At 55.8% G+C, this 55,939-nt stretch overlaps 1 protein-coding gene across 2 annotated transcripts; it reads right to left on the bottom strand.

Moving 5' to 3' along the window:
* Positions 1-6,526: 6,526 nt before the first annotated feature.
* LPCAT1 (lysophosphatidylcholine acyltransferase 1) lies at positions 6,527-46,329 on the bottom strand. Of its 2 annotated transcripts, none has more exons than XM_082620329.1 (14): positions 46,070-46,329; positions 30,613-30,755; positions 24,502-24,716; positions 22,076-22,188; positions 20,701-20,761; positions 20,349-20,407; positions 18,764-18,798; positions 17,734-17,788; positions 15,931-16,013; positions 13,442-13,567; positions 12,740-12,893; positions 12,335-12,433; positions 9,810-9,951; positions 6,527-8,604 (listed from the first exon to the last, which is right to left on the bottom strand). In XM_082620329.1, the coding sequence occupies exons 1-14, from the start codon at positions 46,202-46,204 to the stop codon at positions 8,420-8,422; spliced, it is 1,605 nt and encodes a 534-aa protein (XP_082476455.1). In that variant the 5' UTR covers positions 46,205-46,329; the 3' UTR covers positions 6,527-8,419. The 2 variants fall into 2 exon arrangements, 1 of the variants encoding a protein (XP_082476455.1); XR_014293991.1 differs by having other exon boundaries at positions 8,466-8,604; positions 12,335-12,462.
* Positions 46,330-55,939: the final 9,610 nt, after the last annotated feature.

Here is a 55,939-nt window from a genome sequence, read left to right as displayed (position 1 = left end):
TTTTAAATTTTAGCCATTCTCATAAGTGTGCGGTAGTATCTCATTACCATTTAAATTGGCATTTCTCTAATGACTGAAGTGTTTTAGCAGTCCTTCATGTGTGTGGTTGCCATCAGTATCACTTCTTGTCAAGTGGATGTTCAAATCTTCTGCACATTTGGGTTGTTATATTATATTGTTATATTATTATTGAGTTCTGAGAGTTCTTTACATATTCTGGATACAAGTCCTTTATCAGGTGCTTTGTAAATATCTTTCCCAATCTTGGATTGCCTTTTCATTCTCTTAATAGAGTCTTTTGAAGAACAGAAGTTATTAATTTTGATGAAGCCCAATTATCAAATTTTTAAATGAATCCTGCTTTTAGTGCCATATCTGAGAAATTTTTACTTAACCCAAGATCACAAAAATTTTCTCCTAAGTTTTCCTCTAAGAGTTTTAAAATTTTAGGTTCTATCCTTATGTATAAGAGCCATTTTAAATTACCATGGTGTAAGGTACAGATCAGTTTCGTACCCTTGTCCTGTGGGTCATTGGGAGAGAAGTGTTGAAACCTTGAGGCACAGCCATGTGGACTGGTCTTATAGTCCTTGTGGTTCTGCTGTCTTTGCATGGTTCACGTGGAAGCTCTCTTGTCAGGCGCACATCTTAGGGTTGCCACATCCCCCTGGGAGCTGCATCCTTACTGTGAAATGACCTTTCTTACACCCGCTGACCACTTGGTCTCTGAGATCAACATTTACCCTACCTTCTTTTGATGGGGTTGGCACTGTCCTTTTCCTTTTGGCCCACTGGTGGCTGGATAAAGCGTGCTTCTTGCAGGCATCTTGTGGTTGGTTCTTGCTTTTACATCCAATCTGTCGATTTCTGCTGATTGATTGGGGTGTTTGGCCATTTACATTTAATGTAGTGCTGATACAGTTGCGTTAAATCTACCGTCTGCTACACTGTGCCCTCTGTCCCCCTTTACCACCATGCCTGCTGTCCTTCAGACTGAGGAGTTTTCAAGTCCCATGTTCTGCTTCTGCTTCCCCTGTTGGACTCTTAGCCGTATCTCTTTGCTGTGTCATTTTCATGTCACCTTCAAGTGGCATCACACTGCTGTACATGTCATTAGGACGGACCTGGGGCCACTTCTAGTCACCCCTCCCGGCCTCTGTGCCATTGTCACCTATGTGTTATGAACCCCAAAATGCATTGTCAGTTTTACTTTAGATACTCAATCATCCTTTACAGAGATTTAAATGATGAGAAACAAGTGTTTCTATTTACCCACATGATTACAGCTTCTGAGCCTCCTCAGGCCTCTGTGTGGATCCAGATTTCAGAATGGAATCACTTTCCTTCTGCTGTAAGGACTTACTTTCACACACTGTGTAGTGAGGTCTGCCAGCCAGTGACAAATTTTTTTAGCTTTTGTGTCTAAAAACATTTTTATTTCTCTGTTGTGAAAGATATTTTTGCCGAGTGAAGAATTCTGGGTTGACTGTGTTCTTTTTCTTTGCGTATTTTATGGACGTTGCTTCACTGGCTTCTGTTGTTCTGATGAAGAATCTGCTCTGTGCACATGGTTGTTGCTCTGTGTCCTTTTCCTCTGGTGGCTGACCTTCTCTTTATCATCTATTTTAAGCATTCGATTATGATGCTCCTGGTATGTTTCCTCCATGGCGCTTGTGCTTGGAATTCATTGAGCTCCTTGGACCCAGGGGTTTATAGTCTGTACTGAATTTGGGATTGTATTTCTTCAAATATTTTTGTTTGCCCTTGGGACTCCAGTGGTATATATATCAGGCAACTTGAAGTCTCACACTCACTGGTGCTCTGTGCAAATTTTTGTCGTTTTTCTCTATTTTGTTTTGAATAGTTCATACTGCTACTCTTCAAGTTCACTTGCTGTCTCCTCTGTGATGTCAAAGCCACCGTTAATCCCAACCAGGGTATCTTGCGTCACAAACATCGTAGTTCTTATCTGTAGAATTTAGATTTGTGTCTTTTAAAAGACACCTGTCATGTCATAACTACACATGGTTAGTCTTGCTTCCAGCTAGCCTTTGGACACAGATTTTGCATAATGATTGTCAATGCCTTCATCTACTAATTCCATCACTTGAGTCACTTCTGGGTCTGTTTTCGTTGATTACAGATCATCTTTCCTGCTTTTTTGCATCTGGGTGACCTCTGATGGGATGCAAATCATTGTGAATTTGACCCTTTGGATGCTGGGTAGTTGTATATTCCTCTGAATATTCTCGAACTTTGGGCTGCAGGCAAGCTACTTACAAAGAGTCTGGTCATTCTTTCAGGTCTTGCTTTTAAGCTTTGCGTGGCAAGACCAGAGTCGAGTTTTGCCGAGGGGGTTACGATTTCTTCACGACTCAGGCAAATCCCATCTGAGTTTCCACCTGAGCACCCCTTCCAGGATGGCAGCCTCTGCCCCTCCATCGTGACTAGAAGCAAAATTGTGGACTCATTAAAGTTTATTAAGTTTAAAAGAACGAATCAGAGCCTGAGCAGCTCTTGACAATCCTGTGGTAGACCCCTGCCAGACTCTCGTGTGGTTGGGGGGCCATGGAGGTCGGTTCTGCCCCTGGAACATGGGCGGCTTCCTTTGGATGAGAGAACATACACTGTATGATTTAAATATTTTGAGACTTACTCTCGAGCCAACCATAGAGTCTATTTTGCCAACTGCTTCATGTGCATTTTTAATGGCAATTAAGTCAATTTGGTAAACAGGGTTTTTCAAAGTTTCTACAAAACTGTGTTTCTTTCCCTGGTGGCTCTATAGACTACTGAGAGAATTGTGTGAAAACCTCCAACTTTGCTGATTTATTTATTTCCTCTTTTCATTCTGTCTATGTTTGCTTAGTATATTTCAAGGTATGTCACTGGGGATGTACACCTTTAGGATGACTGTGTCCTGGGGTGAACTGAACCCTTTATGGCTCTGCAATATTTGTCTTTGACACCGTAATCCTCCTCATCTTAAAGGTCACTTAGTGTGATATTATTAATCCTGCTACATCAGCTGTCTTGCGGTTATGTTTGCACATTACATATATTTCCATTTTTTGTTTTTTTTTTTAAACTTTCAATATGTGTTTAAACAGCATATAGTTAGGGTTTTTTTGTTGGATTTTTAATTTGGTCTAGCAACAGTCATTTAGGAGTTTTTAGTCTATATTTAATGTAATTACTAGTACGGTTGGATTTAAGTTTACCACTTGCTGTTTGTTTTCTGTTTGTATTATCTGCCCTTTGTTCTTTATTTTTTTCTTCTTACTTTCCTGCTTAGTTTGGGTGAAATTATTATTTTAAACTATCCCATTTTATTTATCTATAGGCTTATTAACTAATAATACCTCTCTGTTTTTATTTTGTTTTCTCTGAAGGCTTGCAATACGTTTTTAAGTGTTCACGGTCTCTCTTTAAATAACACTAATTCTCTCTGCAGAGCCAGGTTTCCACATGCATGTCACTCTTACCTTTGTTCCATGATAATATTTTCTTTTTCTCTGGCTGCTTTTAAGATTACCTCTTTACCAGTGGCTTCCAGAATTTTTTGTAAAGTGCCTTGCTGTATTTTTGTTATATTTCTTCTGCTTGTGGCGAGTTGAGCTTCTTGGATATCTGAGCTCTTAGATTTGGGAAAACTCTGGCCGTTATTCTGTCCAATAGTTTTTTTCTGTCCCAACCTCCTCTTCCCTGGGCCTCCCGTCACCTGTGATAGGACCCTTGGTGTTTCTTTTGGTCAGCTTTCTTCCCAGTCTGTGCTCCATTGGGCCCACATGTTGCTACACGATGGGCTCATGGTGTTTTCTCTGTAGTGTGTCTCTCAGGTGCCCCTGCCCAGGGCGGGATGCGGTTAGTGGCTATGGGTCTGCCTCTCTTCCCAGCCGACCCAGCGAGTACAGCATGGCAGGGGACGGAGGGGCTGGGTGAAGCACGGATCCCCACCCGGAGCTGAGCGACCAGAGCAGCCCCAGCTGGTGTGGCCGGGCCGGACCCCGCCTTGTCAGACACAGGCCCAGGACTTAGCTCCCAGCGTGGCCCCTTCTCTGGGCGTCAGCTTGCTCGCACCAGACCCCCGTCCTCGAGGGGAAATGCTTGTCTTCATCTGATACACTTGTGCCGGGGGTGGACTTCCTTCCCGTCCCTGCGGCTCTGGCAGCACGGTCTGCGGACTTAGCTGGCGGCTGACTCCCCGCCGCCCACCTTGTGTTACGTCAGGAAGGGATTTACCTTACCACAAGGGAAGCCTGGCAGCTCTGAGCAAGCCCCCACCAGAAGCTGCCGGCCTGACGGGAAGAGAAACAACTTCTGACGTTTCAGTGGCCGGGGTCCGTCCTAACGGGGTGCCCCCGTGGCGTGCAGGCTGTGCTTCGAGCTGGTCGCGCACAACGCACGTCCGCGGCACCTGGGGGCCCGTGGGAACGCTCTTCTCACCCTCACGGCCGGTGACCGCGGGGTGTGGCCTGTGTGATTCTGCATCTGCGGGATGCCGTAGCCTGTGGGACTCGGGTGCCACGTGCTGCGCTCCGGCCGGGGAGATGTGAGCAGGGGAAGGGTTTTATTTCCGTGCAGAAGCGTCGGGCTCTTCTCTTCCCTGTGCGTCCGCCTGGCGGGACCCTGGAGAGAGGCTGCGCTGGCAGACGGGGATGCGCGGGGACAGGCGGCTGGAGCTGCCCCAGGACAGGTGAGCGAGGGGGAACCTGTCGCTGCCCTGAATCTTGGCCCGAGAACCAGCCACATGCTTCTGTTCTCTTCTCTGCAGCTCTGGGCTTGTCCGTCTTGAAGGTCTCCGCTCCGCTGGATGAGACACTCCTACTCGGGACACCGCGGAGCCTCCGCGCTGCAAGTTCAGATGGTCACCAGCTGTTGGGCTCCTCCGGCCAGCGACGTGACAGGACCGGGGGTGTCACGGGGGCTAACGGCAGCAGGGGAAGGGGGCCCGGGCTCTTCTGGGTGCTTCTCGGCACTTTCAGGACAAATCCTGTGACCAGCAGAGGCAAGACCACAGGCTCCGATTACTTTGGAGTGAAAATGTGAGTCGTCTCACTGGGCAAAGACCCAACCGTCCAAGGTGTGGTGGGGGCCACAGGGGAGGGGGGGAGGGAGGCCGGAGGAAGGGGGACGGGGGAGGGGAGGGAGGAAGGAAGTCGTAAATACTGGCCTCAGCCACACAACCGGCCCCGGAAGTGAGGACAGCAGCGCCCTTGCAGCCGCCTTCCTGCCTGGCGCGCGCGTGTGTGTGTGTGTGTGTGTGTGTGTGTCGGCAGTGGTAAGGAGCAGGAACTTCGGGAACTAGGGAAAACCTAGTTTTCCGTGTGACAGAGCGTCGAGGGGTGTCTGCCAGCACCAGAAGAATGAGCATCACCGGGAGGGACGCGAGGGTCCCCGGGACCTCACCTTCTGGGAGGAGGCGGAGCCTCTGCGTTTGCAGAAGTGACCATTACATCACGCGCGTCGCTCCCTCGCGGGAAGGAGCGAGGATGGGCGCTGCGTGGCTGGAGGGACGGGCCGTCCTGGCCACTGGCCGCTGCTGCTCTCGGCGGCACCCACCCGCGCGTGCGGAGCTCCGCCCCAGGAGGGGGCTTCCGGCCGGATCAGCAAATGGGGGCAGGGGGTTGGGCAGAGGTGAACCTTCTGCTTCCGTAGGAATCGCCACCAGGCACACCTTGAGCGCCCACCCCTCCTTAACACCCGTCCCCTCTGAGGTGCTGGGAAGCCCCAGAAGCCGCGGCAGGTCCCAGGGCAGTGTGCCCCGCCCCCCCCCCCACCAGCTCCCAGAGGCTGCTTGTCCCCTTCCTTCGACTGGGAAGCTGTGCCCAGCTTTGAATGTGAAATGTCCAGACCCTGGCTTGCTTTGGCCCTTTTTTTTACTTAAAGACTTGAGCAAACTTTAACCATTTTCAAAGGCAACACCTATTTGTTACGTTAGGAAGGGCCAACGCCTACCCCGGTTGGTGCATGAATGTCATTCTGGTGCATTTCCTCCGCCGCTGCCCCGATGGGGTCAGACCATGGGCTCCCTCTCCGGCTTCCCTGACTTACGACATGAACACGATGCCAAGGGTCACTCCATCTGGAAGCCGCTGGCTACACAACCTCAATTTTCTCCTATATAGTTTTCGGGACTGCAGTACATCAGCTCTTTCTTTCACTTCTATTTCTAAATCCTTCACTGATTTAATAGGACGAATTCAAGATTCCTGTCTCTCTCTGCTCGACAAAACGTACGTAGAAGGTGCGTGTTTCACAGAGAAATTATAGAGAGCAACTCAGCAGGTCGGCAAACAGCCTACGAGGTTGAGTTCTGAGACGTCAGCCGCTGTCTGCGTGCCAGTGAAACCTCCGACCCTCCCTTTGCCATCCAGAAAGCTTTTTCTACAGAGTTCAATTACGATGCTTCCCCAACGTCCTAGAAAAGCACTAAGAAATCTCAGTGGGGCTGGTTCTCCTGTCATAGCCTGCATCATGTCTGCTGTTGTCTTTCCGATGAAAAAAACCGCACATAACAAATACGTCCTCAAGTACGTAAGACTTTGCGTTTTATTCGTTCCATTGAAAACCCCGAGATTGTTGGGAGGCTCCCGTCCCACCCCCCTCGCGCCCGGCAGGGCCTCTGCAGGCGGCGGGCGCCCCTGTGGCTCCTGGTCCCACACAAGGGGATTCAGTCCCGAGCTCTGTACGTTCACAGTTCTGGATGCCCGCGACCCTAAGTCGCTACGAAAGAGAAAAGAGTATCTGGAGGAACAAACATCCATTCAATGTCTGTTTATCAGAGATTTTTTTCCTGAAAACGCACAGCGGCATTTCATTCAAAAACCCTTCATCCACAGACACAGGGCCCAGGCCCTTCCTCAGAACATCTCAGCTTGTTCACCTCCTTCATTGCCAGGTGTGGGTTTTTCTCTTTTAAAAATGAAACTCCACCCATCCCACGATCATGAAATCAGTCCTGTTCGCTACCAAGGCCGTGCGGGAAGCTCTGCGCCTGACGGGCGAGCGCCCTGGAATGATGTCAGTCACCCCGCACGCACCCTGCGCGGGGCAGGAGGGGCTTCGGAATGAACGGAAGTTAAGGGTGTTTCCTTTTCTGACGTCTAACTGGAGACACGCACATCTCCAAGCCTCAGGAAGTTAGTAAACATTTTCCCTGTACTTCTGGCTCTGGTGGTCACTTCCTATGGAGATGCCCCCAAGAGATATTAGAAACTCAAAAAAAATTTCCCAAACAGACCCAGAGGCTTTGCTTCAGGGAACTCAGTGTGTGGTTGTCATTGTGCTTTGACGACAGGTTTCTAGTTACGTCACAAGGAGGTGAATCAAGGTGGTTTCATGAGGGTGAAGGCAGCACCTGGAGCCCCTCCCCGAGCCCGGCGGCACTGCTCCCTACTGATGCCCCCAGACACGGAGAGGGACTGGAGCCCCCCAGGCCTGCCCCTCCTTCCCCGAGGCTCATCCTTCTGTCTCCAGATGCCCCGAGAACCCTGGTGCGAATGGTGGGACGGTCAGCGCAGGCGGGGCCTTCCAGAGTGTCACCATCCCTGGGGCACCCGGCCCGGGAGACAGGAACCCCCCCATTTCCACCCCGGCCCACCTCATCTCCCCAATATTCAATGCTCTGATCGGAGCTGACACTTTGGTGAAGTAGATCATGTCACACGGAAACAGAAACCCCAAAAGCTGGTATAAAAAGAGGGGGTTTTTGTAAAGGACCGAGGAGACAAAAAGGTGGTTCCGGGCCGGAAGCCTCGGTGGAGGGGAGTTCCCTGGTCGAGAGAGGCCGGAGGGAGCGTTAGCTCAGAGCCCCAGGCAGCCTCAGGGCCTGCCAGGAAAAGGGCCTATAAAGAAACATCCCCTGACCCTCCAAGGAAGATGAAGTAGAAAAGCAATTCTCTTTTCGTAAAAAAATGCTGAGTGTTTCCTGAAGTATCTAAATGAAGTTTATAAAATACTCATGAGCTCCTGCAAATATAGAAACGTTGAAAAATCAGATGGCGGTTCTGCCCACCGATTCCACCGAGGTCGGCAGAGACTTTGTGCCGGAATCGAAACGCGGGTGACACGTCCCGCTTTCAGGTGCGTGTGGCAGCCGCTGGCCTGCGCAGCCTGGAACGGGCCAGCAGGGACGGTGGGAGAGCAAGGAAACAAAACGGGAGGCTCGAGGTGAAAAGAGAGCAATGCCTGGGCCAGCCCCCGAGTGCCGCCTGGAAGGGAGCCCCAGGAGCCGCTCCCATGAGCTCACCGCGCCCGTCAGGGCACGCACGGCCACGGCCTCGGGCCCGCGCTGCTCTAGGACTCAGGCCCGCGGGCAGGAAAGGGACAGCACGTGTGGGAGCGTGGAGCCCGGATGCTATCACAGCAAACGGGGCGGCGGCTGCGGAGAGGCCTCGTCTCTCCAGAACCTTACGTCCTAGTCCAGCTTCTTACGAAAAGGCTCCGTCCCAGCGGCCGAGTTTTCGGGGCTGAAGTCGGCGCAGAAGCCGTTGGGGGTGGGAGCCGGGGGCGTCTGTGCGCAGCTCTGGGAGTGCGTCTGCTCGGGGTACAGGTATTCCTCCGCGAAGTCGGGGTACGCTTCGGCAAACCTCTCGAAGTCGGCTGGAAAGACAAAGGCACCTTGGTTACCGGCCTGCGGGGGCAAAGGTCTAGAGTCCGGGGTCTCTCCCTGGCGCCCCACTCACACCCTGGGGGCATCGTGGCATCTACGTGGACCCTCGGGAGGCCACACGAGGCACTGCACCTCAGTTTTCTCTGTGTACCCCATTCCCCGTGAAGACCAGGGTGGTTCTCACGTCCTTTCGGCTACTCCTGCTTTGGGGAAACTAAAGGATCCAGTCAGGGATGTATTCTGGGTGCTCAGCATCCTGGCAGCGGCCTGATACCCCCGAGGCAGGAGCCTCGATGGACACAGCTAGGCCCTGGGGACACCAGGTGCACAGAGAGTCACCCCGAGCCATCGTGGGGCCTGCGCGGCTGTGTCTCTCCCGGTGGCCCTGGGTCCTGGCGTCGGGGTGGGGAGCGCCCTCGGGCTTGCACTGGGGCACCCTGGCGGCTCGGTGATGCTCAGAGGCCCGGGCCCAGGGCACTGCAAGCTCCAGCGGCTGCAGAGAAATGCCGTGCTACCGCGGGGAGCGGAGCTGCCTCCACAGGGAGTCTGTGGTCGGTCAGGGCTCCGAGGCTCAGCAGTAGCACCCGCTCCCCAGGAGGCACGGCCCCCTTTAGCGCAGACACGCGCGCACACCCAGACCAACGCGCTGCGGCACCTGCCTGACATTTGGATGCGATTTAAAAACACATCCAAACACGACGTGCACAGTGACCTTTCCTGAGCAAACGTCTCCTCCTACTTTAGGGAGATTATGGGCTCATCCTCAGATGTGCACGCGGCCGGTGCGCTGAGCGGGCCGCCTTCTGGGGCTCCTGCTGCTCCCACGCCCCCGGCCTCGGTCCCCAGGCGGGTTCCGGTCCCCGTTCCCGAGGATCTCGGCTGTTCCACTTTGTGTGGCGACAGGTGACATAGCCAAAACCCCGGGAGAGGAGATGCCCCAGGAATCGGTCCTGATGGGCTGGGCATGGGGTTCCTCCCCCCACCGGGGACCCTGATCTCAGCCCGGCCGCAGCCCCGGGGAAGGCGCCTACTTTAAAGCTGGGCTGGGAACATGCTTCTGTTAATGGCCTGCAGAAGCGAGACTGGAAGCTCCCACCCCAGCCCTGCCAGGTTTCAGGAGAGCCTGGCGAGAGGGCAGGGGCAGTGCCTCCCCCACCTCGCACTAGGGGTGGCCTCCCCAGCTCCCAGCACTCACCAAACGTGATCCTGCCCTTCTCCTCTTGGTCGATCGCCTGGAAGAGGTCGGTCACGGTCAGTTCGGCCACTCCCAAGGCGGTCTTGAGGATGCTGGACAGGGCGTGCTCGTCTATGCTGCCATCCTCCTGCGACCCGTACATCTGCAAGGCAGGGGCAGGCGTCACCCCGTGGCCCCGCCAGCCCCGACTACCCAGGGCAGCTGCTTCTCCTCCTTGGCGTTCCCAGCTCTCCGGCCGGCCCAGATACCACAGGGTCAGAATGGCCGGAACTCAGTTGCACGACCGAGCCCTCGGGAGCACTGAGCACCTCGGGCAGGGTGGCAGCCAGGAGCCTTCAGTTCCCTGCTCTTGTGTTGTTTTTTTTTTTTTGCGGTATGCGGGCCTCTCACTGTCGTGGCCTCTCCCGTTGCGGAGCACAGGCTCCGGACGTGCGGGCTCAGTGGCCATGGCTCACGGGCCTAGCCGCTCCACGGTATGTGGGATCCTCCCAGACCGGGGCATGAACCCGTGTCCCCTGCATCGGCAGGCGGACTCTCAACCACTGCGCCACCAGGGAGGCCCTGCTCTTGTGTTTTAAACCCACCAAGAAAGGGTGGTATATACACTGCAACGTGAGGACCTGGCGTTCAGCCTTTGGCTGCGAGGTGCCCACTTCACAGATGCCCACCTGAATGAACACGCTGCGGCTATGAGTCGCGGTGACCAGTGAAACTGCCAGGAAAGGAGCCAGGCCGCCCCGCCTCTGTGAGGTCCCCCTTCCAGAAGGCCCTGGGTGACCCACATAACTGACCACCTCAGGGACCCTGCTTCTCCTCTCCTGTGCCCTAATTCCCACTCCTAACGCTTTAAATTCACCAAGAAAGAGTGAACCCCCAAAACCCTAGGCCCCTACCCTCAACCCTGACAAAGGCAGAGCCCCGTGACCTGTGACCTCGCTGCCCCCAGGGCACGCCGTGTGCCCTCCGGGACCTGTGAGTAATAGACCTGTCTTTTCCAAGTTCCCTGATGGCTGTCGCCGAGGGCATCCTGCAGTCACACTGGGAGCCCCAGGGGCCGGTCCAGCCACAGCCCTGGCTACCGACGGGCTGAGACCAGCACACGACCGCATTCCATCCTGCGCTGTAAATGCCTGATGTCCTCCTCCTCCTGCCCCAGTTTGGGAGGAGCGGCCCCTGCCTCCCCCACCCCAGCCTGACCAGGGGCTGCAGAGCTGGGGGCCATCACCGCTGCGCTGTCTGCAGGCTCTCCTCCCCACGCTGGGGGCCCCCTGACCAACCTGCTCCCCAACCCCCCGGACTTCTTGGGGCGGTCCCTCTGCCCTCCTGCCTAGAGGTGGGCTTCCCGCGGCGGGATGTCCACATGAGCAGGACACACCGGCCCCGCCGTGCGGATGCCCGGGCATGGGGCTGTCTGCCTTCCCAGGGGGCCCGTGAGGGGTGGTCACTGCAGGGGACGTCGTCGTGGAGAAGTGCCGGGATCCACAAGGCGGCACGAGCGGCGCCGTCCTCCCCGCGGCCCTCGCGCCTGCCCTCAGGTGGGGGCCTTGGTAGCGCTGCTAGAAGGTGGCCATGCTCATGCTCAGCTGTTTCACTGAGAAACAAGCTGGCCACCTCCCTGCCAGCCACTGTCGTGGCAGCAGAGTCCACCAGGAGATGTCAGAGAAGCTGCTGCAGGGCCACCAGACAGGGCGTGGCCAAGGCAGCACCGGCACGGGGGCGACGAGCCCAAGAGCCACCCTGGAGGTGCCCGCCAAGGCTGGAGGAGGGGACAGGCTTTCTGAGACAGGGCGCTACCGAGGGCCGCTGCCGTCTGATTAACCTCCGTGACCTGACCCGCAGAAGCCGCCCTGCACCGTGGGGGACTCCCCCAGTGTGCCATGGAGAGGGTCTGCTGGGGTCAGAAGGGAGAGAAGGGGTCTTCCCGGCAGTGAGTGACAGCGGCTTCCTGACCTATACGTCATGTTTTCGTGAGTCTGGCTAATGTGAGTTGCACCTGTGAGACACAGACAGGATGTCTCTACGTGGCAAAGCGTGCCCAGCTCCACCCTAGGGGACTGACCAGGTGAGGCCATGCTTGAGGGCAGCCAGGTGGATCTGTGGGCGGGCCGGGGCCCCATCATGGGCCTTCCCCAGTCTCCCAGACTCACTGCACCCATGGTGAACGGCCTGGCTCTGGGCTATGCTGGGGCAGGCGGCTCCTTAGTCCCGAAGCCCTGCTTTCCTCTGGTCAACAGGCTGATGGGATGGGGAGGCCGTGCTGGGAGCTAGAACCCACTGGTCCTGCTCAGGCATCCAGGACTCAGGAAGACCCTTCTCCACACTCTTATCTTATGAGTGAGGGCAGGGAGGAATCAGAGGTTTGCGGGCCTTTTTACAAACAACGGCCAATACAAGCTTATGTGAGAAGAGCAGGCAAACAGTACGTTTACCAAAGTCATAAGGGGCTATGAAAAGCCTCACAGGTCTCACGTGACCCCGGTCTCACCGACCCCACAACTTAAAGGTCACGTAAACGCCACACTTACCTTGAACGCCAGCTGGATGGTGTCCAGGGTCTGCGACGGCCGACACACGACGGACAAAGCGACCAAGTACTCCCGCACATCCATCTCCCCGCTGCCTCCCTGGGAAGAGACGCTCTCAGGAGACAGCCCTGCCCCGTCCCGAGCGTGCGTGTGACGTCCCAGGCCTTTTGGCAACCGCTTAAAACAACCCCAACTACAGGCGTGTTTATCAGCAAACGCTGATTTAAAGCCAAATTTCTATGTGCATTTGACAGCATCTTTGGGGGAGAAAATACCCCAAAAGACTGGGGGGGCTGGCAGGATGGGCAACAAGGGCTGGTCTCCCCTTCTCTGCTTCCAGAATTGCCTGAAGAACGTTTCTATCGAGGGACACAGCTGCCCCCAAGCCCCCCCACAAGGCCTCACCTCATCAAACAGGGCAAACAGGTCCTCCAGCGCCTCGGACTCGGGGACCCCCAGCTGCGCCGCGAGCCCGGGCAGAGTCAGCCTCCCGCCCCGCTTCAGCCTGGCGCTGTCTGCGTGTCTGTCCAGGTCGCGTTCGAGTTTTTCTGGTTTTAGCCTAAACAAAAAATGAGGGGAACATTTTTTTTCAATAAAATTACAAAATGCTGAAAATGGCAGATTTACTGTTATGTATTAAACCCCAACAAAACATTAAAAGGATTCATAGACCAAGCAGCAGTCAGTCCTCGAGAAAAGAGGCTCTTCCAGGAGCTTGAAGGCACGAGTGTGTCCTGTGTGAGCATCCGCACAAGCACTGACACCCCTGTGGGTGTACGGGCCCCACCCTTGGGCAGGTCCTCAGGGGATGGCGGACGGGGGCGGCGGGGGCGTCCATACAGAGACGGCCAGGGCCGACCATTCAGGGCTTAAGACACTTACTTCTGTGTGGAATGAAGCTGGTATTTGAAAAAAAGAGAAAAAAAAAAACACCCCAAATCTCAGAAAAAGCACCATTAATTATCTCGATTGCCCGCCACCCGTGACCTCCAGCTCGGTCAGCAAGTGCCCGGGCGGAGACCCTGCGGCGGCCTGGTGGGTGTCACAGGCACCCACAGGAGCGCTGCCTCCAACTGGGCGCTCAAGAGAAAGGAGCAGGGAACTCACCCCAGGCCCCTCACCAGCCTGGCAAACTCTAGAAGGCACGTGTCCGCGGGGAGACGAAGCTGGCCTTCCGCCAGGGCCAGCTGGCAGTCCTCAAACGTGTAGTCAGTTACGGAGACGCCCAGGGCCCTGCGAGAGAGGAGGGCACTGCCATCAGCCGCCCCCTCGGGGCAGCAGAGCGAGTGCTCTGGACGCTGAGGTGGGCGGAAAGGTGACGTTTAAAGGCCACGTTCAGGGAGTCCCCTGGTGGCCTAGTGGTTAGGATTTGGCGCTTTCACTGCAGCGGCCCGGGTTCCATCCCTGGTCGGGGAACAACCCTACATGCTTCGAGGTGTGGCCAAAATAGAAACAAACAAACAAATAAATTAAAAAGACCATATTCAGCAGTAAACATAAAGGCCGAAGAGCTGACCCCAAATCTCAGTTACTTGGAAGCTGGGGCCGCCCCAGCTTCGTGGTTAGTCTCGTATCGCTGTGGTTTCCGCCCACTAGGGACCTAGCACGCATCTAGCGCCTTAAAGAGGACGACGCTGCCCGCACTGGTGCTCAGTTCGGCTCAAGTCATCTTTGCAGGCCGCAGGGACCACTGCTATCTGTGCCGGCACCGCCCTGAAGTCAGAGGGAGAGTCAGAACCCAGTCATTCCACAGAGCGGCGTCAGGTTTCAAGAAAAATAGCCTTCTCCTGACTAGTTTGGAAAGTGCATTCATGGTAGGAAATTGACCGCATATAGAAAACTGCCCCCCAACCCCGCCTCCGTAACTGAAGGGGCGTTTACTCATTTCGATGGGACAGTCGGCCCTCTGGATCCGTGGTTCCACATCCAAGGATACAGAGGGCAGCTGCACCAGACTGTCTCACTTAAGGGACTCGAGCATCCTTGGATTTTGGTCTCCGAGGGTCCTGGCACCAGTCCCTGGCGGGTACTGGGGCACAGCTATAGTTCCTTGTTGCCATGGCAATGCTGTGTGCAGTCAGGTAATAAGGAAACAGCGACTTTGAAGGCTTCTTTCCGAGGCTGCTAAATTCCCATTAAGAGCACTTAGGCCTGGTCGCGTGGGGACAGACGCCAGAACTGCCCCAGGAGCTCCCGGGCTACCCACAGGAAGGGGGAGGGGGCTGGCTCAGGGGCCGCCTGCAAAGCTTGTCAGGACCCGGGCCCTTCCCAGGTGCAGCCCCGGTGTGACTAAAGACCAGGAAGGTGACGGCCCACATCCGTGGTTCTGGCTGTGAGGCAAGGGGAGACCCGATGGGTTTCTGCCCTTTTCCACTGAACGTGACGCGTCTCTGTTAACACAGATCATATGACGCCATAAAAGTTTCTTTAGGATACATATTTAAAATATTTAATAGTTAATTTGTCTGAACACAAACTAAAAAAAAAAAAAAATTACACCTAACCTGTCCGGTCTGTGACTCTGGATATTATTTTCTTATCTAGAGGTTGATCAAGGGTGTCACTCACTGCCCTGACTTCCCAAAAGCTGGGAGTTGAGAATCTCCCGCATCCCGGCAGCTCTGTGTCCGCATGTGGGATTCGGAGAAGGGGGGCCTGAGGGGAGCGGGCGTGTTTTGCTGGACTCCATTCCCAGCGCCTAACACTCTGAGGACGCCTGGGCAGACTGAACGCCTGGCTGAGTTTAATTCACGTGTGCTGAGGCTAAACGCAAGATTTTGCTCAGTGTGTCTCACAGAATGCACTAAAGCGGGGACGACGCATCCGTAGTGAGGAGATGGACTTTCCCTTAGAACCTAAGTCGCACCAGGGCAGCTGTGTGCACGTCCCCACAGGTGACACCGTCCGAGCACCCCTCCAGGCACTGCAGTGGCCGAACTCAGAGGCAGTCCCTGCCTGGGAGAAGAGAGGAGGGGAGGGAGGGGCTGGGACTGAGAGGAAGGGGGAAGGCACCTGGGGTCTGGGCTGAGGCTGCCAGGGCCTGAAACAAGCGGCAACTGCAGGGAAATAGGAGGTGAGAAGATTCCTGGCCACACACACACTGTTGTACGAGCAGCGCAAGACTAAGTGCACCATTACCACACTTAGCTCGGCGGGACGGAGTAAGAACCTCAGTAACGCTGTGTGGGTAGACGGCAAGTGTCGAGGACGCACCAGCCCAGGCCAGTGCTCTCGCCCGCGGCCCCGCTGCCTGTCTCCAAGGGACGCGCACGGACGCAGCCCCCGTGGGGACTGCTGGCTAATGGGGATGTTTGCAATGTGCAGAATTAAGTGGCAACGAACCATCTTCCAAATGTTGAACAAGCAGAAATGTCCTCCAACAGAATCAGGAGACAAAGCATGCAGCCAAGCACACTCTGGCCGATGCTCAGCCTAGGGCTGGTTCCAGCCACCTCCCCGATGCCGCTGACTGGTTTTACAGCAAGGCCATGACACTGGCGGACAAGGACACTGAGTAACGAACGCTCAGGGAAGCCAAGGGCACCGGGGCTTCCCGCAGACCCCGCCACCCCGCCGCGGAAGGGGCGCTCACTCACTCTGCCATCACGTGCCGCACGTTGCTGGCGTACAGAGTGGGGTCCTTCTTCTCCTCCTCTGAGGGGGTGTACACGGGAAGGAACTGTGCACACAGAGACGCCGGTTACCTGCATGAGCACAAGACTCTGCCCTCGCCCCACCACCACCACGATGACAAGCTCCTCCCGGACAAGTCAAGATCTGTCAGAGCACCCTCCACTGGAATCGTCTCTGGAGCCGTCACTGCTGCCCATGCACGCACACACGTGCACAGACACACACGTGTGTAAACTCACAACCCGCCTTTCCTCACCAGGAGCACCACTCCTCCGACACAGAAGCCAGTGAGTCGTGCTTATGATTTCACACAGGGGCTTAGTCTTTGGAATCAAAAGAATCGCATGTGTGCTTCCACTTCTAAAGTCTCAGTTTTGTGTTGTGGGTAACACGACAAATTATTTCCACATGAAAGACTATTATTAGCTTTTTGACAACTACCGCATTTGGAGAATATAATAAACTGTCCCAGGAACGTGTGTCTTTGCGTGTTTTAAATAAGTATGTCTCACACCCTGTGCCAACCCCCCATTGTAGAAAAGGAAAAAGACCATCACGGAGCCCTTTTCTTTAGTATGGATATTCAAGAATACAGGAACATCCCCAAATCCTATCAATTCTCATCATATAATTCTAGTCTTTCACTTACTGCCACCTTTTAAAAAACTTTGTAAGTTGCAACAGTTCCTCATATTAGCACTGGCGTCTTGTAGGAGTGACACAAAGAAAGAATTTAGAGTGATTTCACAAAGCCATACAGTTTCTTCCCAACTCTTAAATTAGAAACCAGTCTGAAATAGAGCATCTTCCTTGGAGTCTCACCCCGCCTCTGCCTCTCGGCCACCAGCAAACGAGCCCCATAAAATATCCTGGGTTGCAGGCCAGCCACCCTTGGACTCAGGCCGTGGCCCTTTCAGCCCAGTCCTTTATAATTAAGTGGCTTATGTTCTACTGAAGTGAAAAACCTGGCTGAAAGCCGGGCTCATTTGTAAATTCAGTATTACTCTGCAGTATTTATCAGAAGGTAGCAAATGAAATGCTTTAAGTTGTGTAAGACTCATCTCTCATTTTCAGGTGTAGGAGTAGCAAGTTAATTCCCCTTTTAAGAAAATAAACTCTATTCCTCATCCACTCAATTAAATTTACAGGCTGCATGAATGTGACCATATTTACGTGAGTAGAGAGGACAGGTACTGTGACTTTGGAAACGGGCTGAATACTGGAGGCAGTCTACCTGGTCTGACCAAGTATTAAACAGGACAACAGTATGATAAGTTAGCAGTACGATATCAGCAGTGTTAGTACTGGGTAAAAATATAAGCCAAAAGAATCATTAATCGCAGGTATGCCAACCTTACGTGCCCTTAAGCTATGCTAACCATAATAAAAGAATGATGGGCTTAGCTTCCTGTTGATTTTTAAAATCCTATCTGAATGGATAAAAAGTCATGCAAGAGACACAAAGTTGATGCAAAACCCTTGGGAAGCACCTTTAAGGAGCCATGAGAAATGGAAAAAGTTCAAAGCAAGACAGATGACATATAACTTTGTATCTGTACAGATACCAACATGACATGGTATAACCCTATGTATCATTGTATCCACATAACATTATATGTATAGAGACATCAAAATAACATTGTGTAACACTGTATCTATAGAAACCACAATATAACATTATAACAATACAGACAATATAACATTGTATAACATCGCATCTGTATAAACTCCCATACAACATTGTGTAACACTGTATCTATACAAACCTCAATTTCCACTTGATTGTGAAACTGACACAATGTGAGCCACAGGATTTTCAACCTTAAAAATGAAAGGATTTACAGCACTGGTTAAAAGATTCTCAATTCCTTTTAGTTAAACTACTTCTAGTTCTGGAGCAAAGCCTCCAGACCCCGCTCCCCTGCAGAGGGCACCACCGAGCAGGCAATTCTCCTTCAGGAGGGGATGCTGAGCCTTCCTCAGCCTAAATCTGAACCTTAAACACACCACTGAGTGACAGGGCTACTTTGATTAAACAGAAGTCTCCGCTGAGCTTATTAAACACACGCACACCCGCCTGGCTGTGCCCTGGAAGCCGCTGTGCCCTGTTTGTCCTCCGGCTCAGGAAGTCTCATCTACCTGACCCCGCCCCCTCCTGGCTGTCCCAGGCCCTACATCATGCCATCCCCATGCCCGGCCTCAGCTCTCCGCCCACCCCCCACTTCCACCTCATCACTGCCAGCCCCAAGCCCAGGTCACCGGGACCCTGAAGGATCCCCCTCCCAGACATTCCCCAGCTTCCGCCCACTCCGCCCTCCAGCCTCAGCAATGCCCCCCCGACCCCCCGCGCCACTCGGGCGCGCCAGGGGCCTCGGAGGGCTCTGCGTGGCCTCACCACCCGGCCCTCCGCCTCCGAACGCCAGCCCACATGCCGGCGCCTGGACCCCCGTACGCCCCCAGCAGCCGCGCGGGAGGAGGCCCCGCGCTCCCCTCTCCTCTCTGGGGCCGGCCGTGTGCAGCTGAGCGCCGAGCTGACAGACACAGGCGGGAAGAGAAGTTCTCAGCTACCTTCCCGCCAGGGCCGAGGACAATTAACTTCAGTCCTGGAATCCAGGAGTGTGAAGAAGGCCAGCCTCGTGCAGCTGGCCTCCCTGGGCCGAACCGAACTGCTGTCCGGCAGCAGCGGCCCTGTGCTCGGTTTCTGCCTTTGCTAAAGTAAGCAGCACGGCGGTCACTGGAGCGGGCCTGCTTTCCTGGGAGGACAGGACAAACAAGACAGGGCGGGGTCTGACTTACGCTCCGGGGCCTTGCCACGTCCAGGTGATGGTGTCCTGGGGGCAGGAAAGGAGCGATGAGTCAGGAGGGAAGCCCGTGTGTGCCGCGCCCCTCCTCCTCGACCACGGGAATGCCGGCCTCGCCCCGGCCCTCGCCCTGGCCACCTGGGACCGCAGAGGGGCTGTCTTCCCTACCAGCCACGTCCCCTCTGGGGCAGGGGAGAAGGGGGAGCCCAGCACCGCAGGTCCCCCCAGACTCACCCATCCCAGCGTCCGCCCAGGACCCCGTCCTGCCCCCCTCTGCCTCCGCCTTCTCCGGGCGCCCAGGGCAACTTCAGTCCACGCCCGGACCTGCTCTGTGCTCTGCAGGCCCTGCCCTGCCCATCACCACCACCTAGCCAGGTGATGCTGTTGGCAGCCTCCTTCCAGCTCCACACCCACTTGAGCCCCCAGGGTCCTCGCCTGGACTTGGTCAGAGACGCTGACGGTCAGCTCCGGATGGGGGCAGGGAGCGCGGAACAAAGCCACAGGGCCGCATCTCCCCCACCCCGTGCCTGCCCGGGGTCCCACGGGGACATTTCAGATGCTCTCCATCCTCAGCCACCTAGGTGAGGACCGTGGGTGACACACGTCCTGCTTCCACCCTGACACCGGTCACCCACCAGGGCTTCCTTCTCTCGCAGGCCTGACACCCACCCACACCCTTATGGCTCCTGGAAACCCACCTGCCACGGGGCGTCCCACACGCAGTCCCCAGCCCAGCCCCCTCCATGCAGGTCTGTGCTCAAACCTTAAGCAGCCAAAGAGCACGTGACATAGACCATGAGCCCAAGGCAGAGGTCACCGTTCCCCGACAACCGAGCTGAATGTTCCCAGAAGAACCCAGTGCCGTGCTTCAAATAAGCTGATGGAACAAACTTAAAAAGGGGAAAATCTAGAATCCTACACACTGGTGATGATGGATTCTCATTCTCAGAAACTGGCTAGCGAACGCACCTCTTCAGAGCTGTAAGAACAGCTGTGTCTGCCGGCCCGTGTGGCTGCCACTTCTGACTGGCACTCACACACTGGGCCTGTCCACACCCATGGGCACAGGGTCAGTGCATTGACCTTGGACCCCAGGGCCCTGGCCCTGAAGAGGGAGGGCTGAAAGCCCCTGGTGCCCACAGATGTCACATGGGGGTTACAGACAGGGCAGCACAGGAGGAGTGCCCACAGGCACCAGAACCTCGTCCAGGCCCCCCACCCTGCGAGCTGAGCTGGGGTCCGTCAAGACCACCCTTGTGCACCTGGCAGAGGGACCATGGAGGCACTTAACCTCTTTCCCTCCTGCTTGCCAGCCTTTGGGAATTAAACATTCTCAGTTTTAAAATGTCCCAGAGTGCGACCTGGGAGGCAGGAGCCACCGAGGACACGGGGGTCTCACACCTGCACGTCAGGCTCGCGGAAGGGCCAGGGCTTTGTGATCCATGAAGGTGGGACTTCGTGAGCTAGTGCTGGGGAATGTTCCAGAATGCCAGGGTAGATGGAGACAGTGTCCTGAGATACCGGGCAATTCTCAGGCCCAGGAAATTCACTGGACATTCGTGCCAGGAAAACACACTCACCAGTTTGTTTGGGTACCGCAAAACCACCGGCTGGACAGGAACTCCTGGGATAAACGCACCTGCAGAGGGAGAAAGGGACACCTCTTATCTCCGTGGCAGCAAGTCCCCTGCCCATACTTCCCGTGTGGGTCTCAGAACAAAGTGGGCTTCTCTGACAGGCCTTCCCGGTCAGCAGTCATTCAGTGCTGGGCAGGTTTCCTCAACATCTGTGCCAGCCGTGGACGCTCAGAGAAAACCCCAGGGGCACAGGAAACAGGCACAAGAGCATCTCCGGGCTGAGGTACTCTGGTGGGAGTGAGGGTGTCCCCCACCTTCTCAAGGCAAAAAAGAAATAATTAAGAAAACTACTTACCAGGCTTGAAGGTAATTAGGCAGGTCCTGTTGGTACAAGTGCCCTCTGGGAAAATCATTATCTTGAAATAGAAAAAAAAAAAAATCAGCATCAAAGGGACAGTTCAGAGTTCACAGGGGCCAACTTCACAACCTATTTCCTCTAGTCCTGATGTGATTTAGGTACTTTAATTATGTTCAGTTGAAAAAGTTAAGATGCATATAGAAGCCTTCATTAATTTCCCTTCTAACTGCTGGTTTGACTAAAATCTGGACGCAACGCAGGTACACAAGCAGCGTGTGCCCTCTTGGGCGGTGGGATATGTGAGCAAGTGGCCTGAGTGCCCACCTGCAGCTGCTGTGCAGACGGGATCCCACTGCCTGGAGCCGGCAGCCACGAGCACAAAGCAGGACAAAGGCGCAGGGATGGAGAGCCCGTGGCTGAGTACGGGGCCTGGGGTGGGGTGGGGGAGAGGCTGGGGCCCGGCCAGCGACACAAACACCCAGAGCATCAGCAGCGAAGTAACGCCTTCCTCACCAGGGCCTCCAATCACTCCCATTCTTACTGGCTTCCAGCAACATAACGTACGCTAACTTTCCCCTGCGGGGTGGAAAGTATAGCCCGTGAGGTTGCTTTCAGTCCTGAGCCCAGGAGAAAGATCATCTCCAAGGGGCACTGGGTCAGCTTGGGACCGACCCCAGCACGCCTGAGGGTCAGGCAGGTGAGCTGAATGGCGGAGGGGGTCAACCTATTCTTGTGCGGATGGCAGCTGGAGACCCTGGAACCCCCAAAGGGCTGCCCGTCCTCGGGCATGGGTGCCACAAGCAAGGCCTTCAATGTCTTCTGAGCAGCCAGAACCCAGAGAGTCCTGTGGGATTTCCAGCTTCTCAAGGTCGGCTCAAGTGAAAAGAAAAGCTATACATAAACAGCATAGGTCAAACGCACCCACAGCTAACACTGGCCGAGGCCCCTGCCCCCCGGCCCGGGGCAGCCTTCCCGATGCCCCGAGGGAACCAGACACATGCCAGACAAGCCCGGAACTTTGAGAAGCAACGGGGTACACCTTGCAGCCTGACGCAGTATTCAGACACGAGACCATGCCGACCCCAGGGTCGGGCAGCTGGCTCTTTCCGATACAGAACTTAAAAGACGATTCGGCAACTTGAGATGCATGTGAGAATTGTTTTCCCTATTTCTTTTATTTTTAGAACGCCAGAACCCAAACTACCTGATATCCGGCACATTCTTGGATTTGCACTCATTGAAAATAAAACGAAACACAAGGAAGCCAGCCTCCAGGGAAGCAAGCTCTGGCCCTCGTGTCTCTCTTTCCCCTCCAATCGCTAAGGCCGCCTCTTTTGGAGTAACTGCTGAGAACGCAAGCAGCGCTGCGCACCTGCGGCCACTTCCCACTGGACTGCGCCCGCCTCTTGATCACTTCCACCGTCTTCCTGCGAGAATCCTGGTCCATCCGGGACACGAACACGGGCCGGATGTACTTTATCAGAGCTGAAAGAGAGGGGGGCGGTGCTCGTGGTGGGGTGGCTGCCCACAGCGCCCGGTGAGAGGCGAGCCCCCCAGAGGTGCCCCGAGGGCTGTGCCATGGGGCAGGCAGCCAGCCAGCACGGACCACGAGGGATTGGGGAGGGCGGGGGCACTGAAGCTTCAGTGGACTTAGAGGATGGCCAGAAGCCCTGCAAACTGCGGGGCCAACAGTAACAACTCCAAGCATCCACAGATGACAAATCAGGAGAAAGAGACAGATGGGGCTGACCCCATGGGGAGTGGAGAGCCTTTGGTCACCCGTGTCACCGGTGGGGGGCTGGGGGGGGGAAGTGGGGAGGACCCAGAGCCAGAAGGGCCTGGGGCACGTGGCTCGGACCCCATCAGCCTCGCTGCGGGCTGAACTGTGTCCCTCATAGAGACAGGCTGATGTCCTAGCCCAGATGCCTGTGACTGACTTCGTTTGGAAACAGGGTCTCTGCAGATGCAGTCAAGTTCAGATGAGGTCACACTGCGCTGGGGTGGGCCCTGATCAGTGACTGGTGTCCCCGTAAGGAGGAGAGAGGGAGAGATCGCCACGTGATGACAGAGGCAAGGACGGGGTGATGTGGCCATGGCCGGGGGAGGCCCAGGAGAGCCGGGACCACTGGAGACCGGAGGGCGGCCTGGGATGGACTCTCCCTTGGGACCAGCCTGCCGACACCTTGATTTTGGACTTCTGGCCCCCGGAACAGTGAGAGAATATACATTTCTGTAGTTTTGAGCTCTGTGGTCTGTGGTGCTTTGTCACGGCTGCCCCAGGACACTCACACAGACCCCATTCCAGCACCACACACACGGCCCCCAGCAAGTGTGTGAGGTCAGGGCTCCCTGACCGAAGCTGATGGCGACACCCAGCACACCGGTCCTCTCGAACGAGGATGTAAAGGTGGTATTTCTAAGATACTTCTTAGTATTTCTAAGATACTTCTTAGAAAACTTTGAACTGATGGCAGGCAGAGGCCGTGGCAGTCGGTCACCCTCCTGGGCCGGTGAGGCCACGTCCCCCCCGGCTCTGCCGCAGGGCCACGCCTCACTGGTACTGAGATGAGCTCTGAGCTTCTTTTCTGAGCATTTCTGTTACTTGTAAAGAGTCATATTTCATGACTTTTACGTCTTGGAGGTCTTCCAAAAAGCAAAGAAAAAGCATTTTAAAAAAGAATAAAATTCTATCTAGTTGGGTCCATGGCACTCATAAAATCTAAGTGGATCTCAGTGGTAGTTTTTCCCACGTCTTGAAACATTTTGCTTCTTCACCAAACTGGAACTCTTTTATCCTTCCTCACCAATTACTCCTGATGCTGCTAAAAAATGACCATGAGAAGGAAAGGGAGGTCCGGTGGAACCACCCAGAAGGACGGGGCGCAGAGAAACAGGTGAGCCCAGTGACCGTCTTGCCTGAGCGCGGCGCCGCTTCCCAGGGGGCGAGGGGGAAGGAGGCCTGCTCACCTGGCAGGGAGGTGGGTTTTACCGGCCAGAGCTACCCTGTCTACACGGCAAAGAGAAGAAAGCGGATGAGGAGGCTTTTCCCAATTCCTGGACGGACCCGAGGCCCAAGGCGGGGAACCCGGAGGGCTCTCTGGACTCAGGACGGCAGGGGTCCCCGACTGCGCGTGTCTGTGGGGACCCCACCCGAGTCCCACCCGAGAACTGCATGCTTCTGAGGACAGGAGGGAAACGCAGTCTCTGTCCCCCGAGCCCCGAGCCCGGACAAGAAGGGCCCGATGCCTGTTTCGCAGCGGGCAGCTCTGTGGTCAAGACATTTGAAGCGGTGGGTAAATGCATGGGAGAGGCAGGAAGGAGCCTCCCCTGGAGCCTCCGGAAGGAGTGGGGCCCTGGGGCACCTTGATGGCAGGCTTCTGGTCCCGGAGCTGGGAGAGGACGAATTCCTGTGATTTTAAGCCCTCAGCTTTGGTGACGGGTTACGAGGTCTCAGGACGCTCATACACCTGGATTTACGGTACAGACACTAACCCAATGGGACAGTTACTGAGTTGTCCCCAACTTCTAGAGCTTCTGTGTGATGAGGGTGACACGTTCTTGTTAGAACTTCAAGGAGCACTTCAACACCTTAGAGCCAAGGGCACTTGCGTGTTAATAAAAAATGAAAATCACAACAATATCACAGAAGAAATCACAACAGAGAAAACAGGGATGCAAGGCCCGGTGCCTATTTCACGTGGGTATACGAGCTGTGTGGGCGTGGCTGTGGTGTCACCGTGACCTGGACTGGCCAGCACTGGGGGTTTCACTCCCAGCAGGACGGGGGGGCTCACTCACTTCCCCATATCGGGATGTCTCTGCTCTCCGCCTTCATCACGATGGAGGACATCGTCATGGTGACGGGGATGGCATCGAAGTAGGAGGAGTGTGGTGCCAGGGTGAGGATGGCGGCCTCGGTGGGCAGCGCCTGGCGCCCCTTCACGGCCACGCGGTGGAAGCCGCCGGCAAACCACATGGTGCGCATGATGGCCTTGAGCAGGACGTCCACGACCCTGCAACAGAAGCGCAGCTGTCAGACCCAGGCCTGGCGGGGGACGCAGCCCCATTGCCCACACCCCGTCAGGGACTGTGCCAATCCCAGGAGACCTGCCGCCACTGTCACTGAAACATCCGAGGAGGGAAGGGAAGGAGGCTGAGCTTTCTTCCCTCCGACTGTGCACATGGGCAGCAGAATAGCTGTTGCACCCGTTCACTCAAGAAAACGGAAGCCGTCTCAGCCACGTCACAGGGCCAGCAGCATGTGAGGAGTGAGGCCCACAGGACAAAACTAGAGACACAGACACGTCGGGTGATCTCTCAGCATCCTGAGGATCTAAGTTGTAAATGAAAAGAAATCATCGGCACCTAAACTGCACACTGAACTGTGCGGAGTCAGCAGAGTTGAGGTCAGGAGCAGAGACGCTGGGGAAGCCGCACCCTCGCCTCCCACAGGTGGCCTCAGGCTCCGGGAGGCAGCTGTTACCTTCTGGAAACCAGCCTTTTCTGGATGAAATTAGATGCACAATAAATTTGGAAAACAGAGTAAAAATCAGGCTAGATTAACTGAATTTGCTTCTAATTTATTCTTTTCTAAACATATGAGAACTTAAGCATCTAAATCTGCACATTCCCTTTCACAGGAATCTGATACGACAAACCAGGTCCCTGTCATGTCCCTGAAACCAGGGTGAGTGATGGCCTGGCGGGCAAGTGACTGCAGGCCACGCACCTGAGCCCTTGGGAGAAGGGCCACCTTCAGAGGGACCCATGTCTCGCTGTGCTGCTGTGCTACGTGGGTGATCAAATTGGGTAAAAATCACTGCATAGAAGCACAAGAGCCTAAATCCTTATTGGATTGATTTCCCAAGGGGCTTAACAACCCTCTCAAGAGAATTCCCGAGATGAGCCCCGACAGATCTGAGCAGGTCTCTGAAGGTGCACCGCGCCTGCAAGGAGCCACCCGGAAACGACGTCCTCTGACCACAGGCAGGTCCTGCACAGTCACCCATGCAATGCGGGGGCCACGCTGGGCGCTGCGTCTAGAGCTAGGTGACTACAAAGCATGTACTTCCAGTCACTTGTTCTACTGCACATTTTAAAATGCACTTCTCTGCATGCATGTTATTTTTCACGATAAAGTCATTTACAAAAATAAAAGCCAATGGATGTCAATTGATGCACAAGGAGAGAGAAACGAGACTGCGGGGGAGGCTGCCGTGGGAGCACAGCCAGTCCCAGGAAGGCAGGTCCAGGAGGAGAGCTGGTGAAAAGGGGGGTCAAATCTCAGCCCCTCCATCGGAGACACACCCACCACCTCTCGGGTCCAAAGGTCAAACAGTGACAGTGATGTCCTGGGACAGGAAAAACCAAATCTGGTAATTCTCTAAGGTCTTGGAGGAATTCTGTCCCCAAGCTGCCTGTGGGGAAGAGATGCCTATGGGTGTGGGTACCGGCCTCAGAGCAGAGCCCCGGCCACTGCCCAGTGCAGGGCCAGCACCACGGTCCCCAAGGCAAGGGCACCAGTGACACCGGAGATGCCAGAGCTTCTCCAGGGGAAGGGAATCGGGAGACAGATCTACATGCTCAAGGGCAGGGACCTGCACCCCGACTCCATCTGTCGTTCATCACACAGGCGGACACCTCAGACTTGGACGTGTGGGCAGAACCAGCTACATGATGGATAAGAGGAGTATGACCCTGAGGAGACCCGAGGGCAGGCATCAGAAGAGACGTGTAAGAATCCACACGCATCAGGACATTACAGTGCCAGAAGAGCGGGATGCTCTGCAAAGGTCCAGAGGACAAGAGAAGGGGACCTCCCAGAACATGCAGGAAAAAGAAAGGGACGGAGCTATAAGATACAAAGAAAATAGTTTCTCAGAGTCGAAGAAAGACCCAGATCTTCAGCACCATCTCAAGGTGCTGAGCAGAATGAATTTTATGAAAAAGACTCATATTTTTTCCTTTGAGAATTTTTCAAATTTCCAACGACAGAGAGAAAACTTTAAAACAAACGGGTTTCTAGCATCAAAGCTGCAGGTGTCAGCAGCACATCTCCAAAGCTCTGGGGACACATGATGTGAAACCTGCAATTCCACACCCAGTCAAACTACACACCAACACAGAGGAGACAATAAAGGCATTTCCAGACACAAGATGTGAATGAGTTCCTCCTGCACATCCTCCTTCTGAGAACCCAATACTCCAGAAAATCTTGGAACAAAAAACAAAGACAAAGAAAACAGGCCCAGGAAATGCAGATCATGCTGAGAGTGCAGCAGAAGAGAAACACACGCCACGCAGCGGTCAGGGCCCCGGACCCTCTGGGAGGAGAATGAATCCCAGGCAGCGGCCACAGGACTTTGGGGTGGAGAATTTTGAGGCTACACTCAGGGCTCATTATTCTCTTGGTTAACAGGCAAAATAAAATCGGAAATTCTGTAAAATGGAAAACACAATACAAGAAGTAAAGTTCAGACTTTACTTCACAAAGCAGGCAGATGTGCAGGCGACTTTGAGAAACTGTGCGAGAGAGAAGCACATGGCGATGCTGACCACCACCTTCACCCACCCCAGGGCCCTGTGTGTGCAGATGCGCAGGCCACCCGGTGCCCCTCGGGGTTGGGGTCTGAACCCGACAGGCCCAGAGCTCACGGCTCCTTCCCCAGGGTGACAGAGGCAACGGCAGAAAAGCCACACACACGTGCGGAGGGCATCTGCGTGGCGCTGGGAGGAGGGACTGCAGGCCTGCCCTCGGCCACCCACCCTTCCCCACCACTTTGCTGTAACCACCAACTCGCGTTGCTCCAACAAAAGTGAGAAACGCCACCAGCATACACGTGGCGACTCACAGTCGTCATGGAGATGACCCAGGGATGGATGTCCCCACACGGTGCACTCAGGAAAGGGCATCCTCTGCGATGGACCGACTCATGTCACCCCACATTCCTATGCTGAAGCCCTGAACCCCAAGATGACTGTATCTGGAGCTAAGGTCCAGGGAGGTCCCGGGGTGGGACTCTGATCCAGGGGACCAGTGTCCTTACAGGAGAGGAAGAGGTCTCGCCTGCGAGGACGCGGCGTCTGCAGGTGGACGGAGGTCCCGCCACGAGCCATGGCTGCTGACCCTGACCTCCCACTTCAGCCTCTAAAACCGTGAGAAACGAATCCTGCTGTCTAAGCCCCGCCATGGTACCTGGTTGTGACGGCTGAACTGACCCTCCTGAACCCTGAGTCGGCCAAGGGCCAGGGCCTGCAGGACTGGCCAGCAGTGTCTCCTGCCCTGCCTGATTGGGTTCTGTAAGAAGATAAATACTATAGGTTTTACAACACTCTGTGTTTTGAAACACAGAGTCTTATGCGAAATTGTGTCGTTCCTCCTTTCATTGAAAACCCAAGATTTTATTTTAGGAAGGTCTGACTGACACTAACTTATATTCAGCAAAAATCCTCCCTGATCAAACAAAAATCTGCTCAAAACCGCACAGCTGTGCCTGGCGTGAACCAACCCACCGCCGCAGCTGATGACATGATGTCCTCTACTCTGAGTCCTGTTATTTTTTTATTTTTATTTATTTATTTTTTTTGTGGTACGCAGGCCTCTCACTGCTGTGGCCTCTCCCGTTGCGAAGCACAGGCTCCGGACTCGCAGGCTCAGCGGCCATGGCTCATGGGCCCAGCCGCTCCGCGGCACGTGGGATCTTCCCGGACCGGGGCACGAACCCGTGTCCCCTGCATCGGCAGGCGGACTCCCAACCACTGCGCCACCAGAGAAGCCCTGAGTCCTGTTATTTTAAACTTGTTTCCTCCTAACTCCCCGTGCCCCAAACTCAGGATCCTCTGTCACTGTGTCTCCTTTGAGGAGCTCGGGGCCGGGTGTTTGTTCTTGTTTCCACAGAGCCCAGGGCTGTGCACCGAGTTCCCGAGAAACGCTGCTGTGTGGAGACCCCAAGGGCTGCAGGGGGTGGGAATTCAATGTGGGCGGCGTGTGCAGCGGGGGTACATGCCAGTACGCATATAAACACACACATATGCGCACACACACTTATGCACAGACTCACATGTACACACACACACACACACACATATACATACACACATATACACCAGACACGCCCATATACACATATACTCGGAACGATGCTCAGTCTTCGCGTACCTGAGCAGCCAGAGCTCCCGTGAACCTTAGCCCCACATCTCCCCACGTGGGGCACATCAGGTGTGCACGTCACACACACACACACACACACACACACGCACACACGCACACACACACGGTGTGTCTGTGAAGTGAGCGGGCTGTCGGAACTAAAGTTTGCTGTGGTCCATTTATCACCCGATGAGACCAAGTACATTATTGCAGACAAGAAAAGCTACAGGGAGTCAACACAGGGCAATGGAAACAGCCCAGAGTCACCTGTTTTGAAAAGACAGACGCCGAGCTTGTGCGAGGTTTCCTCCTTCGTGGGGCAGGACGGCGGGGCGGGAGGGGAGCCCCGCCCCAGAACAGAGCAGGGGGAACAGGGAGTTAAGGCACTTTTGATCAACTCATTCGTAATGTGTAAAAAACTACAAAGTCTCTGCTTTCTAGCTATGGGTTCTCAACCAAGTGAAAACTGAAATTCTGATTCCTATTTGGTCTGGATTTATTTTGCTTGATTATATATTTGATACCAAATTCATATTTTACAGTTAAAACATTTAAAAAAAAACCCAAAACCTCAAGTTAAAGACTGATTTCCAAAGAGATGAGAAAACCCAGCTCTCTACCCACACATTCCCTCTTTCATTCAGTCGTTCACTGACCCATTCATTCGTTCATTTGGGAGGGACTTTCCTGTCCCTCAGGCAAGGCTCCGTGCTGGGGACACACCCACGGAAACAGCCACGTCTACCTTCTGGCTTCTAGGGAGGGGGAGAGACCATGGTTCACTTGAAACTGGGGATGGTCTGAGGACGTGAAATATTACCACGAGGAGGGTGAGGGGTCCCCAGGCGCCATGCTCATGAAAGGCTCAGAAAACCCTTGAACCTTAACTGGCTGTCTCTGCCCTGAATGTAACTGCTGTTCTGACCACGGCACGTGGGCAGCGGGGAACCAAGGTCCAGGATGGGCGCCAGTTTCCACAGCCTCTCAGGGCATCCACATTCCAGCAGCTCAGACACTGGGAGAGAAAGGAGGGGCCTGAGCTGGTCCATAAACCTTGCGGGCCAGGCAGCAGGTAGTTTAGGCTTTGTGGGCCTGTGGCCTTGGCCACAATGACCCCTGCCCTCCAGGACAGCAGCCCTGGATGGCGTACAAATGAATGGGCAGGGATGCATCCCAATAAAACCTCATTCACAAAAACAGGCTGCAGCCGGGTTTGGCCTGTGGGCCCTTTTGCCGACCACCGCCCCTGTGCTAAACTAAGAACACTTCTGTTCTGAATAAACTGTCCAAGGACCCTTAGGATTGATCGGAGATGCAGACACAGGAGGTGGCCAGCAACTTGGTTTTACGACCGGAACAGTGTCTTCTAACACTCAGGAAATACTCACCAAAATCCTTCCCATAGCTCAACGTTTTCCTTCACTAGAAACGGCATGTAGTTTGAGTTAAGGAACAGCTTTAGGCATTTAAATACACAAGAAAACGCTGTGATTTCATGTCCTTTTGTGAGGCCCCTGTGGGATCTTCACTTGAGATGGATTCACGTGTCCATCTACACAAAGCAGAGGCCACACGAGCGGAAGCAGGCTGACCTGCGGCCTCGAGGGCAGGGGACAGGGACGCGCTGGGCCCCTGTGCTCAGGGCACAACACAGCGGCCACTCGGCTCGCGGAGCCCTGGAAGGAGCCTCAGGGCAGGATGCTGGCAGGGGGAGCGCGGCCCTGCGACACCCGCCAGGGCCCCCACAGATGTGCACTCACCTCCGCCACAAGGCCAGGGGTTGCTCTGGCTCCCGCTCAGCGGATCCCAGCGAGGCCACGAGCGCCAGGGGCCAGGCGAGCAGCATCATGACGGCGGCAACCAGCAGCCGGATGGGGAAGAGTGTCAGCGTCATGACGGCGACCTGGGGGGACAGGGCACGGTCACTCGGGGGACTGTCCTCTGGGCTCCTCGCGCCGCCCCCGGCACCCGCCTCCCGCGGGCGCTGCGGCCCAGTCCCTCCTACAGCCACCGAGGGGACGCCTGGGGTCGGGGTGTCCTCCTGGCCGACGGCGCTCTGCTCACTCCCAGCACCCCCAGCAGGCAGCCCCGCCCCCCGAGCCCCCTCCTCAGCGTGCCCAGCAGCCCCTGCACACAAGGATGCTTCCACAGGGCCACAGGCACAGAGGGGCAGGACTGGGCTCAGACCACAAGGAAGACGGGGACTCGGGGACTCTCCAACCCCAAGAAGTCACAGACGGGATGGGGGCCCAGCAGGGAGGGAGGGGGGCATCCAGAGCCACGGGTCTGGTCCGGTGGACGCGGGGAAAACAGGCTAGGGCTCCATGGGGAGGGCAGGCCCTGCACGTGAGGGGGGACACACGGGTTCAGTAGTGGCCAAGTCAGGCTCAGGGAGGGGCCCCGGTGGACGGGCAGCTGTGACTGAGATCCCAGCACGTCTGCATACAAAGTGACGTTCTGGTCCCACACTGCGGGTGGGCGACATTCAGGAACGGCATGTTTTGTGATGAACTTGCTCTCAGGTGATCGATTAGAAAATAGGGGATGACAAGACAAAACTCATGGAGCCTTACAACGAACAGATGCAGTTTTTGATTATTTGCAAGAAAATACCCTTGAAATACGTAGGTTTGGTGCACAGGAGACAGAAAAGACGGGAAGAGACCCAGGTCCGTGGTACCGTGTCCAAGCTGCTCACCACCACCACCCGCCGCGCCTGTCTCTGCCACCTGCAGGCCTGCGTGCTGACCGTTCCCTGATTCTCTGCGGTCTCCACCAAGGCCAGCGCTGCCCGACAGGAATACAACGCAGGTCACGTGTGCCATTTTACATTTTCTAGCAGCCATGTTTAAAAACACAAAGGTGATGAAATTAATTCAACATGCAGCTTATTTAACCCAACACGCCTAAAATACTGTCATTTCCCCACGTACGTAGTACGAGGCGTGGACGAGCCAGTTCACACTCTCCTCATCACGTCCAGGGAATCCGGTGTGTTCTGGGCTCACAGCACATCTCATTCACGCGCGCCACATTCTAGGTGCCCTACAGCCACGTGTGGCCTGTGCCACCCACGGCCGGTGTGGGTCCAGATCTCCATGTGCTGTGACGCTGGTGACTTTGAACGGCCTCTGCCCCCCGCCTTCAGGGGCGGGGGTCCCCTGGCTGAACCTCTGGTTTCAGCACAAGGTGGAACAGGGCCGGTGACCCCGGACCTGTCGTGGCCGCCGCTGGTGACAATGCTTCCTGTTCAATGGTGGGGGGGTGGTCTGCTCTAGGGGGTCAGACAGGGCAGGAACGTGCTGGCGGGAACGTGCCGCACACCCCGGGTTTTCTAAGCATCTTGTTTTGGGGTCAGCGTGAACGGGGTGAATGTCACCACAAGTCTTCCCTGCGGGATAATTACGTGCTCATCTGTCACCCTGTCCACGTGACCCACGGCAGCCACGGCTTCTCTGGTGTCACAACCTCGGTTCCAGTGCTGGGAAGCCACCTCTCTTAGGGCCTCTCCACGTTTGTTTGCCAACACGCGTCTGGAAGGCGAGCCTGGTCACGTCCCCCTCACCGCCGTCCTCGGGCACCGCTGTCCTCGGGTCCTGCGGTCACCACGCCAGACACCAGCCCACCTCGTTGGAGGAATTCCTATGGAGCTTCCTGATGGCTGTTCCAATGCTTTTCATTGTTTATCTAGATTTCCTATTTTCTGGAGTTATTTCAGTATTTCTGTCAGGGAGGAAATCTCTGGGCGTCCTCAGCAGGCTTCTCCTCCCACCAGATCCCCCTTGGTGCATTTTCAAGATAATCGTGCGAAGCCGCAGCCTTGAAGTTACATCAACCCTGCCCTGATCTACGCGTCGTTGTTCATATCGTCTGTGCTTCTGAGACCCTTCAGCCTGTGCCGATACACAGCCCTCCCCTCCACTAATCTGTTTACAGAACCACTTGCGCATTTGTTCCTTATCTCTGCTGTGACCTATTCAGTCACATTAATTTTGTATCTTACAGGGGCCTCTCTCCTCTACTCTGAGTATACCCTACCCCTCTTTCTAACTTCTTGAGGGAAGAGCCTGGAGCATATTTTCAGAAATACCTTATTTCCCCCAAATTCACATGGAGAAGGCAGCTTTCTCTAAGGACTTTAATTCAATCCCACAAGTTTTAAAAGGTAGCCTTTCCTTCATTTCAAAACATGTCCTTGTCCATCCTTGCTGTTGTAACTTTGCTGCAGAGGGAGGGCGGAGACACCCCACCTCCTCGCTGGCGGGGCCCCTGCCTCTCGGTCTGCCTGTCACCTAGACGGCCCAGAGCTCCGGCTCTGGGGGCTGTGCTGGGAGCCCCGCGTACCCGCTCAGCCTACGACCCATGGCTGCTGCTCCTCCAGGTTGCAGGGCAGCTGAGTCACTGGATAGTTTGTGGTGTGTCCCCATAAATGGACCCTAAAGCCGGTGCCTGTGCCATAGAGAGAACGAACAGGCAGCAAAGCGCCGGACAGGAGCTCCGGGGCCAGCACGCTCAGAGCACTCATGGGTCGCGGACACAGCCTGACTGTGCAGCCACATTCCACGGCCAGGACGGCTGCTACTGCAGGTAACAGAAGAGAACACCAGGTCTCAGGGTTCCAGAAAGAGCATCCAGTTTCCCCACGGCTTCTGAGGCCCCAGGGGGGTAGCACCGCAGTCTGTCCGGACCAACTGGGGTGACGGCGAGGCTTGAAGGGGTGACCCTGGAGTTGGGGCAAGTGCCGCCGTGCAAACTGCTGGTTGATGAGCGGAGGACGTCCCGCAAGCTGGCTCACCGGCCACTCCCCGTGGACAAGACATGTGACCACATTTGCCTCTCAGAGGATGCATCTCTGCGCCCGCTCTGTGTGCATCGGGGAGACGGTCCTGGTGTCTGAGTTTTGCAGCCAGCGGGGAAAGGACGTGTGAGTGACCACACAGCCTCGACCCTCAGCAAACAGGCAGGCCTCCCACAGACGAGGTGGGCAGGTGCCGACGGAACGTGGCCTGAGCCCGGGACCCACCTCGGCTCTGCCGTGGCCGGGGTTGGGGGACGAGGTAGGCAGCAAGCACGCGGGGGCCGTGGAAATTGCTGGGAGGAGGCGGGTCCCTTCGGGAGCCCACAGGGGGCAGTGGGGACTGGTTTCCTGAGACGGTGCCCACAGCTTCGGCCCTGGGCCACCATCAGGGGCCCATCACCCTCAAAAGTGCCAGGTCAACTATATGGTCACCCTTCTCGAGGGCCACGCGAGGGCTTATAACACAACCCTTGAGGGTGACGTGCAATGAGTGCCCAGCTGAGCTACTTGGGTTAAGCCACTAGAAGTTGTCAAACATTTGACACTTCCTGTGATAAGAACTGTGAAAGTGACAATTCTTGTTTTGGATGTAAAACAGTCTCCAGTTCACACTGAATTCATCGAATCCACGGGTCCAGAACTCTCCAGGTGCAGCACCTGAGGTTCCAACACCCGGCTCAGACCAGCCCGGCAATCACCCCTCCTCCCTGCCAAGGCTACCAAGGCCGTTGGCATCACCCAAGTTGGTCCAAGTGCCTTATGTTTCACAACCAACGAGGAAACACAATGCGTTACTTAAGAGACAAGATCTCTAGAGAAACCCAGGCCCTCGCCCAGGGAGGACAGGCCCCAGGGGGCTGCGATGCCTGTGCCCTCGAGCACACGCCTGCTGAGGGACCCCAGTCAGCCGTGCGAGACCCTGACACGACACGTGCGGCCAGGAAAGCACTAGGGAATCGGTGCCAGCAGCTTGGAGAACAGCGGCCGTGTTACAGGCAGAGCAGACGTTCCAGATGCTGGGTGCCAGCACATCAGGACCGTCAGCATGTTGACCGGCAGGCACAGGAAGACTCTCCCGAAGGCGCCTTCCAATGCCAGTGCTTTCATCACGGGAAGAAATCCCACCATTCCAAAGGAACCGCGTTCACCAGGCGGCTGGAGGGAAATTCACTCCCTCCTATGATGAAAGAAAATGTAATAAGCAAGCACACACAGGGCCAGCTGGCCACACGAACCCTGCGCTGAGCCCACATCCTCGGCCATTACCTCTTTTCTCAGAAAGTTCCTGAAAATCATGCTGATAGAAATAGAAAGAGGGATTTCCCTGGTGGCGCAGTGGTTAAGAATCCGCCTGCCAACGCAGGGGATACGGGTTTGAGCCCTGGTCCGGGAAGATCCCACATGCCGCGGAGCAACTAAGCCTGTGTGCCACAACTACTGAAGCCCGCGTGCCTAGAGACCACGCTCCGCAACAAGAGAAGTCACCGCAATGAGAAGCCCGCGCACCACAACAAAGAGTAGCCCCCGCTCGCCGCAACTAGAGAAAGCCCGCGTGCGGCAACAAAGACCCAACACAGCCAAAAATATATAAATAAAATAAATTAAAAAAAAAATCCTAGCAGGACTTTAAAAAAAAAAAAAAAGGGAATAGACTTTGCCCTCGCGCGCTGGGTGCTCCATCTACCGCAGGCACCACAAACCATCTTCGGGCAGTGGGTAAGATCCATGAACTGATAGAACAGATGTGGACCATCAGATGCGCTGGCCCCTGACATCATGTGGCCAAGAGCTCTGCACCGCTGCCCACAAGGACACTGAGTGCGGAGCCCAGGGCCCGCTGGTTCTGCCGGAGTCCACGTGCTCCTGAGGTTCTGGGAATAACCACAGCTCAGAGCTGGTCCCCAGGCCGTGAGGACGGCGCTGGAGCCTCTGCGCTGCAGGTGAGAGCTCGGGGTCGGGGTGGGGAGCTGTGCATGGGCACCTGGCCAGCTGGCGGGCCCAGGCCCAGCTCCCCAGGGGCTGCTCACATGGGCGTGCTGCTGGTAGCAGCGGAGCTGGATGCCACCCAGGGCGCCACCGGGGGACAGGTACGCTGAAGGTCACCTGTGTGACAGACACCAGGGGCCAGCCAGGGGAGGAGCGATGAATTACACGGGACACAGAGGACACATCCCAGGGCGACAGTCGGTAAAAAAGGCACGAAACAAGACGGGACCGCCCTGTGCAAGCCAATTAGGTGACTTCACAACCTGGAATGAAGGGTTTTCAAGGACGGCGGACCTCGGTGAGCACACAGAAAGTAGGCCAATCACTCACGGTGGTGGGGTTGAGGGGTAGGTGAAGCCTGGCTTAACAGGGGTGCTAGACGCACGGCCAGCACAGGGGCCTGGGGCGCACGGAGCCAGCATCCAGGGTGCCCAGATCCCAGGTGTGAAGGACAAAAGGTGCCCTGCCCTGTGGGTCTCCCCAAACCGACGAGGATGGGACCCCAGGACACAGGCGCTGGGCTGACTGGTGGCCGCAGGAAGTGCCAGAGGCCAGGAGACCCCGCACGGGTGCAGAGAACCACGGGGATGGCTCACCAGCTCACAGGATGCAAGGAAGCAGCTCCAGGAACACGACCGTCAGCTCCCCGCAAATCAGTTCACCCTCCCAAACAGCGCGGGCACCCCGTGCAGGACGCAGGCAGGCAGGGCCTGGCCACCCGCCCAGCACACAGGCCGCCAGAGGGGGCGTCAGCAATGATCTTTCCAGGGAAGGCAGGGTGCCGGCCACCCCCCAGAGAGAGAACGCACCCACAGTGCATGGGCTCAGATGGGCGAGGAAACTGAGGCCCGGCCAGGGGGTGGGGCGGCTTCCCAAGGTCAGCCGCTGGTGGGAGCAAAGCCAAGTTTCAAGGAGCAGCCTGGACGAGAAGGGGCTGCCCTGGCGGCGGAGGGGGCGGGGGCAGCCCAGGCCTGGGACCCCCTCCCTCCCGTGAGCACCCTCACGTTCTCGGACCCTGGCCTGATGTGGATGAGGCCCCTACACTGATGTCCCAGCTGCCCAGCGCTCCAGAGGCATCAGCGGGAAAACTGGCAACAACCCCCAAACGGACACCCAAGCAGGCCCCGCCCACCTGCCTGTTCCTGGACACACACTTGGGAGTCACGCCACCTCTCTTTCTTACCAACTCCTACTGGCTCCGCCTCCAAAACAGATCGGGGTTCAGAGTTCTGCATGGCTGCAGGGTCACCCTTTGACCCCAGGCTCCCCCACGGGCACCACAGAGGGTCCTTCCCCAGGCTGCAGGGCCAGGTCCAGCACCCTCTCACCCCTCGGCCACAGACGAGGGCCAGAGGGCGAGGAGTGAGGGAGTCAGACAGGCGCCCCGGCCCCGACCCGGAGGAGCCTCCGGAGACAGGTCAGCCGCAGTCCCGGTGGGGCACAGAGCTCACCTCTGGAGACAAGCACAGCTGGGGCAGAGGGGAGGGAGCAGTGCGTTCTGGGGCTGGTCTTGTGCTCTCCTGGGAGCCTGGTCCTGGTCACCTCCAAGCTGTTCCACGTGGAGCAAGTTAGAAATGAGACTCGCAAATTCTGCAGAAACATCTCCAAGGCACGTGGGAGAAACAGAGGAAAGCCTCACCCAGGAAATCAATCTTTTCTTTGCTGTTACTTACATGTATTAAAACAAACAAACAAACAAACAAACAAACTATAAAGCCAGCTGTTTTTGAGAATCCTACTTTAGAGTAGACAGAAGATGCTCAAACTGCCAAGGTGACACCTGATGCCCTGGGCAGCCGGTGGCTGCACCCCAGCCTCGCTCGGGCAGGAAGCAGGCAGAGCCTTGAGGGAACACTCCATCTGCTGGACGCAGCGGTGAGAGAGAAAAAGACACATCTAACTTTATTTATTTTTCTTAGAAAAAGCACAGTTATTGCCACAGAGTCCTACAAGCTGGCACAGTGAAGCCACAGGCCCTTGGAGGTCACAGCTGGGAAGGAGAAGCACCAGCTCTGGATGCTTGAGATGCAAAGCCAGCAAATCAACCTGAAAACGCATCCCCTCTGCTTACCCCCATCAGCAAAACACCTTTATTAAATATAAAATGCCTTCCGGTCCAAATCATATGCTGCCTTCAAATAGGAAATAACCAGTCCTTTTCACAACTAATTCGAATAGTTAAAATACTTGAAAGCAAAAGCGAAACAGAAAAAGCTGGCATTCTGAACCGTGGCTGTTCACGGGACCTTGTCACACACACAGCTGCCCTCCAGAAAAGGCTTCTCTTTACTATCAGACAAAACACTAAGTGTGGCCAGAGATCCAAGGGGTCAACAGCGAGGGGGGAATGGCTAGTGGGGGCCCAGGGGGCACAGGTCCTGTCCTGTGCTTATTGAGAACTTTCTGTTTATTGGGTACCTGGGCTTCTTCTGGGGGTTTGTCCATCTACATAAATCCTGTGCCCAAATTCACACTGGACTCATGTGTCTTTTTCTTGCTAAGGTGTGACTGTCTTCTTGACCTCAGGCCTCCACTGCCTCACCTCCGAGGCTCTCCATCTACTTGTGTGTCTATTAGGATAATCTGTGCCTCCACTTGGGAAAACTCTCCTTCCAGAGCCCATGCTGACTGCGTATAGAAGCTATTTCTTCTTAGCTCTCCCACTCAAATCTAAAATTAAATATAGCTTTTCTAAAGAGCTATTTTTTTCTTTCAAACTCTCAAGCAGGCCCAACTTCCCCACCATCCCGGTGATATCTACTCAAGAGCTTTCAACTCAAGTTTTAGCGCGTGTCGCCTCATCTGGAGCCTTCTGCAAAATGAGTGTCTTTCGGTAATTCACCGAGTTTACAAATCTGTCCCACAGCCCAACGCAGAGCGATTTTCCTAGATGACCATGGTCACCATTTTCAACCACAGCTGACAGGGTGATCTTGTGAGGCCGCAGTGAACACCTGTGCAGCTCTGAGCGATCAGAGCCACTTGGTCGGAGGGAACCCGAAGCATGATGCCCTGCAGCCCAGGCGGCAAGGAGAACCACACACTGGCCCTTCCTCCTCCCAGCCAGGGTCCGAGGGCTCCAGGGGGCAGGTCGAAGCCTTCGCATCAGCTGATCCTGCCCGGCTCGGCCTGCGTCTGGCCGTGGCACTCACACTGGTCTTTCACGGGGCCGGGGCTTGCCGGTCCCTGGTGCCCGGACACCGCGGGCAGCCGGGGGTGGTGGGGCCCATGGTCCGCAGGCAAAGGAGGTGGGAAGGCAGCCCCAGGGTCAGCAGTCTGCATGGAGGGGCAGCTCGGGGGCCTCGGGGGCAGTGCAGCAGAGATCGCAGCACTGGGGGCCTGAAGGAGGCCGGGCAGGGCACTCAGGCCAGGCTGGAGGCCGCAGTACATTCCAGCAGACGGCAGAGGAGCCCGCCCGGGAGGCCAGGGCAGTGGACGCTTGGGACACCGGGAGCCGCCTGCCACGTGGACTCTGGGTCTCCAGGGCAGTTGAGAACGGCCCCTAGGATAATAACTGGTGGGGTCTGAGCAAAGCCGGAAGGAAGTGCAGGGGAGAGCCTCCCACGTGTGGGAGGGGAGGCTGGGCCTGGAGGGGCAGGGCGGACACGTGGGGGGCGCCCACAGCCGGTGCCCCGCTCCTGCTTCTGGCCGCCGGCGCCCACCGGGCTGGCCTCTGGGTCTTGCCTGCACCCTCCCTGGCCATCCTCAATCCTCCTCCGAATCACCCAAGTTTTGTACCAAATCTCATCTCCTCCGGGTTTTCAGGACCCCTCTGCTGGAGACCCGAGCTCTGTCCCGGGGTCCCCGTGATGGCGATCTGCAGGCTCCAGCTGTGAAATTCACAGCACAGCGAACCCCAGGCTGGAGCCCTTCTGTGGGAAGGACGGGCGGCAGCGGCAGACAGGCGGGAAGGTGCAAGGTTTCTGGGCTGGACGTTCCACGGGCACGAGGCTCAGGTCCCAGAGCAGGTGCTGGTTCAGGAGCTCAGCGACTCCTGACCTCCTTCCCCACGCATCTCCCCTGTGGGGCTGGGACACCCGGTAATTCTGCGTCTGCAGAAAGGGAGCTTCCAAGGCTCCGAGCTCCCCACCTGCAGAAGCGGACCCAGGAGGCTGCAAGTCCCACACAAGGGTGCCGAGGCTCAGGCACCGGGGTGCAGGGCCCACCCCAGCAGCCTGGTCCTCGAGAATGTCTCCCCGAGGGGCTGAGAAACACGCGAGGGGGGAGTTGGGGGGCAGCTGAGGCGGGGCACCTCTGTGTCCACAAACAACACACTGGGCCGGAGGGTGCCACCCGAATGAGTGCCAGGGCCCAGAGGTAATGTCTGCCGACTGGCTGGCTCACCACAGGTGGCTATGAATCCCTGGCTGTGTCGCAGGACACGGCGGTCCCTGCCCTCGGGGCTCTCGCGGCCGGCTCCTACCTGCACCCCTTCTGATGTTTTCACTGTCTGAAGCCAGGAGCATCCTACCATGCCCGGCGGGTGGCCAACAGGGGCAGGGCACACGGGAAGGGGGGCCTGGGGCGGTCCCCAAGGCAGGGATGGAGGATGCTGTGAGAACCCCGATGACAAAGAACTCCCCCCCCGCCCCCGCACAGAACGGGCCTGAGAGGCTCAGACCCAGCCCCTCGCTGCCCCCTGCTCACAGCTCAGAGCTGCCCTGACGTCAGACCCACCCTGGCTTGTGGCTCAAGGAAATCCCTTATCTCCAGGGCCCTTACTGCAGGGTTTGAAGAAGAGAATCTCGAAATTCCAGACCTGCAGCATTTCCCGCTGCTTCCACCTGTTCAGCAAATACCTGCAGGAAGCGGCAGGGCCCTGGCCAGAGTCTCCTAGTCCCTCTGCTGTGGGAGCCTCTCCAGCAGCCTCGGGCTCTCTGGGGCTCCCAGCTGCAGGCAGCCCCCCAGCGGGGCACCTCCTACGCACCCCACCCTCAGATACCGAGAGCACCCCCAGGACATCCCAGCTCAACCCCGGCCCAACGGCTGGAGGCCCGTCACCAAAATTCTGCCTCTAGGCCCGCGGCTGTGGGGAGCCCCAGGGAACATCCCGGCCCTACCCCCGACTGCAAGGGGTTCCCCCCAACCACATCCTGGCTGTAATCCCAGCTTTGGGACGGCCCCTCTAGCTGCAAGGCGACCCACGGGTACATTCTGTACCTCCCCCAGCAGCAGGCAGCCCCCCAGAACACCCCAGCTCCGCCCATCCCCCCGCCCCGGTTGCAGGTAGCCCCTGGCCCGCCAGTTCCGGCATGGGCTGGGCTGGGCCCGGCACTGGGCCCTGGGGCTGCTCAGGGTAGCAGGAGTGGAGAGGAGCCTGGGGCAGCCCGTCCCCCAGCCGGGCAGTCACTCCTCTGAGCAGCCTGGGGAAGCGGGCAGGTGACCGGTCTGACAGCTCCTGAGGATGAGGTACAGGTGAGGCAGTGATGGAAGGAGAGGGCGGGGCCAGGGCAGGCAGCCAGGAGACCACCGCACTGCGGGGACGCAGAGTGGCCCCAGCTACTCTGGGGGGAGGGAGGAGGGGCTCCACATCCCACATCAACCCCTCCGCGCCGGGTGGTCGCAGGGTGGGGGACCAGGGGTCCAGCTGGAAAGGCCCAGCGAGGACGTGCGGATTATGAGGCCCGCGCACAAAAGCGACCACTGGCTCCGCCCTCTCGGGAGAAATATCTGCTGCTACCGAAAGGAGGTTCTGTCACTCGCTCTGTACGTGGGACAGCTGTCAGCCCTCCAGGGCTAGCGAACAGACCCCGGTAGAAAAGACCCCCGCCTTGGGGCGGGCGTTCAGTGCCTGGTCCAGCCCAGCGGCATCCCCGCTGTCTCGGGCACTGAGGTCGCTCTGTGCTCCCGGGCTCCTCGGGTGGCAAGGAGTAGCAGGGCCCGCCGGGTGGCCCGTCCTCCCCAGCCGGACCTCAGGACCCCGAGCACGACTCTGCAAGGTGAGGCCCAGCTCCGTGTTCCCATCCCAGGGGACTGAAAGGTTAAAAGCGTGAAAGATGTAGTTTAAAAAGCTCTTAAGTGGCAACTAACTTTTTAGGGAAAATAACTCACTCCTCGGGGTCTAACATGGAAACACGAGTCAGGGGTACACAGGCCGCAGTCCCAGGCGCCCCGGCTCGGCCCCCATCCAGGACCCCTGCGGAGCACCACCGAGGACGCTGGGCCCAAGGGGGTCCCGGAGGCCGGCAGCCGTGTGCGCGGTGACGAAGGGTATTCAGCCACGGTTACACCCCGGCCCACAAGGCTGGAATTCTGAACCGTGGTCGAGACACCAAGGAACGCGTGAATGAGCAAATTACTGCAAACCTGGCACTGACGGCCGAGCAGTGACTCGGGCTTTAGGACGAACCCGCCACCGCATTTCCACAGGCTATTTCCAAACACACGCTTTCCTCTGGGCTCATTTCAGAATAACTCACAGCAAGACTGAAGGTTTACGGGACACGGAAACACCAACCCTAACTTGCAGTGAACCCGCGAGAAGTGGGCTCGGGCCCCGCCCACTGGGGATGGTGGCCCTTGTCCTGGTGGCCCTTGTCCCGGCTGTGTGGGTGACAGCCCGGGGGCAGGTGGGCAGGGCCCGGCTTCGTGACAGAGGCTCCTGGAGGCCATGCTGGGACTTGCTGGGTACAGGACCACCGGGCACCTCCTCAGACGGTCCCCGGGCCTCGGGGCCGGGGCGGGCCGGGCCCACGCTCAGGGACAAAATCCTGCTTTGTGAAAATGAGAAATAAGACTGTGCTTTGCTCAGCACTAAGGAATTAAAGCGAGAGAAAGAAAAAGAGAAAGAGAAAACTGTGTGTACATGTGCGCGCGTGTGTGTGTGTGTGTGTCGCACTTCAGGACAGAAGAACCCAACAAATGAAAAGTCGAATCCTGCACCCTTGAACCCCCCCGTCTCGTTCCTCAACCTTAACCACAATGAAGTTTCACACGAGCATCCTTCCAGAAAATTAGGATCGGATTACAGGAGGCTCCCGGTGAGCTGGAAGAGAAAGCGGCGGGTCAGACACCTGCTCTGAGCCAGCCCGTGCTGCCCGGAGCCCGGGGACAGCACAGGACCTGGGCCTCGGCCTCCTCACCTGGACATGAGGACACGGCCCCCGACCCTCCACCCGCCTGCCTTCCAGGGCTGCGCTCCCGGGTCCTCAGTAGTCCTCAGAAGGGGACTCTGGGGCCTTGGCCTCCCAGGTCCCCAGGGACACAGCCTGCTCCTTCCACAGGACACGTGCTCTCCTGGAAGGCCTCCATCTCCTGTTCCCAGTTTCTATTATCGCCAGCCCCTCAAGAGCACCGGCTTTAGGCCGGGCCACCTCCCCAGTCATCCGTTCCCCCCCGCCCCCACCACCAGGCACAGCGCTGGGGCCGTGGGAGGCGCTGGATGAAGAGCTGCTCACCGTGGAGTCTCCTGCGTGAAGCACCCAGACGTGAGGGTCGTGAGCGGGTGCAGGTGGGCCTGGTGTGTGGACATGTGGGGGCGGAGCACCGGGGCCACAATGGGTGTAAACAGCAGCCTTCCCTCGAGCGGCTGGGGAGTGCGCAGGGCGCGGGCCCCCTGCCCCGGAGCGGCTGCCCCTGACTCGGCGTCCAGACACAGCCCCAGACTCGGGCATTTGGATCAGAACTTGGAGAAAAAGATCGCCCGCTTCTGGGCTGCCCAACAGGTCTGTCCCTGGAGTCACCCCTCCTGTGATCCTCTCTGAGGACTGGACCGGGGGAGGGGTGCACGCAGGGCCTCTCCCTCCCAGGGCTCAGTTCCAAGGTGTTTGGGAAACCAGGCTGCTCTCCAGGAAGTAAACTCTCGGTGACACTGGTTCAGGGGGTTCAGAAATGGGGAAGCACCAGAGCTGGAGGGGATGTGCTCACACCCGCGGCTTCCAGCGGGAAGTACCCAAACACCCGGTGACCTCGAACCACCGCCTGACTCCACATCACAGGGTGATGATATGATATTCCACTATCCATGGGTTTTCAGGTCTCAACATGTTGTTTTCTGTCCAAAGAGATGCTTAAGCTCCTCACTAAGCTGCAGTTAAATGCCAGATGGGCCAACTGGTCATTAATCCCCAGACACACAGCAGCCCCTCCCCTACAGCAAACGCCAGCAGGTAAATATAGGCACACTTACTGTTCGATCTCAACTCAGAATTTTGGTGAGCTTCTGAGCGGCCCCCGGGTGTCTCGGACATTGCAGGATCCATTTATGTATTGATTTCGGGAGGTGGGCTTTCTTTGCTTGGATAGGCCAGTCCACTCTGCTCAAACTTTACCATAACAAAGTATGGTAAAGGGGGGTAGCTTTGCAGAACAGTGTTGGTAAAAAGCAAAATGCTTCTGCAGACCCGGACTTGGAAATTGGAGACTACAGACTACACCTGGGGCCTCAGACCCCTGGGCAGAAACAGGGCTTTGTTACAAATACACCAAGATTATTCTGACCGGGCCTCTGAAACACTGCAACAAGGTACAAACAAAGTATTACTCCCTTGGAGGCAGGTGAAAACATGCCACCCACCTGTTCGGTTTTTTTTTTTTTTTTTTTTTCCCACACACCTATTCTTCTTCTGAACTCATCCAGATGCTGAGGCAACAACTGCCCACAGCTGGGATCCTCCAATTCCCAGCCCATGACCCCCACCTGAGGGGGGCCAGGGTTTCAGACTCTGCTCGGACATCTGTCCCTTTGCTTGTTCATTCCCTCAACAGCCAGCTGGCTCTGCGTGTGGATCCTCCGTCCCCTGGGGCAGTGAGCACAGTCCCGGGCAGGACAGACCTGACCGCCCCCCCCGCCCCGTGCGCCCGCAGTAACGGGGGCTGCCAGTGTGACAGGGACACAGAGGAGGCCCTCCAGGGCGCAGGGGGCTGCCTGCTGGTGGAGATGTTTCACCCCAGACCTGAGGGAGGAGAAGAGGGGGCAGGAGCAGAAAGGGGACGGCTCTGCATCAGCGGGGGCCAAGGGTGACGGGCCTGGGGGCACCGGAAACTGCCCGAAGGCCTCCATCCCAGGGAGCCCCCTCCCGAGGGCTCTAAGCAGCGGGAGGAAGACCCTGGAAGCGGGGGTGGGGGGTGGTGGGGGAGCGGGGGTGTGACAGTGACGGGGGCTCACTCAGGAGCTCAGAGGAAGCCACTGTGAGCCCCACCTGGGGGAGACAAGGGGGCGTGTGAGCCAATGAGGACGAGGGGGGAGGCACCGGGGACCACACGGCGGGCGGGGTGGGCCAGCCCTGTCCTTTCGTGTCGCCAGGGGGCTGCCGCTCTCCGTTCTCCCCTCCCCCCCCATTCTTCTGCCCGGTTCTGCTCCCACTGACAACCACCTTGACAACCACCGGACCCACCAAGGGGGCGGTTAGAGAAAAGGCAGGCGTCTGGGGAAATGATAGTTTTAGGCTGACTTCAAGATCTTTTCACTTTAATATGATTTCAGATGAGTTACTTTACACATTTAAAAAACTCCGATCTTCCCACAAAAAGTGTTGTCCCAGTTGGAGGTGTACGCCCCACCGGCTAGACAACCCCTGAAGACCCGAAACTTCCCTGCTTCTACGCATCGTTTTGGAGTCAAAGAAAGGCCCTCCTGTGAGCAATCCTAGAGAAATGCGAACACAGCTCACGGTCAGCTCAGAGATCCCACCAGCTCAGAGAAGTATCCCTCCAGGTCGGGAGCCACGTGAAGGCAGGGGACAAGTGTAGGGGGCGCCCTGCTTCCTGCAGCCGCCGTCCCTCAGCCAGTACCAGACCACCCCACAGATAAGACGTGCCAGAAGCAGGCCGCCTGCGCGCTGTACCCCAGGCTGGACAAGGCTGGACGCGACCGATTCTGGCCGCAGACTAACCCCCAAGGGAGTCGCTCAGAAACAACGTGGAAACCCGCAGACGCAGAACCCTCCTGCCGGCAGCTCCAGGGGAGCCCACAGTCCGCACCCCACTGCCGCCGGCACTGACTCAAGTGACCAAAGAGGTCCCCACACACGAAGCGCATCAAGTGACGAAGTCACATCCAGGGGGAGCCGCTCCGGTACCGCGCGGGGCCTGCACGCGGCGGCAGTGGACGCCGGGACCAGGACAGCGCGCGGCGCCGACCGACCGGGGTGCGGGTACGAGATCGGGGTGCAGGGGCCAGGGCAAAGGGCTGCGGGGTCCAGGGATCAGGGAAAGGGGGATGGAGCCGGGAGCGGGGACCTGGGGAAAGGGGATGCAGAGCCAGGTTCAGGGCACTGGCGGTGGGAACCAGGGTGACGGGAACCGGGGATGGGGTGAGGGAGGCGGGGGATGCAGGCTGCGGGTCGCAGGGAAGTGTGGCAATCGCGGGCCCCGGGGCGCCGCGGGGCTGGGCCGCGCCCGAAGTCCCCTTCCCGGCCCCCTCCGGCCGCGCATCCCCGACCCTCGGCGCGGCCCCGGGCCCGGGGCGGGCTGGGCACACGACGGACACCCACCTGGGCCTTCTGCAGGGCGCTGAGACGCAGCTCGTGCACGAAAGGGTTCCGCCCCGGGGGCGCCAGCCGCCGCGCGTCGCCGGCCCCCGCGCTGGAGGCGGGGGCGGCTCGGGGATCGCGTCCCCGCAGCCTCATGGCCGCGCCGCCCGCGGCGAGGGGAGCGGGGCGCCGGGCCGGGCGAGGAGCGGGTCGCGGAGCCGGGCGCAGAGATGAGCGCGGGGCGCCGGGCGCGGGCAGAGGATGCGCGGCGTCTGGAGCGGGCCAGGCGCGCGGCCGCGCAGGCGCGGGAGGGGAGGCTGCATGACGTGGGCGGGGCGGGGCGGGCGGGGGGCGCCGGCGGGGTGGGCGGGGCGGGCCGGGGAGGGGCGTGCTTGTTCGCCCCGCCCCCCGCGGGCCGGGAGAGACCGCCCCAGCGCGCGCCGACAGCCCAGGGCTCCGCGCGCTGCTCCAGGGTGTGCCAGCCGGAGTCGCTGGGCGCGGGTCCTGAGGGGCGCCGAGGCCCTGGCGGAGAGCCGCTCGCGGTGGCCTGACCACAGGGACTCACGAGCCGGGCCTGGTCCCGGAGAAGGGGAGATCGAGTCCCCAGCGCGGCGCGGCACGCCACGTTGGCCCCTTACGCCGCTCCGGGCGCCGAGCCGGGGCGCGGCCTGTGGAGCGGAAGGAGTGCAGCGACGTGGAGATGGGGCGGGCACGCGCTACCCCGGGCTGTGGATGCAGAGTCCCAGAGCAGTCCCCGCGGGAGGCAGCCCAAATCCCGAGGGACGCTGTTGAGCAGCGCCTGGCCAGGCGCACGTGTGAGAGGTTCCACTGGGTCCCCGTGCTGGACCCAGCTCCCTTGGCTTTTCTTCCTCCTCACCTGTCCTCCTCAGATGGGCTACGCTGCGCTGCTCCGTGGTCCTGCCAGCCCTGGCTGTGGGCTGCACCAGGAGCCCCTGAGGGCAGGCCTCATCCCAGACGCACGGGGTCCACTCAGACCACAGGGTCCAGGGGACCTAGTGGTTTGAGAAGGGGGTGATGACTCTTTCTCATTCCCTAAGGACTCTAGTTCTTGGAATTACTCTTTTGGGTTTAGGGGGTACACAGGGGATCCCTAATTTGTGGCACAGTACTAACTAGGGCAAATGCAGAATAACTCCCTGTTCAAAGTCTATAAATTTCGAAAACTCACCGCAAACCTTTAGTATCAAGAACAGCTACGTTTCGGCACATCTCTCCTTGTGGCCCCGACAGGCAGGTGACGGAGCGCAGGAGCAGGCAGTGGGTGGCGGGTGAGGAAGGCCTCCCGAAACCTTGGGGAGGACCCCCAGCTCTTCCCACATTGTTCTGGGGCTGCCTGGCTGACCTTCTCCAAAGCCCTGGGCTCCTGGGGCAGCTGCGTTCTCCTGGGCAGCACGTCAGGGGGTGATCTGCCCTCTGATAACCCAGCCAATACCCTCACGGATGATGTGGTGAAGGCTTGCCATGCTGAGGGCCCTTCTGTGTTTTGATGGAGAGAGAGACGTTGGGGCAAGGAGAGCCAGAAGGGAGGCCAGTGGTCCCCCCCCCGAAGTCTCTGGCATCCTGCGTGCATTGTTAATACAGAAGGGAAAGTGCACGGCTGCGTCCAAACTTCTTCAAAGCCTCATGCTCGACCTGGACAAGTGACCACTCCTCAGAACCTCGGTTGTCACATCTGTAAAAGGAAACTCGAGCGGTGCCTGCCTTCTCCACCATGCTGTGACCACACGAAAGCCCCGGGGGTCATGATGGACCTTGTTTGCTGGTGGACACCGGTGGACACCGGTGGGCTCCATCTCCTTTGCCTCTGAGGCCATTGTCCCTCTGCTGACCTCCTGGATGTTCGGTGGTCAGTTGCTCTGATGGCTGGGAGAGCTGGTGGGATGGTGCGGGGGGCTGGGCAGTGTGAGGGGAAAGGGGTGAGGGAGGGATGCTGCACTCATTGACAACGAGCAGAAGCCTGGTGGGCCCCGAGTGGCCAACGAGGGCGGAAGACAGCCAGGAGAGCGGGGCTGGGGAGAGAGGGGTGATGCTCTGGAGTCGCCCCCCACCCCCCGGCAGGACCGACCAGGATAGAACTGGGATGGCCACTCAGTGGCAGTAGCCAGCGGTGGAGACCAGCCTGCACTGGGCCGTGGGGAAAGCTGGGTGATGGAGGAGCAGGAGGGAAGCGGAGGCCTGGGGAGGGGCGGGGTTCGGATCCAGGACTGTCTCTTTGGGGAAGGGCTGGGGGCAGGAGGCAAAAAGCCAGCCCTACAGGGGAGGTTGAAACCCCCACTGTGGCCCCATCTCAGTCCTGAAGGGTCCCGGATCAGGGGAAGGGACAGGACGGGCTGGGACGGGCTGGGGAGCCCTCTCTGCTCCAGCTGGAAAGGAGGACAGTTACCCGCTGGGGACGAGGGACCTCCGTGTGTGCAGGGGGACTGAGAACGCTGGGTAGGGGTTGGGGGGAGGGTGCCGCGGGCCCGGAAGAGGGGCTGGGGAGCTTGTTGGCTCGCACTGGTCATTCAAACCTAGGCTTCAATTTTCATAGTGTAATGGGATGTTCTGGAAGTCCCAGAGGGCTCTGGAAGCTTGGTTGGGAGAGGCTGGTCTCGGGCAGGCAGTTATAAGCAGTTCCTTTTGCTAGAGGAGAAAGAAAGCTTTCAATCATTTGGGGCCTTAGTTTCTTGGTTTTGGAAAAACCACCAGGTGGGTCCTTTAACCACTAAAGCCAGTCGCCTGGAATCCCCGGGAACCCTCGGACCCTGGACACTGGGACCCAGGAGCTGCTGGCTGTGCTCTGGGGACACAGCGGTGTCCCTTCAGCTCCCCACTCTTGCTTTGCTCGGTTTAGTGAAGGTGGATATAGAGAGAACAACTTCCCGCGCTCCAGATGCACAGAGCGCAGGTGGTACCTGCCTGTTCCTGGGTGATGAGGTAGTTTTGGTTTGTTTAGTTTTTGAATTCTAGAGTTATTTACAGGAGAGGAAGAGACATTCTTTCATTTTCTTCTAATATTTATTTTTAGTTCTGCCTTTCATGGCTGTTTCTAACCCATCTACAGATTTTTCTTCTTACACAGTGACCCGATATTTTCGACACCATTGATCAATCTGTGTCTCCCACTTGTGGTCTCGCTTTGGGCATGAAGAGAAGTGTTTATAAAGCTATTTCTGGATGCTCTATTTTATTCCATTGGTTTGTGTGTTCCTGTGCTGGTACCACACTGTTCTAACATCTATACCTTTGGATTAATGTGCCTTAGTCGCCAGTAGGATGAATTCCGGGTGGCGCTTCAAGAATTATCTTAATCAGACTTCCCTGGTAGCGCAGTGGTTAAGAATCCACCTGCCAATGCAGGGGACATGGGTTTGAGCCCTGGTCCAGGAAGATACCACATGCTGCGGAGCAACTAAGCCTTTGCGCCACAACTACTGAAGCCCGTGCACCTAGAGCCCATGCTCCGCAACAAGAGAAGCCACCACAGTGAGAAGCCCGCGCACTGCAACGAAGAGTAGCCCCCAGTCACCACAACTAGAGAAAGCCCACACGCAGCAACGAAGACCCAATGCAGCCAAATTAATTAATTAATTAATTAATTTAAAAAGTGTTATAGTTTTAGCTTTAACCTTGTAGGTCTAGATTCCATTGGAAATTAATGTTTGTGAAGCCCTGTGGTGAGGGTGGAGACAGAGGCTTATATTGTTTTCTCTCTAGATATCCAGCACCATCGTTGATGAGAAAATCCTTGCACTGTTGACTTACCTTAGCAAATTTGTGACATGAGTATGGGGTCCATTTCTGGACCCCGTGTAGTGTTTCATTTATCTGTACATTGACCCCTGTGCTAACATCACACTGCCTTGATTACTGAAGCTTTGTGTTAAACCTTGAAATTAGATAATGTAAGTCCTCCAACTGTGTTCCTCTTCCAGATCCTTTCACTTCCCATAGAAATTTTAGAATCAATTTGTTAATATCTCAAAAACATCTGCTGGGATTTTTAATGAGATTGTGTGGAATCTACTGATTAATTTGGAAAAATCAACATCTTAGTAATACTGTTATCTATCTCTGAGCATGGTATATATCTCATTGATTTAGGTTTTCTTTAATTTTTCTCAGCAATGTTTCATGATTTTGCTTATCACTTATAGGTCTTACCTATGTTTTTCTAATTCTGCCCCTAGTTGTTTTATGTTCTGATGCTATTGTAAATGGGACTGTTTTTTTTTTTTCCTCTTAACTGTGCTGCTCAGCTTGTGGGATCTTAGTTCCCCGACCAGGGATTGAACCTGGGCCCCAGCAGTGAAAGTGCAGAGTCCCAACCACTGGACAGCCAGGGAATTCCCAAATGGGGCTGATGGGACTGTTTTTATTTATTTATTTATTTATTTATTTATTTATTTATTTATTTATTTATTTATGGTTGTGTTGGGTCTTAGTTGCTGCTTCGTTGGGCTTCTCATTGTGGTGGCTTCTCTTGTTGCGGAGCATGGGCTCTAGGCACGCGGGCTTCAGTAATTGTGGCACATGGGCTTGGTAGTTGTGGCTCGTGAGCTCTAGAGTGCAGGCTCAGTAGTTGTGGTTCTCTGGCTTAGTTGCTCCACGGCATGTGGGATATTCCCGGACAAGGGCTCGAACCTGTGCCCCCTGTATTGGCAGGCGGATTCTTAACCACTGCGCCACCAGGGAAGTCCCGGGACTGATTTTTTTTTTTTTTTTGCGGTACGCAGCCTCTCACTGTTGTGGCCTCTCCCGCTGCGGAGCACAGGCTCCGGACGTTCAGGCTCAGTGGCCATGGCTCACGGGCCTAGCCGCTCCGCGGCATGTGGGATCCTCCTGGACCGGGGCATGAACCCTGTCTCCTGCATCGGCAGGCGGACTCCCAACCACTGCGCCACCAGGGAAGCCCCCGGAACTGATTTTTAATTTCAATCTCTAGAGGTTTGTTGCTAATATAGAGCAGTACAACTGAATTTTGTGTATTTACTTTGTATGCTTCAACCTTGCTAAATTCATTTATTCATTCTGATGGCATGTTTGTAGATTACTTAGGCTTTTCCCTATTCACAGTCATGCTACCTGTGAATAAAGGTAGTTTTACTTTTGCCTCCTTAACATGTGTGTCTTCGATTGTTCTTATTTTCTCTCATTTCACTTGTTAGGACGTCAGTACACGATGCTGAGCAGAGGTGGTGCCTTGTTAACAATCTTAGGGAAGGGATTCTGTATCGACCTTAGCTGTGGGTTTTCATAGCCACCTTGAATAAAGTTGAGGAAGTTCCTTTCTATTCCCAGTTTGCTGAGCGTTTTTGCCATTTTGTCAAAGATCTATCATATAGTTTTTCCTCCTTAATCCTGTTAATATGTTGAATTAAATTGGTTGATATTCCAATTTTAAACCAACCTTGTTTTTCTGGATAAACCCCCACTTGATCATATTTATATTTATTTTGAGTTCTGTCTTTCATGGTTGTCTTTTAATCTATCAGTTTTTAAGCGAATCCTCCTTTTTAGTGTTATATCTAAAAATATTCTTGCTTAAGCCAAGTTCATAAATTACTTTCTCCTGTTTTCTTCAAGAAGTTTTATAATTTCATAGTTTACATTTAGGTATATAATCCATTGTGAACACATTTTTAATTTGATGTGAGATATATATATAAGGCTTTTTAATATTTTGCCCATGGCATACATAGTTCCAGACCATTTATTGTAAAGACCATCCTTTTACCACGGAATTGCCTTTGTACCTTTGTCAGGAGTTAACTGACTACATATATGTGCTTCTGTTTCTGAACTGTCTATTCTGCCCATTGATCTATTTATCCATTTTGATGCCAATTCTACACCATGTTGATTACTAAAGCCTTATAATGTGTCTTAACATCAGTCAGCATTGGTCCTCAAACTTAGTTTTTCTTTTTGAAAGGTATTCCAGCTATTCTAGGTCCTTTCCATTTCCATGTGAATCTTAGAATCAGTTTGTGAATTTGCACAGGAAATTCTTTCTGCCATTTTGGTTAGGAATATGTTGCTTTTATACATCAGTTTTGGGAAAAATAGCACCAACAATATTGAGTCTTTTGATCCATGAACATGGTTTATCTCTCAATTTATTTAGGTTTGCTTTAATTTCTCTCAGCAACGTTTTGTAGTTTTCAGTTATAATCTTGTATATCTTTTTTCAGATTTATCAGTAAGTATTTAAATTTTTGGTACTACTGTACACAATACTTTAAAAATGCCCCTTTTTATTTTTTTCTTTAATTGAAGTATAGTTGATTTACAATATTGTGTTAGTTTCAGGTGTACAGCAAAGTGATTCACTTATGTGTGTATATATAATATATATTTTCAGATTCTTTTTCATTATATCAATAGCTTATTGCAAGATATTGAATATAGTTCCCTGTGCTATACAGTAAATCCTTGTTTAAAAATGTCCATTTTTGATTGTTCACTGCTAGTATATAAGAATACAATTTATTTCTAATACAGATTTCATGTCGTGAATGAAGTAGATTCACTTGCAAGTTCTAGTATCTGTATTTTCTTGATAGAAAGTCACGTTCTCTGCAAATAACAACAGTTTTACTCCTTCCCTTTCTAATTTGGATGTCTTTTCTTTCTTTCTTACTGGTTGGAGCCTTGAGTATACTTTTTTTTTTTTCTTTTTGTGGTACGCGGGCCTCTCACTGTTGTGGCCTCTCCCGTTGCAGAGCACAGGCTTCAGATGCGCAGGCTCAGCGGCCATGGCTCATGGGCCCAGCCGCTCTGTGGCATGTGGGATCTTCCCGGACCGGGGCACGGACCCGTGTCCCCTGCATCAGCAGGTGGACTCTCAACCACTGCGCCACCAGGGAAGCCCTTGAGTATACTTTTGAATAGAAGTGGTGACCATGGACATCCCTGTCTTTTCCCACTTAGGCTTGATGTATTATCCTTTGTTTACGTTGTTGGATTCTATTTGCAAACACTTTACAAGAAAATTTGCATCTGTATTCATGCAGGATGTTGCTTCCTTTCCTATAACATCCGTGTCTGGATTTGGAATCAGAGTGATGTTGGCCTTTAGAAGCAGTTGTTCAGTTCTCTTGGAATTTCTGGAGGAGTGTGTGTGGAGCTGGCACTATCTCTTCTTTAAATATTTGGTAGAATTTCCCATGAAGCCATCTGGGTGTGCAGTTTTCTTTCTGGGAGTGTTTTTAACTGAAATTCAGTTTCTGTAATAGCTATAGGGCCGTGTCTGTGGGTCTCCAGTCGCCCTCTTCTCTCTCTTAGGAGGACACCAGTCATTGGGTGGAGGCCTGCTCTCAATCCAGGAGGGTCTCTTCTGCAGGTCTGACTTTAATCACATCTGCAGAGACACTGTTTCCAAATAAGGTCACGCACTTTCTACAGGTACCAGAGGTCGGGACTTAAAACACATCTTTTTTTGGGAGCATGATCCATCCCACTATGGCCAGCTTATCTTGGGCAATCTTGGCAAAATCCGTGAATAGATGTTAAAGATAAAATACAGCCTCTGTCCCCTCCATCACCCCACAGAGGTCAGGGCTCAGGGCTCCCTTTCCCGTCGGCTGGGGGTTATCACCTCGGTGGAAGCAGCTCAGCCAAAACGCCCCCGTCCAGAAACAACCTGGTGGCGCCTGCAAAGGATGGCTCAGGAAATCACAAGCTGCACCGGCCCTGGAGCAAGTTCTTCTGTGGGCCTCATGGCCCCACTTGCACTGGGGCCTCGTCTCACTGCATGCCCGCCACTCTCCTTGTTACATTTCCTTGCTGATCCCTTTGGGAGAGTTTTCTGTACGCATTTGGCCATAAAATACCCAAGCACCGAGTTCACTGAGGATTCTCTGGCTCCGGGCACCCGCTGCCCGTCCAGTCCTCGGAGGGTTCGAGGTGGGGAGGGGTCCTGGCTGCAGTGCCCCCGTGAGCCGTGGGGACGGGGCTGCAGGGCCTGAGTCCTCCCCCCGGGGCCCTCCCCAGGGCAGGGGACAGGTGTCGACGTGGGCACCGTGTGTGTGAGCGTGTTTCTAAGGCCACGAAGTATCCCCCGTCGTGTTTTCTTATTCAACCCAACTCTGATGCAATTTGGAGGAAGAAAAGGAAAGAAAATATTACCTATGTGGGGACTTCAACCTATCAAAATATAATGTTGATGAGCGTCAGCCAGTTGAGCGTTATTATGCAGGGTTTGTCCAGTACACGGTGAAGAGCATCATCTTCTCTGTACTCAATTTAGATTCAAGGTGCACAACCCAGTGTAGAGGCACAAAGAAAATATTGCTTTTGCATGCTCAGGAACTTACGTGATGTGGTCCCTTCAAGAAAACCTGGCTGCGTCGGTGTCCCCTAGGTTCTGGAGGAGCTCACTCCTGCGTCTCTGCGAGCATGGGCTAACCCACCAACACACACAGGTGAGGTCTGGCCTCTCGTTGGAGGATCTCAGAGCCCTTCCTCCTCCTCAGACCTGGCAGAGGCGAGGATGCGCTCACGGAAGTCTCGTTGCCGGCGTCCAGCTCCACCCGGAGCTGGTGGCCTGAGCAGCGTCACTGTCTTGCCTGTGTTGGTTCGGTGCCCTCAGCACGGGCTGCTCTCTGGCACCGGGGAGGGCCCAGAACCCTCTGGAGGTGGCAGGGCAGCAGAGGGGCCCGAGGTGTCCGTCCTCTCTGAGGGCTGGTGCGGCCACATCCCCGGCCGCCCCGGATCTGCTGCCAACCCAGCTCCTCACCCTCCCATGGCCGGTCCCGGGTCCTACACTGCTGGGTCCTGGTCCGTCGGCGTCTGGACGCTCCAGGGCATCTTGCTGCTGGCCACGCCCCTCCTCCACTTTACTGTCTGGGCTCCCAGACGCCCTTGGAGTCTCTGTCCACTCTCCCCTGACCTCGTCCACCCCTGTCAGCACCTCCGCCAGTCTCCCTCTTCTCTCCCGACCTCTTTTTCCCTCTCTCCCCTCCCCCTTCCCCTCACATTCGGGCCAAGTAGGGCCATTTTATAGATAGAAAAATGGAGGCACAGAGACTGAGGTCAAGATCCAAGTCAGGACCAGTGAAGGCCGCAGCCATGTTTCCAGGCGTCGTTCCTTCAGCTCGCATGTCAGGATGGACTTGCCCTGTGGTCATCCATCTCTGCAGGTGGCCTTCCAGAGAGAGGTCCTATTTTTATAACACTTGGATTCCAGACAAAACCATTTTCCTCAAAGATACAGACATTGGACATCAAGTAAGGATCTAGATACTTGACATTTTTCTATATTTTATGTGTAATTATTTATTTATTTATTTATTTTTTTGCAGTACGTGGGCCTCTCACTGCTGTGGCCTCTCCCGTTGCGGAGCACAGGCTCCGGACGCGCAGGCTCAGCGGCCATGGCTCACGGGCCCAGCCGCTCTGCGGCATGTGGGATCTTCCCGGACCGGGGCACGAACCTGTGTCCCCTGCATTGGCATGCGGACTCTCAACCACTGCGCCACCAGGGAAGCCCCTATGTGTAATTTTTGACTGTCATTTAATATTCAGGTAAGCACTTACAAGCCACTTGGGGTAACGCTGGTGATCTGAAGCCACTTACACAGAGATGCAGGTGTAAGGGGCCCCAGGGGGTTAAAGTCTCATCATCCCACGGCCCCTCTCTTAGCAGTGTCCCCTTAGCAGTGTTCCCTTTTCTGTGGCATTAAGAAAACGATCCTCGGAGTGGAACATGCGCTGAGATGATGCTCTTCCATGGGCCTCTGTGCAAACTAAACAGGTTTTGGAACTCAGAGGCCGAGCTTCTTCACACACTGGGTTTGCAGAACAAATGTTTGCATGTAATTTTGCTTCCCAAAATGTCAAAAGAAAGCACAAATATGAAAATATGTTCTCAAAGGAGTGATCTTTTAT

This window comes from Mesoplodon mirus, assembly GCF_964341445.2.
Source record: "Mesoplodon mirus genome assembly, chromosome: 5".
NCBI classification, from domain to species: domain Eukaryota; kingdom Metazoa; phylum Chordata; class Mammalia; order Artiodactyla; family Ziphiidae; genus Mesoplodon; species Mesoplodon mirus.
The sequence above is the reverse complement of the archived record's forward strand: the minus strand, read 5'-3'. Positions and strand labels throughout refer to the sequence as shown.

Bases quoted from the DNA above. Each gene is read 5' to 3' on its own strand.
- LPCAT1 (XM_082620329.1), bottom strand. From the start codon at position 46,204: ATGAGGCTGCGGGGACGCGATCCCCGAGCCGCCCCCGCCTCCAGCGCG. The intron at 17,789-18,763 runs GTAAGTCAGACC...TTCATTTTTAAG, and splicing joins ACGTGGCAAGGCCCCGGAGC to GTTGAAAATCCTGTGGCTCA. The intron at 16,014-17,733 runs GTTTGTATAGAT...CTGTGTGCACAG, and splicing joins ACAATCAAGTGGAAATTGAG to TTCCTTCCCGTGTACACCCC.